The 72089-nt window shown below is 40.8% G+C and overlaps 3 protein-coding genes across 3 annotated transcripts; 2 read left to right on the forward strand and 1 right to left on the reverse strand.

The window, feature by feature from the left end:
* The first annotated feature begins 10793 nt into the window (after window positions 1-10793).
* On the forward strand, window positions 10794-38302 carry LOC133408091 (uncharacterized). The gene is made up of 8 exons (XM_061686584.1): window positions 10794-10924; window positions 12899-13334; window positions 21769-22510; window positions 24057-24534; window positions 31765-31819; window positions 33904-33988; window positions 35028-35291; window positions 36349-38302. Exons 3-8 carry the CDS (start codon window positions 21935-21937, stop codon window positions 37198-37200), a joined length of 2310 nt encoding a protein of 769 aa, XP_061542568.1. The 5' UTR covers window positions 10794-10924; window positions 12899-13334; window positions 21769-21934; the 3' UTR covers window positions 37201-38302.
* LOC133407327 (integral membrane protein 2A-like) lies at window positions 37503-43337 on the reverse strand. Its single transcript, XM_061685067.1, has 6 exons — window positions 42965-43337; window positions 42576-42713; window positions 41131-41316; window positions 40931-41041; window positions 40479-40623; window positions 37503-38639 (listed from the first exon to the last, which is right to left on the reverse strand). Exons 1-6 carry the CDS (start codon window positions 43028-43030, stop codon window positions 38545-38547), a joined length of 741 nt encoding a protein of 246 aa, XP_061541051.1. The 5' UTR covers window positions 43031-43337; the 3' UTR covers window positions 37503-38544.
* Window positions 43338-64327: 20990 nt separating this feature from the next.
* Window positions 64328-69100, forward strand: tbx22 (T-box transcription factor 22). Its single transcript, XM_061686260.1, has 8 exons — window positions 64328-64439; window positions 64669-64867; window positions 65748-65849; window positions 66138-66312; window positions 67272-67436; window positions 68120-68184; window positions 68426-68511; window positions 68580-69100. The coding sequence occupies exons 1-8, from the start codon at window positions 64328-64330 to the stop codon at window positions 69098-69100; spliced, it is 1425 nt and encodes a 474-aa protein (XP_061542244.1).
* The last annotated feature ends 2989 nt before the right edge of the window (window positions 69101-72089 follow it).

Below are 72089 nucleotides of genomic sequence, written 5' to 3' on the forward strand. Positions count from 1 at the left end.
AATCAGTCGCCCACCGTGCCGGTAAAAAAAAGCAACATTTTATATTAATTACTTTTTCTAAAAATAAAATGGTAAAGATTGCTCAAAAGATTGAGTGGGGCACACTCCCCACCACTACAGACAACAGCAGGTGCAGAAAGAGGGCTCTCTGCATCATCCATTTTTCATTCTGCTTACCCTCAGTAGTGTCGCGGGTGTGCTGGCGCCTATCTCAGCTGACTCTGGGCGGGAGGCGGGGTACACCTTGAACTGGTTGCCAGCCAATCGCAGGCTCTGCATCATCAGAGACTCGACCCATCCCTCATACCCTCTCTTCCATCTGCTCCCCTCAGGCAGGAGGCTACAGAGCATCCGATGTAGGACCACCAGGCTGAAGAACATCATTTTTTCAGAAGCTGTTAGACTAATCAACTCGAATAGTGCTCTGTAGGCCCAACATCAGCCCCTCCCCACACCCTCACACCTATTCATCCCTGCATAATGAACACATTATTCTTTCCAAGTACGAAAGACCATGACATTATCATGTAAAATATTTAATGGTCAAACTTTTTATTTTTTTTATTTACTCATTTGGAATTTGAAGCTTGTAACACATTCCATAAAAAGCATGTTTACCACAGTGTTACATCACATTTCCTTCTAACGACACTCTAAGTGTTTGGGAACTGAGGACACTAATTGTTGAAGCTTTGTCGGTGGAATTCTTTCCCATTCTTGGTTGAAGTCCAACTTCAGTTGCTCAACAGTCTGGGGTCTCCATTGCGCCACATATTTTCATTGGGAGACAGGTCTGGTGTGCTAGCAATGTTTTATTATGAAGCCACACTGTTCTAAGACATGCAGAATCTGGTTTGGCAGTGTCTTGCTAAAATAAGATGGGACATCCCTAAAAAGACGTTACTTGAATGGCAGCATATGTTGCTCCAAAACCAGTTTGTACCTTTCAGCATTAATGGTTCCAATGTGTTCGCCATGAAGGTACCCATGCACTAACACACCCCCATACCATCACAGATGCTGGCTTTTTACCTTTGCGATGATAACAATCCAGATGGTTAATTTTCTCTTTGGCCCTGACGACATGACGTCTGTTTGCTGTGGTTGACAAGCCTCCCGAATCAGATCGCTCCAAAACTCCTAACAGCAGATAAATGCAATTAATTTGTTTGTTATTTTAGTGAAAAAATACAATCCATCAGATTAAATATGAGCACAAATAAATTGATAAAATGATACTACATCTGAAGCCACCCAGGAAAATGTCAGAATTTGATACAGTTGACCAAAAAACTGTTGAGAAAACGATTCAGCAGCTGAAACCATCAACGAGCTGTCTTGACTCAATACCATCTGACTTTTTCAAAGCTATTGCAAAGTCTGTGCTAGCTGATTTGCAGCAAATAATTAATTGCTCATTTCAGTCAGGTAAGTTTCCTAAAGTAGCTGCCATTAAGCCTCTGCTAAAAAATAGAACGCCGGACGCTTCCATGTTAGCAAAGCAAGAGACCCATCTCAAATCTCCCTTTCATTGCCAAGATTGCTGAGAAAGTTATTTTTAATCAACTCAGCAATATCTTGAACTCAAATTACCTTTTTGACAAATTTCAATCAGGTTTTCGAACTCATCACAGTACAGAATCTGCTCTTATCAAAGTGCTAAATGATATAAGGTTGAATACTGACTCGGGAGAGGTGTCAACTCTGGTCTTATTGGACCTCAGTGCGGCTTTTGATACGGTACATCATATATACACTGCTGAACAGTACATCATATATATACTGATGAACAGGTTGGAAACGTGGGAACGACTAAATGGAACAGTCCTTAAATGGTTCAGATCCTACCTGGAGGAAAGAAGTTATTTTGTAACCATTGGAAGTGTTCAATCTCATCGAATGGCAATGGCCTATGGGGTCCCTCAAGGGCCAGTTCTGGGATCCCTCCTGTTCAGCCTGTATATGCTACCCTTGGATAAAATTCTTCAGAACTTTAATTTTGACTATCATAGCTATGTATATGACACACAGTTATATCTAGCAGTGTCTCCAGAAGACTACAGTTCAATTGAGCTGTTGTGTCACATTCTAAAACAGATAAATAACTGGATGAGCCAAAATGTTCTTCAATTAAACCACAATAAAACTGAGATAATTGTTTTTGGCAATAAAGAAAAGAGGATTGCTGTTAGTAAACACCTGGAGTCACTCTCTTTAAAAACCAAAGACCAAGTCCGAAACGCTGGTGTTCTGCTAGATTCTGACCTGACTTTCAACAGTCATATCAAATCAATTACTAAAGCTGCCTTCTACCGTCTGAAGAACATATCCAGAGTGAAGGCTTGCATGTGTCAAGCAGACCAAGAGAAGCTCATCCATGCTTTTATCTCAAGTAGACTGTGACTATTGTAATGGTCTTCTGACTGGACTCCCTAAAAAGAGCATGAAACAGCTCAGCTCATTCAGAATGCTGCAGCTTGGGTTCTGACCAGAACAAAGAGGTCAGAGCATATTGCTTCAATTCTAAAGTCTTTACACTGGCTTCCAGTCAGCTTTAGAATAGATTTTAAAGTTCTGTAAAGGTCTATAAATCACTAAACAGTTTAGGTTCTGAATACATGAATGAAATGCTAATGCTATATAAACCCAGTAGGGCTCTGAGATCGACAGACTCAGGTCAAATAGTGGAGCACAGTGTCCAAAGCAAACATGGTGAAGCAGCTGGAATAAGTTGCCAACAAAAGTGACGTCAGCCCCAAGTGTGCATGTTATTAAGTCCAGGTTAAAACTCTTCTTTTTTCCCATGCTTTTTAGAGCATTTCCACTTTTAAATGATATATATTGCACTGTACGTTGTTTTAATTGTATTTTATTATATTTTTTTCTCTTTGTTTTAAATGCTTATAACCAGTTTTTTTTCTTTGTTTTTAAATGCTTTTAATCATGTAAAGCACATTGAGTTACCTTGTGTATGAAATGCGCTATATAAATAAATTTGCTTTGCTTTGGTTTCCTTTGAGGAACACATTGTGGCTGGAGAATTTAGGGCTGCATTATATTCTTCTCTATAGCAAACCACAAAGGAGAGACAGCTTTTTTCATTAAACATTTTGCAATTAATTGTTATCTTTTGGGCACGGTGAGCGACTGGTTAGCACATCTGCCTCACAATTCTGAGGACCGGGGTTCATATCCAGCCTTGCCCTTGTGGAGTTTCCGTGTTCTCCCCGTGCCTACGTGGGTTTTCTCTGGGTACTCCGGTTTCCTCCCACATCCCAAAAACATGCTTGGTAGGTTGACTGACGACTCTATATTGCCTGTAGATGTGAATGTGAGTGCGAATGTTTGTTCGTTTATATGTGCCCTGCAATTGGCTGCCAACCAGTTCAGGGTGTACACTGCCTCTCGCCCGAAAATAGCTGGGATAGGCTCCAGCACACACGCGACCCTTGTGAGGAGAAGCGGTATCGAAAATGGATGGATGTATGTTATTTTTTGAGACACTTTGGTGTAATTTCAATGGTTGAAACTACAATACATTTAAAACTGTAAGTCATAGCACTCTTACAGTATTTGTGTAGCATGCTAAGATATGTCAAAATAAGACAAGCACAAAATATTCGAAGATCAGAAAATGAGACTGCATCAGAAGAAAAAAAATAAAGTTTGCACACCCTTGCTATCATGAGCCAAAATGTGGATTTGGTTTTTGAAATGAAATGTTTCTACAGCTTTCATATGACATGCTTATGAACTCTGATACGTTTCCATTTGAACAGCGGGAGATTTTGATCTGCTCTGTCTTGTAAACATACTCTCATCCTGCAGTCTCTCAGTTGTTTACTGTGGCAGACACCCCGGGAAAATACTGTTTGTACAAATATTGCCATTGTTCTCAACAAATTTATGCTATCGCCTCCATTTTCTTAAGGTTTCTTACAGGGTTGAGTCACAGGGGCCTCAAAATATGCAGAGAAGCCCAGACTTCCATCTCCCTAACCAGGTCGTCCAGATTTGTTAGGAGTATTCAGCCCAGCCCTCTCTCCAGGATGTCCTGGGTCATCCCAGGGTCTTCCTCCTGGTGGGACGTGCATAGAACACCTCACCTGGGAACTGACCAGGAGGCATCCAAACGCTGGCGGATCTCCCGGGTGGAAAGGTACTGTTAGGTATTGGTGCATTCACTGTGTTTCAGTAGGTTTCTCATCTGCACCATGACTGCTATGGCAAATGTTTGTCACGTTCGAGGGTCTCGAACCATCCTGTTTTGTCAAAGGTGGCTTGCAACGGAGCTATTGTGGCAGCAACATCGTGTAAACGAAGCTTAAGGAATAGAAAACTCCCACATTTAAATTTCTCTCTGTTGTACTTTTCTAGGAAACAACAGAAGCATTACTGGTTAGTGGAAACTGTACGGGCACAGTCAGTAAGTTGTTTTTCCTCATTGATGAAAATGGCTCTGGGTTCATTTGTCTAATGTCTTTCATCCACTCATTTAATCGACTATAATGAACAGATGGTTCACATACATGTTATAGGGATATAATTTCTGCTTGTATGAGTCAAACATGGGTCAAACCAATAAGTTTCCAGTCCAGTCCTCTGCAGCAAATGAAGACCTTTAGGCCACATATCAGCCGCTGCAATCATTCTTAAATGCACTCATGTGTTTCTCTGAAGTTATGACACATGTAGGCAGGAAATATCAGTAGACAAGCACCACACACCACATTTTTTTCTATAAGAACTTCAGGGCCTGGAGAAGGAACAATCGCCATATACAACATTAAAAAAAGCTATTTTCTATCTATCTATCTATCTATCTATCTATCTATCTATCTATCTATCTATCTATCTATCTATCTATCTATCTATCTATCTATCTATCTATCTATCTATCTATCTATCTATCTATCTATCTATCTATCTATCTATCTATCTATCTATCTATCTATCTATCTATCTATCTATCTATCTATCTATCTATCTATCTATCTATCTATCTATCTATCTATCTATCTATCTATCTATCTAGCAAGCTTTAACCTTCTGTTGTTGCTATAACAAATATGTCCAACGGAGGTCAGTAGAGGTAAAAACATTTTTTTTGAGTCAAGTACAAAGAGGTGGATCACAATCTGTTGTGTGTGTGTGTGTGCGGTAAAACGGCCTGCAACTAATCAATTGTAGTTCAAAAGCAAAGAACTCGTTTTCCAGCAGAGTACTACTACTAAAGACACTAACTGTCTTTATTTGGTTGCAGTGACTCAGCAGGGTGCACATCAGCTGGTGGATGGGGAGATTGTAAAAATATATCGCAGACCACACTCACATTCACATCAATGATGGGCAATTTACAGGAGAAAACCTAGACAAGCATGCATCAACTCCACAAAGAAAGGCCTGAGCTGAGCTTGACAGTTGGGTAGACATGCTAATCATATGCTCCAGCATGCTGCCCAGTCAATTTTAATCAGAATCAGAATCAGAATCATCTTTATTTGCCAAGTATGTCCAAAACACACAAGGAATTTGTCTCCGGTAGTTGGAGCCGCTCTAGTACAACAGACAGTCAATTTACAGAACACTTTGGGGACATAAAGACATTGACAAAAAACAATTGTGCAAAAAGATGCAGAGTCCTCTAGCACTTAGAGCAGTTCGAACGACTAATATTGCAATAGTCCGGTGCAATGACCATTGTGCAAAGGGCGCTGAGACTTCAAGGAGTGTATGCGGTTTAAAGTGACGAGTAGTGCGATCATCTGGGACAATGTTGGTTGTGCAAATGTTACAGATACTCCTCAATCAGTGTGCAAATGGAGCAGATGCTACTCTGGCATGAGTGGCCAGTATATGCAATATATAATAATGCATAAAGCTAGAAATAAATTATTTCCATTTCCATTTAAAAATAATGTATTCTTTCATTATTTACTTTAGATTTGTATATAACACTGGTTTCAAACTCAAGGCCCGGGGGCCAGATCCAGCCCGTCATATAATTTTATGTGGCCCGCGAAAGCAAATCAAGTGTATAAACTTCCATGATTCTTGCTAAAATCCATACTAAAATTTCAAATTGTCATATGGAATATACGTGAAGATATTGCAAAGGCATTTTTGTTATAACCAAATCTCTTTTTACAATAACTTGAACAATAGTTATATATATTATTATCCTTTACTTGTGATTTAAAAACTAGTTATCCATGAATTTATTGGGTGTATGTAATAATATATGGCAATTTACCTGTAAATGGTTTCACAGTCATAACAGCCCTCTGAGGGTAACCATAACCACAATCTGGCCTGTGACTAAAATTAGTTTGACACCCCTGGTATAGAATCATGAACCCCGAAAATCTGTTGAAGAAGTTCTAGAAAGGCATCATGGTAGGCCTTGTGGTTAGTACTGCATGCTTCACAGTTCTGAGGTGTTTGTTCAAATCTCTGTTCCGGCCTTCCTGTCTGGAGTTTGCATGATCTCCCTTTGCTTGTGCAGGTTTTCTGCCGGGTCCTCTGGCTTTCTCCCACTTTCCAAAAACATGCTTGTTAGGTTAACTGAAGACTCCAAATTTCTAAAATGTCCATTAATGTGAATGTGAACATGACCGTGTATGGTTGTTTGTCTATATGTGGCAAACAACCAGTCCAGGGCAGGCACGTGCACAGCCATTTTTGGGGGCAGGTGCATTGCTCAAGCCAAAAAAGGGCACCCATAGCCAAATTTATTCATATTATTAAGAACAAACAGTAGTTTATATTTAAATAAAGTATTTTATTTCTGTTAAAACAATCACCAGTCAATAAAACAACTATTAACAAAGAAGGTGAAGGGAAGCTATAGTGGATATAAAAGGTCTAGACATCCCAGTTTAAATGGCAGGTTTTTGTGTTACACACAAATGAGACAAAGATAAATAATTTTAAAACTTTTTTTCCCACCATTGGTTAACCTATAACCTGTAAAACTTGATATTCTAACTGTGGCTCATTTAAACAAATTCCCCTCAAATATCAAAACACCTTGGGTGGAATCCATGTCAGAGATGATAAATTATTATATTTTATTATTTGAATTAAGAAAAAAAGATGTGCTGCAGCAAAAAGGACAATTTTTCATCCAGGGCAAAAAGCCAGGTACTTAAGCACTACTTGGGATCTATGTGAGCATATGTCTGATCCAGGGCGTACTCTGCTCGTCGCCCAAAATTGAACTGCCAATTGCTTCAGCTCACCCCGGACCCTAATGAGGACAAGCGGTATTGAAGTTTCAGAAATAAACAAATACAAGGAGAACATGGTTTATTCCACTGCCAAAATCAGTTTCTGCAGTTTCTGCCAAAGGAGCTGCTGAGGCAGTTCTACACAGCGGTCACTGAATCAGTCCTGTGTTCTTCCATCACAGTCTGGTTTGGTGCTGCTACAAAAAAGGACAAACTCCAACTGCAACGGACAATTAAAACTGCTGAAAAAATTGTCGGTTACCCCCTACCCACCCTTGAGGACTTGCACGCTTCCAGAACTAAGACAAGAGTGTGCAAAATCCTCTTGGACCCTCCACATCCTGGTCACCAGCTCTTCCCTCAGGTAGGCGCTACCGATCAATGCAAACTAGAACTAGCAGACATTCCAACAGCTTCTTCCCTCTTGCCATCAACTTCTTAAACACCTAACCTACAATTCCATTACAACATGCTGCCAAATTTTTTGTCTTGTGTTTGTTGTCACATTTCTGTCGGGCCAATTATACATTACTCGTGCACTCACTGTAGTAGTCTCGCCATGCTGCACTATCTGCATATCTGTTGTTGACCAATACTGGCCACTCATGCCAGAGCAGCATCTGCACCACTTGCACACTGACTGAGGAGTATCTGCAACATTTGCACAATTATCATTGTCCCAGATTATTGCGCTACTAGTCACTTTAATCTCCATACACTCCTTGAAGTCTCGGCACCCTTTGCACAATGGTCATTGCACCGGACTATTGCTATATTAGTCATTCAAACTGCTCTAAATGCGAGAGGACTCTGCATCTTTTTACACAATTGTCAAAAAAGTTAATAATAATTGTACCGGCATTACCAGATAACTAGCAACCCTTTATTGCTCAGTGACTGTTTTTCTCAATGTCTTTATGTCTCAAAAGTGTTCTGTCAATTGACCGTCTGTTGTCGTACTAGAGCAGCTCCAACTACCGGAGACAAATTGTAGTTTGAGCATACTTGGCAAAATAAAGATGATTCTGATTCTGATTAAGTTATTTTTTAAAGTCAAATACATTTTTCTTATTGTGTTGAATATACATACATTTTCAATAAAATGCACCAAAAGCAGCATTAGTTGATTTATGCCTTTGTGTCATGCAGGGTTTCTAAACAGGACCACGGTTGGAGAAGGACAGATCAAATATTTCCGTCAGATATGTTTATATTGTGGCTGGTATGCCACAAACATGTCATTGTCTGCACATGAAGCACAGTCTTGTAGTGCCACAGAAGGAGGAGTGTTCCCCCATGGGTATTCGTTCTTCATCTATCAGTGCTGTGGGGTAAACGCCTGCTGTTCAGTCTTGGGCCACAGACAACAGCAAGCCTCCCTTTCTGTGGCCTCCTTCAAGATTGATCCAAAATCAGGAGCCTTCAGGATTGGGGTCAGAGTTGAATATTAGATCACAGGGTCTGTTGTGGACAAACACATGCAAACGCTATAGAACCCCTTTGCAGTGACATCAATAAGTCATGTCCTGTCAGTTAGTCCATAAAGACTGTAAAACTCAAGTCTCCCCAGTTATACCGCCTTGCTGTCTTTGTCTGGTCCTGTTGTCAGGGCATAGGTATGTATGGCGCGATGGGGTTGCCGCTAAAGCCTCCTGGAGCACATGAATGAGAGGATGGATGCAGGCAAGGGGAGAAAAGTAAAGGAAGTACACTCATCATTGCATTAAAGGAGGGCAGGACAAAGGCCTTGAAGAAGAGGGGGGACTGATGGAGGTTACTGAGCAGGGTGCTGTAATAGGGTCTTTGTTCTAGTTGGTGTGACTCATAAAGCCTTTGGCTGGGGCAGCAGCTTAGTTACGGTTACCTAACACATAGAGGGCGAAAAGTGCTGGTGTGCAAGGCAGGTATGTTGCTGCAGTGAAATCAAAGCTCTCGTCGTCTTGTCACAACATTCGTCCAGTTGTGACAGTGCAACACCACATTGACTGTTCTGCCTTACTTAACCACTTTATTTTGACAAGCTTCACATAACAGCATATTCTTTCCCTTTTCTTTTGGACTAAAGTCACCCAATGCGCAATGCTCAAAAGTTCAGGATATTATTTATAGAGTGAAACTTGTGAAGTCACACACAATCCGTTCTGTGATACGAGTTGACGAATTGCCTTACCTGGTTAAACAATGAAAATTAAATTAAATCATTACACAATGTCTCTTTGCCATCCAGTGTCACACCTCTGTGGTGGCAACACACAGAATCCAGAGAAAAAGCAAAAATGCACCTGTGGAGTTAATTCTTTAAGTGCTCACTGAGCTGAAGTTTAGTGAGATTTGCTGACTTCTCGTCACATCATGCACGATATTGGTTTTGTTTGACTTTTGAGGGATACTTTTCAGACTTTGGATGCTCCACGGTACACTGTATATATATTTTACGTATTTACCTACAGTATCCATATATTTGTTTGACTATTCGATTCAAACATTTTGTACTTCAAATATAAATGGAGACCATGGACACCTGGCATATGAAGTGGCAAGCTAGCTATGTTACATATAGTGGCCTTGTTAGCATTCTGATGTACAATATAACATTTAGTATAGAGCTGATGTACTCAAACTTTTTACATCGAGTACTATCTAAAAAAAATTTTTTTGATTTCCAAGCACAAATGTCATGACCAACATTAAAATATACAGTAGTGTAGCAGGCGCAAGTGATCTTCAAAAACAAGGCAGGGGTTTTATTCTTAAAAGTAAGTAGTTAACATTATTTGAAGCTCCTGTGAAATTATACACAGTTTTAACATTAACACTAGGCTAAAATATACCCCCCAAAAAAGCCTCTGAGGAAAAACAAACAATAAGAGACAGAAAGCCTGGTGTCACTCATTTGTCACACACTCAGTGTTAGTGTTATTGTAACACTCTATTACAAATAATGTGCTTTTCTGGGGTAACAAGGTAAGAGGTTACCGTGGGGGTGTGGCTGCCCTGGAAGTGTTCGACAAAGGATTGACACCTCATAAGGCACAGCTTCCTTGGCGTTGTGTTTTCTTGTACATCAAACCAAGGGCCAGAGACTGCTGATTTTTTTTCACACATCATATTTATCATGTACTAATGTCAAGTTATAGACTGTTAAAACAAACTATATATATATATATATATATATATATATATATATATAGTCATGAAACAATTTTGACGTACCAGCATAAATAATGGTATGTTTTTTACAATGTGTGACACATACTGTATGTCTACCAAGTCTCTCGTCATCGTTGGCCATCAATCAAGGCGATGCAGATGGGTTGCTGCCATGACTCATATCGCACACTCAAGGCAACTCCAACAATGGAGATGTTTAACATCTGATGGTGTGCAATGTGCTTCATAAGTGTGTGCGCATGTGTGCGAACCTATGCGCACGTGTGCGTGACTTCAGCTTATGCAGTAAGCAGGATATCCTGTCCTCCCTGCTGCTATTGTGGTTTGGCCAGACGCTACCCCCAAAACCATTTCCCCTCAGTCAAATGTCCCTTTTTCTTTGTCACACACACCCACAACACACACAGACACACATACACTTGTACACATATAGACATACACAGACAAACAGCCTGATGCCAGCCTTAACACAATGGGAACCTGTCCAGCACCACCCTGTCAGCTTGCTAAATATAACCTTTTGGGTGAGTAATGACATTAAAATTTTGTAACAATTAGGCTTTATAACTTTGATCAGTAAAATCAGTACAAAATCGTATTATTTTTTAAAACGACTCTGTAGCGCTTTTACAATAGTCAAAAAAGTACACAAACATGACTGTATACATAGCGACAAATACTGTACGTCATTGTTGGGTGCAAAGGTGTTAATCAGTGAAGCATGCAATCTTTTTCCTGTAAGTAAGCATGCCATTTTAAGTTGATAATTTATGCAAAAACAACATTTTTACAAAACATTAGAGATGGCTAGTGTATAAGGCCAATGGGAAAAATAATTATTATTATATTGATGATGATGATGATTATTTTATTTTGATGATGATGATTATTTTATTTTTTCGCCAGCCCATCGCAGGGCATAAACAACAATTCACACTCACTTTCACAAAAAATAAGAAACATTTTGAGTATTCAATAAACCCATCCATCCATCCATTTTCCTCTGCTTATCCGAGGTCGGGTCACGGGGGCAGCAGCCTCAGCAGGGAAGCTCAGACTTCCCTCTCCCCAGCCACTTCCTCCAGCTCCTTCCTCCAGGGGATCCCGAGGTGTTCCCAGGTCAGCCAAGAGACAGTCTCTCCAGCGTGTCCTTGGTCGTCCCCAGGGTCTCCTCCTAGCAGGACATGCACGGAACACCTCACCAAGGAGCCGTCCAGTAGGCATCCTAAACAGATGGCCGAGCCACCTCATCTGGCTCCTCTCAATGCGGAGGAGCAGCGGCTCTACTCTGAGCTCCTCCCAGATGACCGAGCTTCTCACCCTGTCTCTAAGGGAGAGCCCAGACACCCTGCGGAGGAAACTCATTTCGGCCGCTCGTTCTTTCGGTCACGACCCACAGCTCGTGACCATAGGTGAGAGTAGGAATGTAGATCGACCGGTAAATTGAGAGCTTCGCTTTTCGATTTAGCTCCTTCTTCACCACAACGGACCGATACAAAGTCCGCATCACTCCAGACGCTGCACTGATCCGCCTGTCGATCTCCCGTTCCATTCTTCCCTCTCTCGTGAACAAGACCCCAAGATATTTGAACTCCTACACTTGGGGCTGGATCTCATCCCCGACCCGAGAGGGCACTCCACCCTTTTCCGACCGAGGACCATGGTCTCAGATTTGGAGGTGCTGATTCTCATCCCAGCTGCTACAATAATCCTAACATGCATGTTTTGGGAACATAGGAGAAAACAGAAGTACCCAGATAAAGTCCATGCAAGTATGGGAAGGCCAGACCCTGAATTCAAACCCCCAACTGTGAGCCAGATTTGCTAATCATTCACCCACCGTGCTGCCCTTAATATACATTATCATACTGTATACAGCTATGTCATATAATGATAGACATTTGAGCACATCCTTTTAGATCATTATATACCCACAATGCTTTACATTGCAAAATATTTTTTTTAAAAACAACAACATAAAACAAGTGCTGTGTGAGAAGGCCATTACAGAAGCCTGAATAACACAAAATACAGTACATAAAACTTGGGGACTTAAATAACAACAACCTGCAGTTCTGTAATTGTGGCATTGAGCGAATATGCATTTTCTGGCGTAGGTAGCTCGCTAACTGCATGCTATAGTGGTAGAAAGGCCCAAGTAATTCTAATTAAGTAACTCGCAATTGCGCCAGATAGTCACTGATGCAAACAAAGGTGCTCAACTTGTGTGGCGGGTGAGGGGCGACTCGATCATGCGCGATGTTTTAGTGCGTGAAAATTGAAATGCTGAATAACTATTTTTAGTAGAAAGTGCATCGACTTTCAAATGTAGGGAGTAAAACTCCAAAGTCGTTCGAAAAGTATCCTCAATTCTCAAGTAAAGTAGGATAAAGATGCCTGAAAAATACACTGAAGTACAGTAACAAAGTATTTGTACTTAGTAATTTCCTACCACTGCCAGTTGTGAGCAATAAAAGTGTTTGTGTGCACTTAAACAGTATAGCAAGCCTAGCCAGCATCCCTCCCTCCTCCTTCTCCCCCCTGCGGCCTGACCGAGGTGCTATTGTCTGGCTTCCTGTGGCCGTGGAAGCTTGGCTCGGCTCGTTGGCACGCTCGCACGCGCACGCGCACGCGCACCAGCATCAGGGGCGAGCAAGCGAGGCAATCCCTGGACGCTACAAGGACAAAACACGCACGGTTGGAAAAGAAGTTCGCTTAGGTGGAACAAAGCTAAACAAAAACAAAACCAAAAAAATCCTTTTTTTTGTTTTATTTCTTTCTTTATTTTTCTTTTTTCTTTTTGTGGATTCGCCAAGCTGTGAAGACTCAGCAATTAGTGAGAAGTGAAAAGTATGGAGTTTATGCCGTGACAGCCGCTTCACACTTCACAAATATCGACGACTAGAGGAGAGCTGTTATCACCCGTTCATCACAGTGAGTGCACTCGATTGTGTTTATACTTGTACTAATACAGCCTGGGGGGTATGTATACACTCCAGTGTTCCAATGTTGTTGTGTGTCACGTGATGAGTCACTTCTCGTTTATACTGACGGTGGCACCTTTTTCTAAACAAAAATAAAAAACAAACAAACAAAAAATAATACTAAGTGGCAAAAGTGCACACACTCTGTGCTTAAGTAGAAAGACAAATCCACGTGTAAAAAACGACTTTGGTAAAAGTAGAAGTACTGATTCAACTCCATTTAAGTACAATTGAATTAGTACTTCTACTATTGAAAAAATACTTAGTTAAACAGAATTTTAATGTCAATTATACACAATACCCATTTTGACAACCTGTGGGCTGGCACAAGACACAACGCATTCGCCACGAATAATTCTTATAGCCGACAACATCCAACAATTCTCATAAATAAGGCCATAGATGGGGAATACCTTGCTTCTCCGAATCTGTTGCTGTCATTGTTAATACTCTGCAGTTCATGTTCTTCCATGTAACTTATGTCCCTGTTTTACCACCTCACAAGACGAAAATGACAGTCAGGATCTCAACAGCAGTTGTTGACCGACCTGTCTTTTTTATTTATTTTATTTTTTAAATTATTTTTTACCTCATCCGGTGGAGAAAGTCGGAAGCCTATTTTAACAAAGTAATGAGTAGAAAGTACAGGTTTATTTTTAAATGAAAAATAATTACTTGAGTACAGATACCTGAAAAATAACTACTTAAGTACAGTATTTGTACAACCCCAATTCCAATGAAGTTGGGATGTTGTGTTAAACATAAATGAAAACAGAATACAATGATTTGCAAATCATGTTCAAACTATATTTAATTGATTACACTACAAAAAAAGATATTTAATGTTCAAACTGATAAGCTTTATTGTTTTTAGCAAATAATCATTAACTTAGAATTTTATGGCTGCAACACATTCCAAAAAAGCTGGGACAGGTGGCAAAAAAGACTGAGAAAGTTGAGGAATGCCCATCAAACACCGGTTTGGAACATCCCACAGGTGAACAGGCTAATTGGGAACAGGTGGGTGCCATGATTGGCTGTAAAAGGAGCTTCCCTGAATTTCTCTGTCATTCACAAGCAAAGATGGGGTGAGGTTCACCTCTTTGTGAACAAGTGCATGAGAAAATAGTCGACCAGTTTAAGGACAATGTTCCTCAATGTTCAATTGCAAGGAATTTAGGGATTTCATCATCGATGGTCCATAATATCATCAAAAGGTTCAAAGAATCTGGAGAAATCACTGCATGTAGGCGGCAAGGCCGAAAACCAACATTGAATGTCCGTGACCTTCGATCCCTCAGGCGGCACTTCATCAAAAACCAACATCAATGTGTAAAGGATATCCCCACATGGTCTCAGGAACAATTCAGAAAACCAATGTCAGTAAATACAGTTCGGCGCTGCATCCATAAGTGCAACTTGAAACTCTACTATGCAGATCAAAAGCCATTTATCAACAACACCCAGAAACGCCGCCGGCTTCTCTGGGCCTGAGCTCCTCTAAGATGGACTGATGCAAAGTGGAAAAGTGTTCTGTGGTCCGACGAGTCCACATTTCAAATTGTTTTTGGAAATCGTGGACATCGTGTCCTCTGGGTCAAAGAGGAAAATAACCATCTGGAATTTTATGGACGCAAAGTTCGAAAGCCAGCATCTGTGATGGTATGGGGCTGTGTTAGTGCCAATTGCATGGGTAACTTGCACATCTGTGAAGGCACCATTAATGTTGAAAGGTAAATGCAGGTTTTTGAGAAACATATGCTGCCATCCAAGCAACATCTTTTTCATGGACGCACCTGCTTATTTCAGCAAGACAATGCCAAACCACGTTCTGCACGTGTTACAACAGCGTGGCTTCGTAGTAAAAGAGTGCGGGTACTAGACTGGCCTTCCTGCAGTCCAGACCTGTCTCCCATTGAAAATGTGTGGCGCATTATGAAGCGTAAAATACAACAACTGAGACCCTGGACTGTTGAACAGCTGAAGCTGTACATCAAGCAAGAATGGGAAAGAATTCCACCTACAAAGCTTCAACAATTAGTGTCCTCAGTTCCCAAACGTTTATTGACTGTTCAAAGAAAAGTGATGTAACACAGTGGTAAACATTATTATTAATCAGTTTATTTGAAAGGGGACAATGCAATTTCATAAAACACATGAAGGTACACATGGTTAAAAAAGACAGAATTAGCCAGAAGGCTAGTTTTCATCTGTAGTCCCCTGGCCATGATGTAAAAAAGCAGATTATACAAGACAATATAATCCCGGATACATCATCAAAGACTTACTATACTATTAAGAGAGAATAAAACCACAAATAATTGGATCATAACAAAAAAACATCATAACATACTTGTCTTTTAGTGTTGGCAGCTATAGGTGTTAACTAGCCACATTTTCAGTTTTTTTGTGAAGGCCTTGTATGTTGTAAGCAGTTTAGCCTCCTCAGGTACTGAGTTCCACTCACCAGCGCTCCTCACTGACCAGGCTGATTTACTGAAAGTTCTCCTGCGCAGAGGAATGAGACAGTCACCTCTGACAGAGCCTCGAGTGACACGCTCTGAGCCGTTTCTTTGGCTGATGAATTTAGCCAGAGGAGCTGGAGCCAAATCATGCAGTACTTTATAAATCAAATTTAAACATGACCCTGTCCCATCTTTTTTTGGAACGTGTTGCAGCCATAAAATTCGAAGTTAATGATTTGCTAAAAACAATAGTTTATCAGTTTAAACTTAAATATCTTGACTTTGTAGTGTATTCAATTAAATATAGATTGAACATGATTTGCCAATCATTGTATTCTGTTTTTATTTGTTTAACACAACGTCCCAACTTCATTGGAATGGGGGTTGTACATTGTCACTTACCTGGTTTGAAGTCTGCACTTGCCATACAGTGCATGACATGATTACGATACAAAGTCTGGGTTCATAAACTTATTACATGAAGTATTTCTTTGAAGATATATTGGATTAAAGCTCTACGCAGCCTAATAAATAATCATTGTAATAAATATATTATCATTTGCTATCTGAATTGTAGCTGGAACTCCCAACATCTATTGTTACAATTTGCCACTATTCAATTTATTCATCATGTGTTTGGTGTATTATATTCCGTAAATGTTGAAATTGCAATTCAGAAAGTTGTGTGAGCGATTCCGACGACAAACTGAAGTGCTTTTAAATAATTGTATGTACCGCAAACATAGCCATATACATATTGCTGCCAGGCCCACTGGGAACAATTTAGGGTGCAGTGTCTTGCCCAAAGACACTTTGACAGTAGGAACTGGGATTCTAACTGCCAACCCTTCAGTCACTGGAGCCGCTCTAACAGCTGAGCCACAGCCACACCAGCCTGGGTATCACGCAAATATGCTCCCCTGAGTGGCTGTTGGTGGCACAACCTGGGACAAGCCGAAAGTCGCAATAAACATTTTCAGTTCGTGTGATGAGCATTTATTTTAATTTTTATTTTTTTTAAATCATGGCCTTGCATTGAACTTCATGTCAAAAAAAATTGCAGTTTTTTTTTTTTTAGTCAGAAAAAAATATCTCACCCCCCCTGAATGAGTATAGAATGATTGTTGACGAAAAATCTTGAGACACAAATCTGTATTTTATTCTGTTTTCAGTCCTTGTAGTTTAACAGATTAAATGTCCTAATTGCTCCATTCCATTGAATATGATATTTTTGTCATCTGATTGAGTGGCAAGCTATCCAGGCTGTTGTCAAAGTCAGCAGTATTGATGAATGTCTGGTTTTTATGTGGTTAAGAGGAGCCAGACTTATTGTCTTTACTCAATGTCTTGACTAAAACACAAGACCTGGTTGTATTTAGATCCCTTTAAGAGCTCTAAAGCACCCTAATATTTTACATATATCCATCCATTTTCTGAGCCGCTTATCCTCACTAGGGTCGCGGGCGTGCTGGAGCCTATCCCAGCTGTCATCGGGCAGGACGCGGGGTACACCCTGAACTGGTTACCAGCCAATCGCAGGGCACATACAAACAGACAACCATTCACACTCACATGCACACCTACGGGCAATTTAGAGTCTCCAATTTATGCATGTTTTTTGGGATGTGGGAGGAAACCGGAGTGCCCGGAGAAAACCCACGCAGGCACGGGGAGAACATGCAAACTCCACACAGTCGGGGCCGGGGATTGAACCCGGGTCCTCAGAACTGTGGCGCTGATGCTCTAACCAGTCGGCCACCGTGCCGCCTATATATATATATATATATATATATAGATATAGATATATATATATAGATAGAGATAGAGAGAGATATAGAGAGAGAGAGAGAGAGAGAGAGAGATGACTGTTGAGAACTCTTTAGGCTACAAGAAGCCATTGTTATCACTGTGTGCCATTTTCAGCCAACCATGTGAGTGAGGGAAGGCAACAGCTGGATGTACAATCTGAACTCCAGCCACAGGGATCAGTGGATCCCAGAGGCCTGTTTCTGTCACCATGGCTCTCTCAGGGGGTTTGCATGCAAGTGCAGCTGTCCGTGACTTGTACATGAAACCAAATAAGCATGTCATAGGCTATAATCTTTTGGCCAACATAAGCCACAGCATGCTGAGATTTGCATCTGTAGTTCTCTCATGCACAGCAGCCACACGTGTGTTTGTGCGTGTGAGTGAGCGTTGGCACATGTCACTGTTTGCCTGCTTGTGTGTAGAGTGTCTCTGTGTTTGGTAGGGCACAGTGAGGGTATTGTGGACATCGGCTGAGATTTTCTGAGAGGCGTGTGAAAACGCCATAAAGATGTCACTGCAGCTGGGACAGGACACTGCTGATGGACGGAGTAAGCTCACACCATTTCCTTTGTTGTGTACATTGCCTGAATCACATCCAAACTCTCGAGATTTTTAGACTCAATAGATGAGCCTCTGCTCTGTGTCATACTTATTTTCAAATGGGAGAGGCTCCAATTCCCTTCAATAAAAGCAGCACAAGATGCCAAATGAATGCAGTTGCATTTCTTTTATTTACAGTCCGTAACAAATTTCGTAAACTAACACCAGTGCAAGCTTTATGCCAAAGGTTCCCTTAATTAACAGCATTGGCAAATTCCAATCATTTTGATGTTTCTGTAGTGATGTGTAGTTGACGTGCCTTAATTAAAATATGAATGTTATTGCTATGCATGATTTCAATGTACAATTTGACAAAAAAAATAATTTTAAAGCACTTTTTTTTTTACTGATTTCCTTTCATATCTGACCAGATAAAAAAAATTTTAGTTGTTGAATGTTATGCTTGATTCTGACTTTGTAGAGTAACCCAGCGAGCGGACTCAAATTTGGGTATAACAAGTTTATTTAGTGGGAAATTTCTTATTCCTGGTCAAAATGGTAAATGTCAAGGGCTCATTGAAATTGAAAGACTCCAGATTAAAGCACTTCATGATGCTGGATGTTTTCTTCTGAGTTGTATGGCAGGTGGTTTAATAGTTTTATTAAAAAGAATGTAATGTCCCTAATGTTGTGGCTTGCGATATGTATTATAAAACAAGGCCTGTTGTGTGCAAAGAGATTTGCCTCGAAAGTTAAAATGAAGTAAAATTAAAGTCTCATCTCTTGTGACTTTTTACTTCTTGAGCCATGCAAAGCTCCAAAGACACTGCTTCCTTGAAGCTAGCGTGACGCACTTATCGGTTTTATTTTATTTATTTTTGTTTTGTTTGTTTTTTTTAGAAGTTATCCTTGCCTGCCCACAACTTTCAGACTAAACTTGAATGTTTATACAAGCTTATTTGTGTTATGTGCTTCCACTGGAAACCAGCAAATGAGTTTCCCTGTACTGTGTGTTTACTCTGGGTTTGGTAAAAACTGTTTGGGTTGTGTTGGGCTTTGCTAATTTCCATTGCTAGATATCCGCAGTTGCGACTGGCTGTTTTTCTATACATGTCCTGCAGTTGACTGGCGACCAGTCCAAGCACGTACGTACTTGTCTTTTGCCCAAGCTCAGCTGGAATAGGCTCCAGCTCACCAATGACCCTATATTGGAGATGTTTTAGATCATTAATAATAAGAGTGTTTCCCAAAATGCTTTCCGACTCAAACAGCTAAATTTTGTTTCCTTCCCAGGAGCAAAACTAAAAAATACACTCAAAAGTATATCGTGTTAAATGAATGATGACCTGTTTTCTTTTTCTAGCCTGTGGGATGTGATAGGCTATGATAGATTTTCTATTATTGGTTTATTTTATGTGTTAACTGTGTGAATTCCATCCATTTTCTGAGCCGCTTATCCTCACTCGGGTCGCGGGCGTGCTGGAGCCTATCCCAGCTGTCATCGGGCAGGAGGCGGGGTACACCCTGAGCTGGTTGCCAGCCAATCGCAGGGCACATACAAACAGACAACCATTCGCACTCACAGTCACACCTACGGGCAATTTAGAGTCTCCAATTTATGCATGTGTTTTGGGATGTGGGAGGAAACCGGAGTGCCCGGAGAAAACCCACGCAGGCACGGGGAGAACATGAAAACTCCACACAGTCGGGGCCGGGGATTGAACCCGGGTCCTCAGAACTGTGAGGCTGACGCTCTAACCAGTCGTCCACTGTGCCGCCCTGTGTGAATTCAGGTTAATTAAAATTAGATGCTGTCGGGTTAACATAGAATGTAGAGTTGCAGAGCTTTAATAAGATAGACTAAAACAACATGTAAGTTCCACAATGTCCAGAGTTGTGGTCTGAGCAGCTATTGTTTGGATTCTACACCAGTAGAAGCTCAACTTTTTTTTTTTTGCCACTCTGTGTGTGCTTTTATGTGTACTTTTATGGTTTTGAGTAGATTTTAGATTGAGCAGAGTTTGCATGAGTGGATGTATGTAGCTGAAGGTGTTTAACCTCTGTACGCTCATACAGTAGCTTCCATTTCCCTTTCCTACTTCTGATGATAGTGGTTGGACTCTCACCCTAAAACTCCAATCGCTAGCCATATTGACAGTAACGAATGACTAGCAAATTGTTACTCCTTGTACTATTCCAAAATAATAGTCCAACAAATAAAAAATCCAATATGATGATTGGAAAACTATACATTGAACCGGTAAGAGAGGGTTTTGACTGATGTGTTTCAGCTGCTGCATCTCTGTACAAAAAAAAATTAAGTTTAAAATGGCTTGCTTTAACCAGGATCCCTCGCCGTACCTTGGCCAGAGGTAGAATCCTGGGTCTGTCTGTCTTTGCCGTAAATCCTCGCGGACCGGACCAAGTTGCTGCCTTTCCAGATAGCCTGCTACTACCTAGCCGCTCCAGCTTCACACTGTGTAGGATCAACTTTCTCCCATTTAAATCTGCTGCTGTGGTGCGGTCACCTTCTCCAGCGATGGCTCCTTCTCGGCTTCTGTTGTGGCGCTTCCATGTTATCCGTGCAGCTCATTGGAAAGCTAAGCCAGTGGTTCTCAAGTTTTTTACACAAAGTACTACCTTAAAAAATTCTTGGCTCCAAGTACCACTGTATTGACATTAAAATACATGGCAGAATAGGTCCGTGTTTATCAAAAAACAGAAGTTCTATTCCCTGTACAGTATTTAAATTTCCTGTAAAATACTAACATTATGCACACTTTGAACAGCAAAAAAATAAAAAATACTCAATGATTCAATTAAAATATATTGCACATAAAAGTTAAATAAAAAATTTACCTAAATAAATGTTTGAAAAGAAACTGTTCCTAAAGGTTAAATGTATTGTACTGGAAAGTTAAATACAATGGAAATGTACTTAACAAATGCGCTGTTGTGGATTTCAAAAGATTAAGCCACTGTTGACCATATGAACAGTTTGAACGTCTAATTTTGTAATTATTTCATGTACTACTCGAGGGATCCCGCGTACCACCTGTGGTACTTTTCTTTTACTGCACTTTGAGAATCACTGAGCTAGGCTAAACACAAGCCTCCTTCAGGGGAGTGCTCTTTTTTTTTTTTTTTAAACTAAACAAACTTCATGGATATCTCTGTGAAGCTACAATGCCTACATACGCAGAAATGATGCGTACCAAGTCAAAATACGGCGTCCGTGGGCAGCATTGCACAACTTGCCAGAATAAAATAAGTATTTTATTTTATTGACTCGTTTTGATTCGAATGGTTCAATTCTGATTTAGGTTTCATTTTTTTTTTCGTTGGGATTCACAAGTTCATCTCAATCACCACTAATTTGTTTGTAACCGTACTGATGATGGAGGTTAACATGAAGAGCATGTGTTACACGCACCTGTAGAGCCATGGTCTCATTGCAACTACAGCTTCAGGGCTTTGAATGCGCCCTGGTGCAGAGAAGTCTGTTGGATCTTGGTGTTTGAGCCTTTATTGTAAGGAAATTATGACAACCTCTTCATCTTCTCTTCACAGAAGCACCAAACAACCCGACTCCATCCGTTTACTGCATGTGTCCAATATGGCTTGACTGGGGGATCTTCTGCTGACACTTCCAATCTACACTTATCTGCGCCCTTTCCTCCTTCTCTGACAAAAATCTGGTGTGAGTCTGTTCCTTGGAGCCCTCCCCACCGCAACCATGGCGAGTTTGGTGCTCAATGAGACTGGAATGGAGGACTGCGGCATTGATGACTCCTTCAAATACAACTTATATTCCGTGGTCTACAGTGTGGTCTTTGTCTTGGGTCTCATCACCAACTGTGCTGCGCTCTTTGTCTTTTGCTTCCGCATGAAGATGCGCAATGAGACGACAATGTTTATGACTAATTTAGCACTATCAGATTTAGTCTTTGTTTTTACGTTGCCATTTAAGGTGTTCTACAATGTTAACCGCCACTGGCCATTCGGAGATGGACTGTGTAAAGTTTCAGGAACAGCCTTCATCACTAACATCTATGGTAGCATGCTCTTTCTCACCTGCATCAGCGTCGACCGCTTTTTGGCAATAGTCTACCCTTTCCGCTCCCGCTCCATCCGCACGCGTAGGAACGCTGCCATGGTGTGTGCAGCTGTGTGGTTGACCATTGTGGGCGGCGGGATATCAGTCACCTTCTTCTCTACCATCAACAGCACAAATATAGCCACAACCTGTTTTGAAGGCTTCTCGAAGAGTACCTGGAGGACATACCTTTCCAAAATCACCATCTTTATTGAGGTAGGGGTCTCACAGCAGTAAAATTACCTTTTCCGGTTTCATCATCCTTATTGTCAGATACTTATTTCGAGGTGTGTGAGAAAGGTTCCAGGAGTTGTGTCACAAACGATACATTTCAAACCCAAACTTTCCGTTTTCCTCTTCAATGTGGGCCAGATAAACAACCAGCCTATCTACAAAGACATCCTGGGGCATTTTGCTTAGTTCATTGCGTGGGAAGAGGTGAGAGTTATGTGGCTGCTTCATCATAACAATGCACCTGCTCACAATGCCCTGAGTGTCTTGACAGTTCCTGGCCCAGAAAAACATTGCCATGCAAGAGCAACCTCCCTACTCATTCAACCTGGATCAATTTTTTTCTTTTTTTTTTTTTTTTTTTTTTCTTCTCTCCCCCCCCCCCCCCGAACTCAAGGGGGTCATACAGGGGATACGTTGAGAAGACATAGACCACGTCAAGATGGCTCTTGACAACGGAGCTGCAGAGGAGGAAGAGTGCATGAAGTGTGGCAGAGAAGGCTGCTAAAGAGTGTTTCGCCCCAGGGGGATTACATCAAAGGGGAAAAACTTGGGACACCAATCCTGGAACCTTTCTGACATACATCACAAATAGATAGATAAATGTCAAAACCATGAAACTGTTTTAGTAGCCAAATTACATAGTTTTTTTCTATAGTATGTAACAGTCTTCAAAAGGTAAAAAGATGTTAAAATGTCAAATCAACTCAAATTCTGCCTTAACCTTGAGCAATTGATATGTGTGGCCATACTGGAGTCTTACTCCTTTGAACCAAACCGCCATTTCACTTAGCTCTGGTAGGGCTGAGCTGGTGAGAAAATTGGTAGAGTTTTGGTGTTGACTGAGTTTGCGTTTTTCAAATGGCAGCAAAAATCTAAAGTAGATGAAATTCACAAGCCAGTTGTGCTCTCTTAAAGGTCTGGAGGTCTGCTAAGACCATCCGTGACAATGATTAGAATACAAAGTTTGTGACTTCAGAGACTCTTCTCAAAAATTGTTAGCAAATTCCAAATCGTATGACTTCATGGATGTTCAAATGTTGATGCATCAATATAATAGGACGCATTTTGTTTTTAACGGCACAGCAGTTGTATAGCTTGCACTGTTGTGAATATTCCAGTGACACGTCAGTTTAGTCATAATTTAACAAAGAATGGAAAATGCCTTCATACGACATCAGCCATTAAACCACACTATTTTCCTGCACATTTTCACACAGTTTAGGTCTAAATCAACCCCTGTTTTACGACCAGGACTGAGATCAGAACAAAAGAATGACAATATAATACGTACCCCACCAACTGTGTTCAATTAATAAAAGTAGACTGAAACATAATATTGAGTTATGGTTTTATTGTTGGCATAGTTATATATGGTTTATGCCATGCCTGGTTAAAAAAATATATATATATAAAATGTTTTTTTTATTGTCTTGCAGCAGCCTGTATAAGTGTGATGACCTATTCCTACCCTCTGAACCTAGACAAACACAAAACTAAAAGAAAGAGCTCATGTGTATTGTCTTTCTAGATTGTGGGATTCCTACTTCCCCTCCTGGCCAACTTGGTATGTTCCTCGCTGGTTCTAAGAACACTGCGCCGTCCAGTGTCTCTTGGCCACGGCTGTGACAGCAAGAGACGCGTCTTGAGGATGATTCTCGTCCATCTCGCCATCTTCATCATCTGCTTCGTCCCTTATAACTCTATTCTCTTCCTGTATGCCCTGGTGAGGACCCAGGCCTTAGCTAATTGCTCCGTGGAGCGTTTCGCACGAACTCTGTACCCTATCACTCTGTGTCTGGCCAGTCTCAACTGCTGCCTGGACCCTGTGGTCTATTACTTCACTTCTGAAAGCTTCCAAAAAAGTCTGACCTTGGGGAGCAAAGGGTCTGGCTCCCGGCCTGAGAGTATTCCCCGTAGCGACGCTGAGACACAGGACCCGTCAAACACTCTCCCAAGAGACACGCACACTTTGACGAGGAATGGAAAAGACACTAAAGTATCAGAGAGTCAGTTTTGACAAGGTGACGAAAAGATAAGGACACGTGGGTTTAAGAGACTGTGGATTTGAAAAATAATGTGTCAGCTGTTTGGTCCTGGAAACAGCAAAGGCATAACTCATCAGATTATCGCTGTGGTAAATTCCAAGATCTGGTCTGGGTTTTACCAATTAATCCACCACTTGGGAGCAGAGGAAAGTATCCGTTTATTATGAGTTAACACTGAGAAGAAGGCGCAATACAACAACAATAATAGTGCTGCTGACACAAAGAAAGACAAAGTTCGAATGACTCAGGCATAAACAGACACTCATGCACTGGATTTTCAAATATGGTATTAATAATGGCTTTTATAACTCGAGTCCTTGCATTTTATTGTTTGAAGTTCAGGCTATGTCAGTGTTATGACACGGTTTAGACCCATTATTATAATACAGCCAATCTGTTGAGAATAAAAATGTTTTGTTGAAGTTTGGGGCCATTAAATAAGTTTTGTGAATTTCTCTCATCGCTGCATTTATTATTTCGATCCCCCGCCTCTTAGTTTGTTAGTTTGGGCAAACCTACTGCTGACTGGCCTTTGTGGATGTGGGAACTCTCGGAGCAGTTTGTTCTACTCTGTTTTCAGCAGGCAGCCAGCGTGTTCTTGTTGTAGGTGCAAGAGGCGGTTGGTATCCAGTTGAGGACGGACCTGTTTGCTGTGTCACAGGCCAAATGCTTATTATTACCGAAGCAATGGTCCATTGTTCATTTCTGAATGAGGTCTCTCTCTCTCTCTATTTCTCTCTCTCTCTCCTAATCTGGCTTTAGACTGTAGATCTGCTCAAAGTCTCACAGCAATGTGTACACACTCCAAAGTACGACTAAACAGTGTTGACTAAATAATCATCTAAAAGTACAAATAATAGCATACAAAAACAGTGAACCCATGAGTCAGCAGATCTTGGGAGTTCCGTTTCCTGTTGCTGAGATGGCATAGATTGCAATATATTAGCATTAGGCTGATGACTACATTTACAAGCAATAATTTCCAGTTTGACGCTTCTCTGTCCAAAATGAACGTAAATGGCAAATTCATTCACCTGACCGGATTATTAAACTACTTGAGAGGGAGAAATGGTTGTTTTCAAGGTTGAAACAAATGTTTTATTGAGTGGTGAACTGTAGGCATGGTGACAGTTGGCAAGCCAACAGTTTTTTATTAGAATATACACAGTCTTGCAAAAAGTCACCGGTTCAAACAGAAAAGCTTTGGTCTGGAGCGTAGCCGTGTTACAGGTGTAAATCCTGCTAATTTCATATAATTCAGAATCACTGTGCCACACATCATAGTGTGCCCTGAAAGATCATCAAGGATACCACGGGAAATTGTCCTATTGCACTTAATTGGTTTGAACTTTTTTTTTTTTTTTTTTTTTTTAAATAACAAATAATGTACCTATCTATGCCAGCAATATATGGTGACAAGATTAACAATTAAATGCTCCTCCACTATGTGGCAGAGGGTAAGGATTAACGTGTGTACCTGTTATCATTTATAGAAAAGAATAATAGTTTTATGTCCTCTAGGGAGGATAAGCGGTACAGAAAATGGATGGCTTTATAAACAGGACCTGTTTTTACATTGAATAATTACATTTGTGAGTAAATTGAGATGTGATCTTTATCATTATTTCAGTATACTGTACATCTATACTTTTTGTGACTTTGTTTGGTGTTGTGTGGAGATTTGTTTTTATGTAAAATATGGGCCTTGGATCAACAAACGTGGGGAAACGCTGCATTATAGGATGTGCACACAAGCTGCACCGTGTTACTTTGAACTCTGGTGTGAGCAGGTTGATTATGATGACATTGCAAAGAGCTACTGTAATTTGGACAGCTGCATTTTGCCTGTAGACACAGCCAACCACTTTTATTTTATTTTTATTTTTTTAAATGGTGTGACTAACCTATTTATACATTTATTTCGCTGTTAGAAAAGGACCTAGGCAGCCAGACGTGAACCTTTACTTTGAAAACGAACGAAAAGCTGGCTTCAGGTACCAGTATCAAGCTTCCGGCATGAACATCAAAGTTTAAGGAACTGGAGGTAACAAAGTGTGGGAGTTTAGATCTAACATACGAGAACAGGGCTTTGAGCTTTGATAGATCCATGGCAACAATGTGCCTAAAAAGTGCAACGGTGGACAAGTGTCATCGACATTGCCAATTCTGAAGCAGCTCACAGGCACGTGGTCGAAAAAAATGCCATCCAATGCTGACCTCTAGTGGTGTTTATGGAAAGTAAACATCGCAATGGCATGAGAGTCACATAGGACTACTGTTATCTTATATATGTATGATATTTTGTCTGCCTTATTAAATTACTAGTTGTATATAATATTAAACAGATCTGATTGTGATGCAGTGCAGTTCTACATTGCTGCAAGATGGATTCGCAAGACAGCATAATTTCTATTTTTCTTACAGCCAACATTATTGTGTTGTCTTTTCTTATTGGCTCTCATACTGTGTTGGTCATTTACAGTGCTGTGAATAGATATTTGCGCCCTTCTCAAATTATTATTTTTATTTACTCGCATAGTTTCTCCAGCTTAATGTTTAAGGTCATCAAAGAAATGTAAATATCAGACAAAGATAACCAGAGTAAACATAAAATGCAGATTTTAAATGGTGATTTTATTAATTGAGGAGAAAAAATAATCAAAGCTATCTGACCCTGTGTGAAAAGGTAATTGCCCCCCTTGTTAAATCATGAATTAACTGTGGCTCATAACATTTAATGGAAATCTGAGTTAATTTTCCCTGATTGAACCCAAGCCTAATGTTCAATCAAGAAATCACTTAAATAGAACCTCTCTGACAAAATGAAGTCGGCCAGAAGATCTCAAAAACTTGCAACAAAATGCCACAATCCATAGCAATTTAAGAACAGATGACAAATAAAGTAATTGACATATATCAGTCTGGAAAGGGTAACAAAGCCATATCTAAAGCTTTAGGACTCCAGCGAACCCTAGGGAGAGCCATTATCCACAAATGGAGAAAACATGGAACAGTGGCAAACCTTCCCAGGAGTGGCCTAGCCTACAAAAATTACCTCAAGAGCACAGTGATGACTCATCCAGGAGGTCAAAGGGAAACCAGGACAACATCTGAAGAACTGCAGGCCTTCCCTGCCTCAGTTAAGGTCAGTGGTCATGACTCAACCATAAGGAAAAGACTAGGCAAAAATGCCATCCATGGCAGAGTTGCAAGGCGAAAACTACTCCTGACCAAAAAGAACATAAAGGCTCCTACTTTTGCAAAAAAAAAAAAAAAAAAAATGCAATCTGAATGAATCCCAAGATTTCTGGGAGAATATTCTTTGGACTGACGAGACGAAAGTAGAACTTATTTGAAGCTGTGTGTCTCGTTACATATGGTGTATATGGAACACAGCATTTCAGAAAAAGAACATCACTACAGTCAACCATGGTGGTGGTAGTGTGATGGTCTGGGGCTGATTTTTCACTGTAGGACGTGGATGACCTGCTGTGATTGATGGAACACTGAATTCTGCCCTTTACCAGAAAATCCTTAAGGAGAATGTTCGGCCATTAGTTCGAGACTTCAAGCTGACGCACACTTGGGATCTGCAGCAGGACAACGATCCAAACCACACTAGCAAGTCAACTTCTGAATGGCTTGGAAAAAAAAAAAAAAAAAAAAGATTTTAGAGTTTCCAAGTCAAAGTCCAGACTTGAATCCAACTAAAATGCTGTGCATGACCTTAAAAAGGGTTTCCATCCATCCATTTTCTTTACCGCTTATCCTCAGTCAGGTTGGGGGCTGCTGGAGCCTATCCCAGCTATCTTCGGGCGGGAGGCGAGGTACACCCTGAACCGGTCGCCAGCCAATCGCAGGGCACATAGAAACAAACAACCACTCACACTCACATTTACACCGACGGGCAATTTAGAGTCTTCAATCAACCTACCACGCATGTTTTTGGGATGTGGGAGGAAACCGCAGTGCCCGGAGAAAACCCACCCAGGCACGGTGAGAACATGCAAACTCCACACAGGCGGGGCTGGGATTTAAACCCCGGACCCCAGAACTGTGAGACAGATGTGCTAAAACATGGCACATAGAAACAAACAACCATTCGCACTCACAGTCATGCCTACGGGCAATTTAGAGTCTCCAATTAATACATGTTTTTGGGATGTGGGAGGAAACCGGAGTGCCCGGAGAAAACCCACGCAGGTACGGGGAGAACATGCAAACTCCACACAGGCGGGGCTGGGGATTGAACCCGGGTCCTCAGAACTGTGAGGCTGACGCTCTAACCAGTCGTCCACCGTGCCGCCTTGAGCCGTATCATTGAAGCAAATTCATCCACGTCAATATTTGAGTTTAATATGGACTGATCGGGCGGCACGGTGGACGACTGGTTAGAGCAATACTATAGTATTGATTGCTCAAAAACAAAGTATATGGATGCATTGCATCTCATCTCAATCTTATTCATTCTTTTAGTCTTACATACAGTATTTATGTATATATATATATATATATATATATATATATATATATATATGTGTGTGTATATATGTATATGTGTGTATATATGTCAATGTATATATGTATATACGTATATATTTTTCTATGTATATACGTATATATGTATATATGTTTATACATATATGTTTATACATATATATGTATATATATATATATATATATATATATATGTATATATGTATGTACATATATGTATGTATGTAAGCTGGGACAGGTGGCAAAAAAGACTGAGAAAGTTGAAGAATGCTCATCAAACACCTGTTTGGAACATCCCACAGGTGAACAGGCTAATTGGGAACATGTGGGTGCCATGATTGGGTATAAAAAGAGCTTCCCTGAATTGCTCAGTCATTCACAAGCAAAGATGGGGCGAGGTTCACCTCTTTGTGAATAAGTGCGTGAGAAAATAGTTGAACAGTTTAAGGACAATGTTCCTCAACATCTACGGTCCATTATATCATCAAAAGGAGAAATCACTGCATGTAAGCGGCAAGGCCGAAAACCAACATTGAATGCCTGTGACCTTCGATCCCTCAGGCGGCACTGCATCAAAAACAGACATCAATGTGTGAAGGATATCACCACATGGGCTCAGGAACACTTCAGAAAACCAAATACAGTTTGCGCTACATCCGTAAGTGCAACTTGAAACTCTACTATGCAAAGCAAAAGCCATTACTCAACAACACCCACAAACGCCGCCGGCTTCTCTGGGCCCAAACTCATCAAAGATGGACTGATGAAAAGTGGAAGTGTTCTGTGGTCCAACGAGTCCACAATTCAAATTGTTTTTGGAAATTGTGGATGTCGTGTCCTCCGGGCAAAGAGGAAAAGAACCATCCGGACTGTTATGGAAGCAAAGTTCAAAAGTCAGCATCTGTGATGGTATGGGGCTGTGTTATTGCCAATGGCATGGGTAACTTACACATCTGTGAGGGCACCATTAATGCTGAAAGGTACATACAAGTTTTGGAGAAACATATGCTGCCATCCAAGCAAGGTCTTTTTCATGGACGCCCCTGCTTATTTCAGCAAGACAATGCCAAACCACATTCTGCACGTGTTACAACAGCGTGGCTTCGTAGTAAAAGAGTGCGGTACAAGACTGCCCTCCCTGCAGTCCAGACCTGTCTCCCATTGAAAATGTGTGGTGCATTATGAAGTGTAAAATACAACAACAGAGAACAGCTGAAGCTGTACATCAAGCAAGAATGGGAAAGAATTCCACCTACAAAGCTTAAACAATTAGTGACCTCAGTTCCCAAACGTTTATTGAATGTTGTTATCGGAAAAGGTGATGTAACAGTGGTAAAACATGACCTTGTCCCAGCTTTTTTGGAACGTGTTGCAGCCATAAAATTCTAAGTTCATGATTATTTGCTAAAAACAATAACGTTTATCAGTTTGAACATTAAATATCTTGTCTTTGTAGTGTATTCAATTAAATATAGGTTGAACATGATTTGCAAATCATTGTATTCTGTTTTTTATGTGTAACACAACATCCCAACTTCATTGGAATTGGGGTTTTATTTTTATTTTTCTTTGTTTTAAATGTTTATAGGCTGTTTTTCTTTGTTTTCAAATGCTTTTAATCACATAAAGCACATTGAGTTACCTTGTGTATGAAATGCGCTATATAAATAAATTTGCTTTGCATTTCTATTTGTTGTTACCCAAAAAAATTCAGTTCATCTTCAAGCTCCATTTCCCCAGGTTTTACAATTATCCATCCATCCCTTTTCCACTTATCCTCATGAGGGTTGCGGGCTGCTGGAGCCTATCCCAGCTATCTTCAGGCGGGAGGCGGGGTACACCCTGAACAGGTCACCAGCCAATCGCAGGGCACATAGAAACAAACAACCATTCACACTCACATTCACACCTACGGGCAATTTAGTGTCTTGAATCAACCCCTACCACGCATGTTTGCGTGGTAGGGGTTGTGGGAGGAAACCAGAGTGCCTGGAGAAAACCCACCAGGGCACGGGGAGAACAAGCAAACTCCACACAGGCAGGGCCGGGATTTTTGAACCCCGGTTCCCAGAACTGTGAAGCAGATGTGCTAACCAGTCGACCACCGTGCCGGCGGTTTTACAATTACAAAATACCAAATATATTTTAAAAATGTGCCCTTGAACAGACAGAGTGTTGCAAATTTTTTTATGTGCCCTTGAACCGACAAAGTGTTGCAAATTCTTGTAAACCACACCCACCCCCACCCCCCCACCCGTCATTCAGAGGAAGCGTGTGTGGGCCAAAAAGCTTCTGGGGCAGACAGACAAGTGAGACAAAGGCAGAGAGACATAAAGAGGACATTGTTAGATTATAGCAACAGGAAATAGTGATATCTGAACAAAAACAAGCTTCAAAACAAAGTTTGAAGAATGCAACCTAACATGGGAAGCAAATGAAAGCATGGGGAAATGAGGGGATGGCTGATGGTTGAACCTTTTGCTTCATCTCCTCGTGATGCTACATGGCATCAAAATGGAAGACAGCGAGGTGAGGTGTTCTAATTTTTAATTATATAAACTCCTACCGAAGAAAAACTGTGAGATTTGGTATCGACAACAGCTGGATGCATAGAGTGTGGAGCAATGCCTCATGGGGAAAACTTTGTCAGGTATGTGAGTTATGTGGAGTACCTGTGTGTGTGCCCGTGTGCAGGGGTGTCACTAGGTTCTATGGACGGGAGGTTTAGCCCCCAGGAGATGCACAGGATGTGAGCAAATGTAGCTCGCAAGAACGAAATTTCACAAATGGCTAGTGACTGAGAAATTGCTTTTTAACGTTTTTACGCGTCCGAAGAGTTTGCCCAATCGCCCTTCAATGGTGAAATATAGTAACCTGTGTGGAGTTTACATGTTCTCCCCGTGCCTGCGTGGGTTTTCTCCGGGCACTCCGGTTTCATCCCACATCCCAAAAACATGCATAAATTGGAGACTCTAAATTGCCCGTAGGTGTGAATGTGAGTGCGAATGGTTGTTTGTTTGTATGTGCCCTGCGATTGGCTGGCAACCAGTTCAGGGTGTACCCCGCCTCCTGCCCGATGACAGCTGGGATAGGCTCCAGCACGCCCGCGACCCTTGTGAGGAGAAGCGGCTCAGAAAATGGATGGATGGATAAATGAAATAAAAAAATTTAAAAAAGTAAAATCTACTATCTACCCCTGCAGAACAACTGTCACCAAACCTAAAAGGGAACCAGTGGGTGGGGAAAAAAAATCTCTTAATACAGACTTAAATATATTCAGTAAGTCAGCTTGTTCTCACACATTCAGACATTTGTACACCAAGTTATGCAATGTAAATAGTGGAAATTTGTTTATTTATTGTCATATTGTTAGTTGATTGTTACTCGAAATAAATGAATGTAATGAAAATATTACAATACTATCCTTACTGCTTTGAAATTATGGAAAAATATAAAAGCACCGTATATAAATAGAGCATTTTTCAGTATGTTACACTTGTTTGTGGTCTGTGTTCTGCTACGACCCACCATTTTTTTCCGAAGTGCATCATTGTGGGAGTTTCCACGCATTCAAATAGTTCATGCAGGTGCAGTGACGTTCTGTTGCTGTAAAATACTATAGTTAGAATGAATAAGGAATTAATTAAAATTTCTACTCAATGATCATGAGAGTATGTTGTCCAGAAACAAAACTGAAACAATATGCATAGTGGAGACACTGTGATTTTAAGTCTGGTATACGTTAAGATAGTCTGTCTGAACTGAGCCCTATTCCTCCCTTCTGACCAAAGTTAGCAAATGCCTGATTATCAGATCGAAGAGATTATCCTGACCTATTATCTTTTGTTGTGGGGCGCATCTCCAGATCTCCCAATACGCCACTGAGACTCTTACTATTATAAATATGTTATGTACATTTTAATACATAAATGATATGCTCAGAAAGTACAACAATTTGTTAAAAGTTCTGTTTTCTTGTGATTCTTTGGTCCTTGAATGTTTACAGCAGTATCCAACCCTTAGAATCATTTAAGTAGATTTATCTTAAATGAGAGACATGAGTCACAAAAAAAAACCCATTCAGTTTCCTAATTCTTCATAAAATAGACATGTTTTATTCAGTAATCAAAACGTCCAATGACCAGATAACCGTTTCAAATAATTACAAAACTGGGCATCATATTTTCACATCTCGTTCGGAATAAAGTGCTTTCGTGCTTTATTTTTTTAGCTTTCAACATTTTACCATTTTGAGCGAAACAAATTTGGAATTTATGAAGTGAAATCACCTTTTCATAACTATTTGACCCAGATTAAACAAATTTCTGTTCATGAATGCAAATACATATTTATAATTTGATCAATTGATTTTGATCAAGAAATAATAATTGGCTTTACTATTTTTTTTTTTTTGCCTGCTAAGGGGTCACCACAGCGAGTCACTCACTTGGCACAGGTTTTTTATTTTTATTTTTTTTATGCCAGATGGCCTTCCTGACACAACCCACCCATGTGTTTAATCCGGTCTTCAGACCAGCAGTGGCTGGGTATTGGGAAACTGGCCGGGAATCCAACTCAACGCTGTTTGCACATAAGATGGCAGCACGTACTGCTATGTTACTCGTGGCTCAGTTCTAACTCAGTGATGATGTGAATGTTAAGTGTGAAGTATGTGAGTTTGCGCCTTCAGAAAAAGGTGTGTCAGAAATGTTCCAGGACTGGCGTAACAAAAGATTTGTTTCAGATCTAAACTACAATTTTTTTCATTATAAGTAATCCCCCTGGAGGCTCATACACTTTTCAAGTCTCCTCTGCCGTGCCATCTCCTGTAAGGAGAAGCAGCTCCAGCACGGCCACCTTGATGTTGGCCACATCACTTGGGGAAAGAGGGGGGGGGAAAATCCCACAGTCAGGTCAGGTAAGTAGGGTGGTAGCACCAGCACAGCAGTGTTGTTCTCTTCTAGGAACTGTTGGAAGCTCAGGCCATTGTGAACATGCGCGTTGTCATGGTGAAGCAACCACAAGTTCTCCTTCCACAAGTCGCACCTTTTCTTTTGTGCTGAACAAAGTGAATGCTGAATGATCTCCTTGGAGATGTGCAGGTAGATTGTCCGGCCCATACTGAAGGGGGAAACTCATAGTTTATAGCTTGGGTTTACAAATATATTTTTTGTGACACCAGTCCTGGAACTTGTCTGACAAACCTCCTACGTGTGCAGGTTTTTGATGCGAAGAGTTGCTCCTATGACAGTCTGATCAGGTAACCACACATTTGAATACATTTGCCTGCTCTGCTAGTTTCACTAATGCTTTCTGCTAAGATGTTTGTCACAGGCATGCATGTGGACATGGGCTTTGGTGTCAGGTGCAGAGTAGAAGTCTCTGGCTTTGCATATGTGTTGTAAATAACCACCACAAAAGCTGTTATCAGGATGTTTTATGCATAGACCTGGGCGGGTGTGAGTGTGCTTCTGTGTTTACTGTGATCAACTAAGTTTCTTTTTGCATCAACAGGGTGTCTTCAATGAAACAGAAACTACCATTAGATACTGAAGGACAGAGACGCACACAGCGTGCTTTAAAGCTTCCCCATGTACTGTAAGTACTTGAACACACACACACACAAATGCATGGAGCTTATGTACGTAGAAATGTTAGTCTCATATGATGCGGGAGTAATCCCGGGTATGTGCCTTCTTGATGTGAGGTGCCTTCATCACATAGTTAAACTCAATTAAAGTTTATCCAATTTTCTTTCCCCTTTAAGAACTCCAGCAGATGGGAACACTGACATTTTCTCTTCGCTGAAATAGAAAGCATTTTTCTGCGATGTTCCTGAGGACTGGACTGATGGCTACAATTTAGTCTACAAGTATGAGGTCTTCCTCACAATAATGGCTGTCGTGGACATGCATACACACACACTAGAGGACTATGGCCAACGTACCTGATACAAGCTCAGAATTGATCCACAGTGTAGTCAAGTCTATGCCACATGGTATAAGAAAAAAATAATAATAATAATAATGAATGCCAGCTGTCAAAACACAGGGGAACTGCGGATGTATCAGCACCATGTGTATGCAGTGGTGTACAGTGTCATCCTTGTACCGGGCCTGCTGGGGAACATACTGGCAATATGGGTGTTCAGGGTTTACATCAGAGAAACAAAGAAGGCAGTGGTGTTCATGATGAATTTGGCTGTGGCTGACCTGATGCAGGTAAAGTTCTTTTCACGATTGATTGTATTTCTGCTTATATTTACAGTATGTGAGTGTCCATCTGATTATACCAGTATGCTAGTATTTTTCAATCTTAGTCTATAATAACAAATATTGTGCAATCCATTATAGGTTTTATACGTGTGTGTGTGTAGAATAAAATGACAAATATCAAACCAAATTGAACCACTCAATTTCCTCACATGTGCCAAAACACTGCTAAGACTAAACAAAAAAAGAACCATAATAACTTTATTCATAGAGCACCTTTCTAAACAAAGTCACAAGGTGCTTTACAGAAAAACAGTCAAAACAACTACAAATGCATAGTTGTATACCACCAGGTATCCTCCAGTTACTGTACAGGATGTGTGTATGTGCCATACAAGTTGTCCAACCAATCAATCAGATTTCAATAAGGTTAGCTCAGATGCTTTTTAAGGACATTGAATCTAATGTGCTGTATATACAGGTATGCATGTGTGTGCGCATACATGACCCTAAGCAGGATAAACGAAAACGGATTGATGGCGATCCCAAATCTTAAGAGTACATATGTGAGAGAGAAAAGTTATAAGTCTAACCCTAACAGTGGGCAGGACAATTACGGTCAAACCATCACTTTTCTTGTTGTTTTTGTTTCGTTTTTTTCCAGATGAAAAGACAAAAATAAAATAATTTGAGATAAACACTTTTTGGGGGCGGTGACCATACACACTTTTTATCCAAATAGACATTCTGTTTCTATCCAAAAATAGGAATATTCACAAAGTCAAGACATTATGCTTCATAGTCATGCATAATATAGCACTTCTAAAACCTAATATCCCAAAAACATGGTAATGTAAAACAATTATAACACCTTTTCAAGCTTTTTTCTATCCATCATCCATCTATTTTCTACCTTTTATTAGGGTCGCGGGGAACAGCAAATTTATGTTACACCAGTCGCCAGTCAACTACTGGGCTTTATCCAGTATATTTTCAATAAATTGCTTGTACTTACTGTTAACATACTATACATGATTATCCTAACCTTCCCTATTCCTGTTGTCAGGTTCTTTCTCTGCCACTTAGGATCTACTATTACCTGAACAACAGCTGGCCCTTTGGTCATGCTCTCTGCATGATCTGTTTCTATCTGAAGTACGTCAACATGTATGCTTCCATCTACTTCCTGGTGTGTGTGAGCGTGCGCCGCTGCGAACTCATCATGCGACCGCTGAGGTACAATGCCTCCAGGCGAAAGGCGGACGTGGTCGTATGCACCCTGGGATGGTTCTTGGTCTGCCTGGGCTGTCTGGCCTTCCCTCTCCTGAGAAACCCTGAGTCTGATGATGACCTTGTGACCTCAGGAGTCAACGCCACCCCTCCTGAAGCTGACATGGTCTGTTTCTCAGAGCTGCCCATGCAGATGATCAGTACCTCAGCAGCCTGGGTTATCTTGATCGTAGCTGAGCTCCTCGGTTTCATCATTCCCTTCACCCTGGTGTTAGCCTGCACCTGCCTGACCGCCGGCAGCCTTCAGACAAGGACAGCCGGCGCCATTCCTGACCAAGGGGAGAAGCGGAGGGCTTTGAGGATGGTGCTAAGCTGCACCGTTGTGTTTTTAGTGTGCTTTGCTCCTTATCACATTACAATGCCGCTGGACTTCTTGGCCAAATCCAACACCTTGAGCAGCTGCACCCTTAGGGAGCTGATCCTAAGATGTCACCCTGTCGCACTCTGCTTGGCCAGCATAAACTGCAGCCTAGATCCCATCATGTATTACTTCACAACGGACGAATTCTGGAGGCGACTGAGTAAGCTCGAAATACCAGAGCGTATGATTTCAAGCAGATGGAATGTCTCAAGTGGACTTTGTGTGAATGACTTCCTTGTTGAAGGACCAGTGGCTGATAATCACTAATCCCCATGATGTTTGCACTTTTGAAGAGGAAAGAGGTGATATGTAATTCACATGCAAAATTGAATCTTGGAAGATGTTTTTACTACGACTTTACCTGCGCATTTGTAGTGATGGGAGACAACATTTTGAAAGGAGACTTCTATCTGAACTGACAGGTGCCAGAATTATAGATCCGCCCTAAACTGGCTCCCTATTCAATGCTATGCAAAGACAAACTAATGGTCACAAGTGGGAAATAAAAGTGTCTAGCGTCACTTTCAAAAATGCTTGTTATTTGCACAATGATGAGCAAACACAAGAAATGCATTAGTTAAATTCATCTTTAATCACCAAACAAAGTGAGATCAGTTAAGTGGCTGTCCACGTGTATCTAATAATCATGTAGTCTGTTAAAAATATGGGCAAACATTTCCCAGCAGGCTTCATGTTCGATTGTCTTTCTGGACAGGCGCCATTGAAAATAACCGAGACCTCTTACTGTCACAGTCAAAGGCAATTGCAATAAGCATGTGTGTTTGTCTTTTAAAGCAATATATTTGATAAATTCAAAACAAATTACATATTTGGAAAAAATTGACCATACCCAATTTCTTAGAACAATTTTATGACACAAATAAGAATTAAAATGATCCCCAAAACAAAATTTATACTTAAAGGTTAAGGATTTTTAACACAAATAAGGGTTAAACTCACAGGTCCTATACAGAGCTACAGTGTTCATCAGCGTCTGATGACATTATTAAATAAACATATTACAGCGGGACAGCAGAAACCTTAGGGAAGTGATTTCTGGATTTGTGCTTCTATGTAAAGACTGCAACTTTTAACACTTCCAAGGTGCTATCGTACTACAACAAAACATAACCCACAATAGTATAGTGTACATCTCATGAGTAAACAAAGCGGCTCTACAACTCTTTCTGCATGTGTGCTTACAGTGAAGCTGTAGGCCGACACATACAGGTCTGCTGTAATACAGATGTTGAAATACAGAAGCATAACGAGGAGTTTGGAGGAAACTACAGCAACACAAAAGAAAAAAAAAACTTTGTAAATCCTCGGTTAACTGGAGGATGCAGGTTTTTTTTTTTTTTTTTTTTTAGCACAACACTAGCAGTTAATAGTTGAAAGCTAAGACCAATAAAGTTTTCAGGAAATGTAGCAGAGGAGGCTAAAAACACATATCACTGAGGGTTAAAGCAGGGAATGCAAATCAAAACTGGAGTTGCACTTTAATACATCTGTAACTTTTCAGCTGAAGGTTGTTTCCTCTCCCACCTACTCCCACCAACTCTCTGCCTCTGTCACTAAGACTCTCGCTATCAAACTCGGACCACGCTCCCATCAGGCCTTGCAGATCCGGGTCTCGGTTACAAACTTGTTTTCAAAGTGATGGAAGGTGAAGCACTCCTCTGCAGAGCGCTTCTCCATAAATCGACCTGGGAGACAAATAAGATTGAATGTTTAGGTTGAACAGGCATAATAATCTAATAATCGATTGGGTGACAAGAATTCTGTCAGTTAGGGGAAACTGATTGTTGATTAAAGGACTTCTGTAATGCTGTGAACATTGACACTTCTTCCATAGTTCCGGACATACCCACAACAAATAGACCTAGTAGTAATTTTAGGCTTGGATTCTGATGACACATTTGATTTTCAGACAGATTTGGGCCCGCCCACATTTTGGTCGAACACCACACGTCAGCCTGTGATGTCATGTGTAAAAGGGGAGGATATTTCCTCATTGAAGTACTAACTGTCCCACGGTGTAATGGTCCCCTGTATTTCAACTGTGCATTTTGTTTTAGACAATACCGAGTGAAAATAGTGATAGCAATACCTTTTCATAGGCTCCCTTTGTTAAAATTGATCATTGAAATGCCGTGTTGTCGAAAGAAGACAGCGAAATGAGGCAAGAGCTTGCAGATTAATTTCCATCTATACATGGCATTTCGTCAGCTCAATGTTGTATTGATTTCATTAATCCCTCCAAGACCTTTGAAAAGAGTTTGGATGGATGGATGCTGGAAACTGCCGTTTGTTTGCTTTTAAAGGCTTTTTGGATGGTGTCGTGTGACTTCTGTGGACTTTGATGGCCACAGTTGGCTGGCGCCATGTTCATACCATTTTAATCAATTTTTTTTTTTTTTAGGATTTTAAATTTGAGATTGAACATAATACTGGGGTGCTGCAGATTTCACATGAGAGTGTAACAGTATACAATAGCAATATTAAGTATACTACTAACTTGCACAAAGCGGTGTTCGGAATCTCAAGCAAGATGTCTTTTTTTTTTTTTTTCCTGAAAAGTTGTCATTTTGGAGATGGGAGATTCCGCCAGAACATATGAAATTAGTAAATACTGCCACTTTATAGTACAATACATTCCTTTGTTCACACCGGCTATACAGCAAATTTGGTCTCCAGTTCTGCTTCTGACGTCACACCTAAGAAATGGGGGGGGAGTGTCAATTTTGGCAATAAAAAAAAAGGGCGTTCTAAGTGCAATTATTTACCAATTGCTCCTAAACAGATTGATATTATTGGAAATGACTGCCAGTTTCATTTTCTTGAGCAAAAAATACATAAAGAGGACTTGTTAATGCAATATAGGCCATCTAGATACTACAGGTCCTTTAATTGAGTCTTGAAGCAATTGAGGTAAAATTGGGATGCAACAGGCACTGGTCAAACTACAAACAACATAACTTCAGCTATGGTATTTGTTTCATTATCAGAATAGTTGTTCTTGAAATGGAGATTATTGTAAAGAAACGTTATCTGAAAATTACAAATAATTATGAATTAACAGGTTGTAGAGTCAACTGCCTGTCCTTAATCTCTCCTCCACGGCGACTGGTTTAGTCCATTTGCCCTGACATAGATCCTCATCCACCAATTTTAAGAACACCATTGTACTAAAATCCCAAGTGTCCCAAAAAGATTGCAGCATTGCATTCAATCATATTTTATTATGCTAAGAAAAAATCTTACCAACAATGAAAATAATACACACAGTTCAGCAAAAATAATGCCAATATCTAACATGCTGGAATGTGGTCGGTGTTAGTGGTTGCATATTAACATACAAAGCACCGGGTTAAGGTTTAACATAATTAGTTTGTTTATCTTTTTTGTCCCATCACTATTTGGATTCTTCTACAAATGACAAAGCAGCATGATTGAATAGCAAACTACTGAAAATTAAAAGCTAACGAGCCTCATTAAAACACAGACGGGCTTATTTAATGTAAAAAGAATGGTTACATGCAGACCTGGTAGGCTGGCACGGCGCTCCATTCTGTAGGTTTCCTTGCCGCTGCACAGTCTGCGGATGTAGAGGCCCAGAGGCTTGATGTCATCAATGCGCTCCGTTACAACAAGGTCCTCTTGCACCAGGTAACTGCGGTACGAGCCAGACTTGGACAGGATCACAACAAATTGGATTAACTGCTTATCCATACGACACACTTTACAAAGTACACCGCTTTTTTCAAATTAAAACTACAAATGAGCCGACAACTTTAATGAATTGGTCAAGCTGATTTTTGGCACAGTTTGAGAATACAATACTAATATGAGCACATTACAAATAAACCTTTGACCTGTGTTCTGCACTCAAATTCTCTGGAATGAATTAATCAAATACATACAGCTGAAGACCTATTAGCCGTAGAAAATATCCTTGATAGAAAATATTTGGTCATTTGTTCACTATTTGACTCACCATCAGCTGTGAGAAGAGGTCAATGAGGTCTTGAGGAGGCAGCACCACTGATGTGTTCAGCGGAATCACAAAGCAGGTCCTCAGAGTCAAGTCCAGATATGCGGTAAGCTTCTGCTCACATAAAAACACATGCATAAAGAGGACATAATTCAAAATGCATCTCCAACACTTTCCGTGCACGAGCTGTACCCCTGCCTCACCCTGTTGAAGTCATGGAGGATGTAAGCGGGGTCTCCGGGCCTGAAACGGGGAGGTGGGACGCTGATGACGGCCATGCTGTCAGAAATCTCCACCTCTTCCTCTACCAGTGGGAGATAGTAAGGCTGTCTTTCTGTATCACCAACGGTTGACATGTCGCTGAACTGCATGGCGCCGTGATACAGCCTCTGAACGACACGAGCAAGAGCAAAATTAATCTCTCTGATGTACAAAAGCTGACTGGTTTTGGTGAGGTTAATCAGCAAATACGGATGAAGATCTTCAAGAAGCATCTGTGGGAGCGGTTGAACAGACTCGTCGACTTTACTACTGCACAATGACTAGTCACGAATAACGTGTTTTGGCGATTAACAACATGGACTGCTTGCAGCAACGAGTGATTGCACTGAATAAAATTAGTCCATCGGAATTAATTTGTCTAAATGGTTGTCTATTTCTGAAAGCATAGCTTTGCTGAATGAGGGAGAACCAATAAAGGGCAAAAATGGTAGGCTCATGCAGGATTTGGAACTTTTTTGACCACACTATCAAATTGGAAGGACAGCAGGGAATGATTTTGCTGCACACGAAGACGTCAATTGATTATTTGCAAACACTGCAAATTCCCGCCATGCAAAACTATTATCCTAAAGGACAAATTATGCAAACAATACCTGGCTGTCCCAGTGGCAAGCGCGCACACAGAACGAGAGATTTTTATTTTTATTTTTCCTGGATGAAAATACCATCACGCAACAGTGGGTTACGATTAGGAGATGTCATTAATCATTGCCAACTTTGGGTCTTGTGAAACCCTTTGAGATTATTTTGTGATTAAGGATAATACAAATAAACGTGACTTGACTGTATGTATGAATTACAAATGAGTATTAAGGTCACAGGGGGGGCACTACAAGATTAAAATTGTTGACGTTTATATTTTCAAGACAATTGCATATGTTCAAGACATTTAAATACATTTTTGAGAAAATGCATATTTTTAGATAAAAAGTCATGTTTAAACAAGTGACATTTAAATTCTGCCCTTCATTCACTCCCCCTTGTAAAAAGTACTTTATCTTCATAATACTGTATCGCGATTTTAATCTAAAAAAATGTACAACTTTCTCCTAAAAATTATGCAACTTTACTCGAATAAAATTGTGCCTTTATTCTGCATTCATTGTAGTGTATTTTTCATTTTCTTTTCACAGTGGACCTAATAATACTGAACTCCTTCGTAATAAAGCAACCAGGGGGAGCCAAAGCACATTCGTAGTTCAACTGAGCACAGGTTGGTTATGTTATAAAAATGTAATACAAATCTTGACGGTACACCAAACAAAAACGTCACAATATATACAGAAATAATAACGATCTCGTGTTACATATTTATGGATGGCAATATGGCTGGATAGAGAAATAGCTAGAGAGGGAATTCATTTACCTTGGGAGTGAAATATCGATAGAGACATGCTCCCCCCACGATGAGTCCACTGAGGATGAAGGCGATGCCCAGAAGTGTAACCAAACAACGACCCGTGGAGCCTGCCATGCCCGTCGAAGCAGTGGCGAGCTCGGGGTCCTGCACACACACACACACACACAACAATAAATCACGTTATTCATTGTTCATGCATGCATCTCAAAACACGGCCAGCCCTTTTAATCGCCACAGTATTTGGCGTCATCCTCGCATATAACGCACGCGATTATGTACAAATATGTTTGCAGTTTGCGACCCGCTAATGTTTGCGCACAATGGAAAGCCGTAAGCCGTAACGGACCGAAGTGCGTGCAGCGGTCGGTGCGGGCCTCGTACGAGCTGTCGCTCACCTTCACCGCAGGCTCCTTGACGAGAGCTTTCTGCGCCAGAGCCGGGTTGAAAGCGATCTTCACCATCGTGCCACAAACGCGTTAGATTTCCAAAAAAAAGAAGACGAAATGAATGCGCGTTGGGCTCTGGCGTTTATTCCCTGCAGCTCTGCGATGTGACGCACTTTTGCAGGCAGCAGCTTCAGTGTGGGTTTACTGAGCACTTCCGGTGGCCGTTGCCGACTGGAATCGAAGATGGCAGCCAAAATAATGCCGTTTCATTTCACAACGCGTGCATACACACAGTTACCGTACTGCTATTTTGAACAATACTAGTTATATCGATAGTTAACAGCAATTGGCCACCAGATGCCACGTCCGTTGCGTTTCGTGTCGTTTTAATAGCGGCTGTAATTTTTACAGAGTTGCATTTAGCGCCATCCCGTGGCTTTCAGTGAAAATGTTTAACCCAAAGCCGTACAAAAGAAAGTCCAGAAACTCTTTGAACTCACCGCACTGCTCCGCATTGGTTAAATCTATGTCACATGATTTACCGACGCCATGTTGTCTCTTGCTTCATTCTGCCTGGGACATTTTTTTTGTTTTTGTTTTTTTTGTCCTTCGATACAAATGTACATTTTTGGCAGGTGTGGAAAGAAGTGGGAAAAAAAATGTGTCTGCTCCTACCCCTTGATCTGAGTACAGATTTTACTTGGATAATAATACAATAAATGGGAAGATTTTCATATACAATATACTCTATACTTTTGCCTTTTGAAGAAGGTTTTTGGCGATGGTTAGTTGGTTGGCTGTGGCTTTTCAACTCATCCCAGACAAGCCGAGCGGATGCAATGTTTCCAGAAAAACCCGAAAAGACGATGGCTGTGGGAATTAAACCTATCAATCAAATATAATCAAACAAAATCTAGCATCATTACTTTAGAGAGACGAATGATGAATTTGTTTTTAATCAAAAATGATTAAAAACAAATTCATTGATTTTTGAATATTGGTGCTCACCAGTGCACACGGATTTGGTGTGTGTGTGTGGGTGGGGGTGGGGGGGTGTATGTTGTTTTAATAATCAGAGCCTATTTATTTTGTTGTTCACTAACTGGGCGTGATGATAATATCGATCTATCTATCTGGGCAAGATAATGTATGTATGTATGTATGTCTGTCTGTCTATGTATCTGGGCATGATAATGATTGTCTGTCTATCTATCTATCTATCTATCTATCTATCTATCTATCTATCTATCTATCTATCTATCTATCTATCTATCTATCTATCTATCTATCTATCGATCTATCGCCCACAAAAAGAAAGCAGTGTAGATTAGTTTTTCCCATCCTTTATTAAGCAAAGGCTCATATTTTACATGATAAAAATGCCAAACAATAATGTCACAAAGTGTATACACAGGTTAATGAAGTACCTTCTGCCATCTCGTGAAAGGGTATTTAATTCCTCTGACTGTCACGATAGGTCGCTGGAATAGATGAACAAAGACGCATTATTTGTAGTAAAGAAATAATAATTATCGGACCAATTATTTGTAATTAGATCATTTTCCACAGCACACCTGACAATCTCTCAAGGCACACCGTGGTTGTGAATCACTGGTTAATAGAATTTTCATTCAGATAATAAAATAACGCAGCAAAGGAAGAAAGTTTAGCATGTTGTCTCATTGTTCTGAGGTTCAGGCTTTCCTGTGTGAAGTTTGCAAGATCATGCAGGTTTTCTTTGGGTACTCTGGCTCCCTCATTCCAAAACGTACTGTACATGCATCTTCAACAAAGACTCTGAATTGCCCATAGTTTCGTCTACTATAAACTGTATGTACTCTGTTTGGCTGGTGACCAGTCCTGAGTGTACCCGCCTATCGCACAAAAGTCAGTTTGGGTAGGCTGGGGTAGGAAAATGGATGAATGCACACATTGTTAAAACAATTCAGGGTGTCACCATCATCCATACCCGCAGCCATTTTATCTACTACTTTTAATTACACATTCTGTTTTCCTGAATCAGAAATGCACATGACAAAAAAAAGAGTTCATCATGCACTCTAATGAATTTAAACACCACTGAGTGAGCATAATACAGCCTATTCATCTCTATGAATACTCCACTCTGTAAACTGACCCGGCAAAAGTGCTGTCTCCAACAGGCCGGCCACTACGTACTTGTCAGTGTGTGTGCTACCCAAAGACACAGGTTTCACTACACTGTGTGGAACCACTGGCTCGAGTCACAGCACCACAGTATGTCTGACACATATCCTCAATCCTCTGGTCGGTGGTGGTCCTCTGCCTTCACTCTTTTGGCTTAGGTAGGCTTGTACATGTGAATAAATAAACACTTATTGCTGCACTGACGCACTAATTCCAAGTGAAATTGTGGCATCTCTCCAGTTCTTATATAAAATGCAACCATAAGAATCTCTCACTCCCGCAAACGCACACACTCTGCCAGGCTATGATATTTCCTCCATTAAACAGACAGATTGGACCGGTAATCACCACTGAAAGGTACATAAACAGAGCAGCTGATTTCTGTACTCAACTCCCTCTCCTCTTAGGCCTCTACCTCTCTCTCCAATAATCCTAAATGGTCCCGAAGGCTTGTTTATCGGCTCGTCTTACGCTGTGTTTGATCTGTGAACTTGCCCACACATGCATGCATGGACACACACACACGCTGCAAGACAAAGAGCCAACATTAACAGTAATCGTTTAAGCGGCCTACACACATAGAGTAAATCAGAATCAGAATCAGAATCAGAGTTAGAGTCAGAGTCAGAGTCAGAATTATCTTTATTTGCCAAGTATGTCCAAAAAAAACACACAAGGAATTTGTCTCCGGTAGTTGGAGCCGCTCTAGTACGACAACAGACAGTCAATTGACAGAGAACACATTTGAGACATAAAGACATTGAGAAAAACAGTCACTGAGCAATAAAGGGTTGCTAGTTATCTGGTAATGCCGGTACTGAGCCCGATCCCTCCGTTCCGACAAAGTCAGCAAAGGGCCGATTATCAGTCTGCCTTGCAAGATTAGGCTGACCCCTTATCCTGTGGTGTGATTTGTTTAAAGTGCCTCATGCTACGAAAACGGTTGTGGCCAACAACTGTAAATGTTTAACATATTCAATATTTACAGTATGAGAAAAAAAAATCATTAAGTGTGTGGCCGACACCATGGACGTCAGAGCTACAGACTCTGTTATTAAGCTGTAAAAAAGATTTATGTCAAGGCTTTAGTTAACTCCTTGACAATTATGAAGTCCATAGTGCAGAAGTCTTTCTTGTTGACCTCACATAACAGAAACTTTGATTGACCATGTCTAACATGAACGATTGTCACCCCCAACCATTATTCAAGCAGGTTGGATAGGGTAAAATCACTCATACCTCACACCCCAGGATAATATTTAGACAAACTCAGATAATCAGGGTTTTGGTGATTTTGGTCTCAACAGGGGGGAGATTGGGATCAAAATCGGCCCGATTTTCTTTATGTGTGTATCTCCTTAAAATGTAATCTTGATGGCTCGTCAGCATCCCACACAAAAGAGGGAGGCGAGCGGAGAAGGTGGTGGAATTAACGAGAACATGGAAGAAGACGGGGAAGGGGTGATACAAGGGAGTGGCGATCAGCCACGACACAGACGGTGCTTGAGGCGTGAGGGGGATTTCTGCTAATTAACAGACGGTTAAACTCTTCATCCATCTCGCTGACATCTCAGATACAATTTCTCCTTTTCAGACTGAAATCAAAAAATATACAGTGTTGTGCACACAATGCAGTGGGCATCATGCTTGTGGACTGAATGTCAATATTTCCCTGCAACCTGCAGTAAATGCTCAATCAAAACAATCAAATTCACATTATACACACATCTGGTTCTGTATGTGTATACACCAGCGCACACTCAAACTCCATGCCTGCTTTGTCAGCAAACCACAAAAGTCTGCCAGGGTGTAGCTGGCCGGATACGGTGTGAAAAAAGATGATTTTCCCCATGACATCATTCACCATGCACAAATACATTTAGCACAGGCATCCATCATCTATTTTATTCCTAGACATGTGAGGCCACATGTGTCACATACACACACATGAGAACACACGATATGGCCCAAAGATGTTCAATACTGCTCTGTGCTTAATAAAATCACTGACATTTCTTCATGTGGAACCACTACAAGCTCCATGTGTCTTTGTGGAGGAGATGCTGTGGTTGGATGCAGCAGGAGACTGAGAACAGATCTTTGTGCACATGTGGTGGCGAATAGTGATGCTGCTTCAAAGACAAACCTCCCTGCATCACACTCACATGATCCATGCCCCGCATACAGTACAAAGTCCTGGTCATCACATATGGCTCTCAGACAAGGGTGACAAATGAGTCTTTCCTGTAAGTATCAGCTTCTAAAGCTACCTTCGCTCGAGCATAGCCCTGTGTGTCGTCTACTTTACATTTTATCTTCAATGCTTGGCACCCTTCAAGGAAACGTAATAATCCCACACTGAAGGAGAGCTGGTGCTGGTGGTAGGGAGGGGAGGTTCTCAGCATGCAGCTCAGGATTCAGTTGCAGCGGCCTTTTGGATGTCTGTGTGATCAATGAATTGCCAGCGCATGTGGCGCGCAATGAAAAGCAGAAATATATGGGGAGAGATTTGTCCATCCATCCATTTTCTACCGCTTATCCGGGTCGGGTCGTGGGGGCAATAGCTTTAGCAGGGACGCCCAGACTTCCCTCTCCCCAGCCACTTCATCCAGCTCTTCCGGGGGGATCCCGAGGCGTTCCCAGGCCAGCCGAAGGACGTAGTCTCTCCAGTGTGTTCTGGGTCGTCCCCGGGGTCTGCTCCCGGTGGGACGTGCCCGGAACACCTCACCAGGGAGGCGTCCGGGAGGCATCCGAATCAGATGCCCCAGCCACCTCATCTGGCTCCTCTCAATGCAGAGGACCAGCGGCTCTACTCCGAGATCCTCCCGGATGACCGAGCTTCTCACCCTATCTCTAAGGGAGAGCCCGGACACCCTGCGGAGGAAACTCATTTCGGCCGCTTGTATCCGGGATTTTGTTCTTTCGGTCACGACCCACAGCTCATGACTATAGGTGAGGGTAGGAACAAAGATCGACCGGTAAATTGAGAGCTTCGCCTTTCGGCTTAGCTCCTTCTTTATCACAACGGACCGATACAAAGTCCGCATCACTGCAGATGCTGCACCGATCCGCCTGTCGATCTCCCGTTCCATTCTTCCCTCACTCGTGAACAAGACCCCAAGATACTTGAACTCCTCCACTTGGGGCAGGATCTCATCCCCGACCTGGAGAGGGCATGCCACCCTTTTCCGACTGAGGACCATGGTCTCAGATTTGGAGGTGCTGATTCTCATCCCAGCCGCTTCACACTCGGCTGCGAACTGCTCCAGTGAGAGTTGGAGCTCACGGCTTGATGAAGCCAACAGAACCACATCATCTGCAAAAAGCAGAGATGCAATACTGAGGCCACCAGATTTGTCTCAAAATTATTTATACAAATATATCTGCGATTTACACGTGTTTTTCAGATCCACATGTTGTGTGTGCAATAATCATGCCTTAACATTTGTAAATATTAAATTCTGCTTGTGCATTGTTGAAGATGCGTTTGTGGTTTAGCTGGCATGCGCTGTAACTTAATGCAGTTTTCAAGATATTCACACGCAAGTTGAGAATATTCACACATGGGAAAGCTCGTCCCTCCAGCCGCGATTGTTGCTGTCTCCTGTTGATGACTTGTCATTTTTATGGGAATCCAACAGTCTATGGTCCAACCCTGCTGAAACCCTCGGTAAACCGACCAAGGTGGACAACCGGCAGCCCCGGCATTAGTAAGTAAAATGAAAAGAAATTGCCTTCCTCATCTGTCAACAAGACACAAAGCTTATTATTCGTGTTTAAAGAATTTTTCATGTTCCTTGCGGCGGTCGGGCGGGAAGACATTGGTTAGCTCTCGTCTCTGCTCTCAACGGAGACAACAACACTGCCTCCTAGAGGATGGAAGGACGGGCCTTCCCAGATGTGTGAATTTTCTTAACTTGAGTGTGTGAATATCTTGAAAACTGCGTTACGGTTGTCTAAAAAATAAATACGCATACCTGCTGAATCTCAAACATTTTTGCAGTTTTTCCACCTATGCAGGTGTATTTGGAAAGCGTGATAAATGGGGGTTTGCTGTATTTATTCATTTACTTGAATTTGTGTGTGATGCATGTGATATGTTCAGCCAGCCACAAATACAGTACGAGAGGCACATGTATGGGGTGAGAGAGCTAGCAAGGGTGGCAGCTCACAGGCAAAGAGAGAGAGAAGGAAATGGACGGGTGCCTGTTTAGCTCCAACAAGCTTAAACCCGGAGGAAATGACTTCACCATCCTGCAGAGTCCAGAGACTCGGTTATTGACTTTGTATCCTCTCTCTCTCTCTCTCTCTCTCTCTCTCTCTCTCTATCTCTCTCTGTCGCTCTCTCTCTCTTTCTATCTCTATTTCTCTATATATATATTTCGCTTTCACACACAGATGGCTAAATTTTAGCCAATAGATTGATAACTCGGTGGAATCACTTCCAGATTCTGTGATGTCACTGTCAGGTTCACAGAAGGAGCAAAAACACCCAGAAACACACACACACATATGCACACACACACACACACACACACACACACACACACACAGAGAAACAAATCCGGTCCCAGAGGGAGGTTTTACCCTCGATTACCACACAAGGGTCGTTTCTGTGCTTATTAGTCCCGTTTCCTTTATTAAACAGAGAAATAAACTGTCCTCACATTATTCAGTGAGGGTGTGCAGAGGAATGACAAATGATTAATTTCTAATCTCTTATGCTATGGAAACACATTCCCCTTTGCATGTGAACCAACAAGTTAAAAGAATTGTCAGTGCTTCATATGTCAGGGAACAAGCGGAAATATGGAGTCAATACAGTAACGTCACTGCCTATTCCCAATCCAAATGCTTGACAACTATTTGTTCACAAAGCATTTACACATTAAACATCTTATTAGACCGCTATCAAAAATGTATTGACATGAATAAAGGACACCATTTTAATAACAGTATAAAAATGGTAAATGGTAAATGGGCTGCACTTATATAGCGCTTTATCTATATCATCACAATGCCCAAAGCGCTTTACAAAGCCTCACATTCATCCACTCATAGACAAAAAAGAGGAAAAACAAATAAAAGAAAATGTAATTCTGATTAGTGTGTGACAAATTGCGTGAAAAGTACCAAACATTTTCTTAAAATTAAGGTTAGACTTGCAGGTCAATTAAAGAATCTTCAGAGGCATGGCCTGATTGGATTATTTTGGTAGATACAGGGATAGGAACATGCATTTTAAAGTTTTGTTGTGTCAAAAAGATGTTTGCCTTTCATGAGCAGTGAGGAAACTTATGCTTTCTGACGTACCCCTAAATTTTGAAGTATAATTTACAAAACTGATTTATGTATAAAACGCATGCACACATTTGTCTTTTCTTAGTGTGCAAAATATTATATAATACTACTATATAATCCTGGTACTACTACCTATTGAATATTGTTAAAATATGTATATATAATGTATAAATAATAATAATCATCATTATTATTTATAATTATTTTATTGTTATTAACAATCAGTTGTAATTTTATTAGTAGTAGGATTAACATACACCAAATGCAAGAGAGGTGGCAAGAAAAAATATTTGTTTGATGTACAGTATATTACAATGCATGTGGGGCTATACGTTAATGTGTCGATGCTTGACCAAGCTGCTTTAAATCAATGACATCTTTAACACCACAGTTATTCTGAACATGTCAAAGCAACATGGTGCAAAAGAGGACAAATGTGATGAGATGAAAGAAAGTGATAGCCTGCTTGTGCATGTGAGTGTACACATGTCCTTGATTGTCTATGAGGACTTTCCTGCCCTTCAGAAGTCTAAGCCCCGATCAGGATGTAGTTATGGAGCGCTAATTTGCAAGCAGTTTGATTAGAGACTTTCTGCAGACCCCCACCAAACACACACACACACACACACACACACACGCACACACAGTCTCGTGATCAGTCATTAATCTATCAAGTACCATTAGTGGTAGGAGGATGGCCTGATTGGAACCAGGAGACAAAATGATGTCACACACACACACAGACACACACACACACACGATTGACACATTGTTAGAAAATGTGAAGGCCTAAGAGAAAAACGATTTTTCATGTACCTCGTGAACCCCAACAAGCAAAATCTTTTACACTGCCCACATTTTCTGAAATGTGATTAATAGAGAGGCTTAAGAGTTTTATATTTTCATACAAAAGAATGGTTTAATGTAATATCCGACCATCTTACAATGTACAGTACATGTATTTACTCTAATATAACTGAACACAAACGCTGCCGGGCCTTCTTTCGTTGGCATTGACAGTAATCCTTTGGGTGTTCAGTGTTTCCAGAATGAAAATGGATCTCTTTATTAACACTGACAAAAGCTCACTAACTTTAAATAAATGCGGGAGCCAATAATAAATCATTTTTTAGGGTCCCAATAGAGCACAAACCACAAGGAATTCAGGCATCATGGATACTACAAACCACACGCTGGCAGGCGAGCTGTTTGTGTGTGTACATGTGTGAGCGTGTGTTTTACACACAGTATAACAGACAGTTTCTATTAAACTGTGCTTTTGATTGAAATACCATGTTTTCATTAAGTTCCCTTTTCTGTAGCATTTCATTTATAGTTTTCTACAGGGTTAGAGTCAGAATTACTTTATTCTGTACGTGAAGACAACATGACACAACTAAAAAGATATGCAAATGAATTATTAATTTCTGAATATAGTACATTTGATGTCAATTCTTTCAACAGTGTCTAATTGTAATGATTGTATTTGGATAGTTGTCGTGATGAATAATTTGAGTAAATGGCAAGAAGCCTGCTCTCTGTATGAATTTTTTTAGTTTCTGCCACTGTGGCAGCAGGGTGTCATTGTGGTTAAGCTGTCTGCCTCACATTTGTGACGATCTCAGCTCAGGCTGTCCTGTGGGAAGTTTGCATGAAGTTCCCAGTACAGTTAATGGCTGGATATTTCTTGTACCTTCTGGAATTCTCCACAATTCCAAACTATACTGTATTTTTATTGGAAATTACGAGTTTCAGCATTAAAATATGTCAGAGATAATTTGAAAGTATAGACTTTATCGATGTAAAAAAAAAAAAAAAAAGAAAAAAAAGAAAACAAACAAAGTTTTGGGCCTGCAGCACACCGAGCGATGCGGCCGACCATTGGGAAAAAATGACAGTTGGCGGCTCTTTGGTACACACCCAGCAATTATTATTATTATTATTATTATTGGTGGAACCGTGGACGACTGGTTAGCACATCTGCCTCACAGTTCTGAAGACCGGGGTTCAAATCCTGGCCTCGCCTGTGTGAAGTTTGCCTGTTCTCCCCGTGCCTGTGTGGGTTTTCTCCCGTACTCCAGTTTCCTCGCACATCCCAAAAACATGCATGGTAGGTTAATTGAAGACTCTAAATTGCCCGTAGGTGTGAATGTGAGTGCAGAGTGTTCCCTGCAATTGGCTGGCAACCATTTCAGGGTGTACCCCGCCTCCTGCCCGCAGTTAGCTGGGATGGGCTCCAGCACACACGCGAACCTAGTGACGATAAGCGGTACAGAAAATGGATGGATGGATTATTATTATTATTATCCATCCATCCATCCATCCATTTTCTGAGCCGCTTCTCCTCACTAGGGTCGCGGGCGTGCTGGAGCCTATCCCAGCTGTCATCGGGCTGGAGGCGGGGTACACCCTGAACTGGTTGCCAGCCAATCGCAGGACACTTACAAACAAACAACCATTCGCACTCACAGTCAGGCCTACGGGCAAATTAGAGTCTCCAATCAATGAATGTTTTTGGGATGTGGGAGGAAACCGGAGTGCCCGGAGAAAACCCACGCAAGCACGGGGAGAACATGCAAACTCCACACAGAGTTTTTGAACCCGGGGATTGAACCCGGGTCCTCAGAACTGTGGGTCCAGGTCCTCAGAACTCAGAACTGTGAGGCTGACGCTCTAACCAGTCGGCCACCGTGCCGCCCATTTTTATTATTATTTATAGAGAAAAAGGGGAGTGTGTGGATATTTTGAGAGGCTGCTGATGCTGCAATGATCGATTGCCCCATTCACTGACTGCTCTTGCATTTCAGCAAGAGAGACTATGTGCTTTGGTTTCTAATCCATGTGAAATGAATATTAAATTATTACTATAGTTAAAGCTAAAGCTATAATCCACAACTATGTTTTAAAAAAAGTAATTTTCACCCAACCTACTACCAGAGTAGATGACAGAATGCTGATTAAGCCTATCAGCTTCTGGCAGATATTGCAACATTTTTCAATATTTACTTTTTTATATTTAGTGACTATCCTATACATTCCCGTTTAATTTAATTCCCATTAAATGTGATTGTAAAATATTATATGGGTCATTTTCATAAATTCATCAAAAACAGTAAATACACTTGGAGATTGCCCTGTCTTATTCCAAAATGACTGTGCATCAGTGCACAAATCAAGGTTGATAAAGACATGGATGAGACCGTTTGATGTGGATGAACATCCTCTCTCTCTCTCTCTCTCTCTCTCTCTATATATATATATATATATATATATATATATATATATATATATATATATATAAACAATATATATATATATAAACTATATCTATATATATATATATACAATATATATATATATAAACTATATCTATATATATATATATATATATATATATATATATATATAGAGAGAGAGAGAGAGAGAGAGAGAGAGAGAGAGTTAGAGAGCTCAGAGACAGAATTTGACAAGGCACTAATCTGCCGAAGGTTACAAAAAGATTTCTGCTCCACTTAAGGTTCCTAAGAGCACAGTGGCCTCCATAATCCTTAAATGAAAGACGTTTTGGGACGACCAGAACCCTTCCCAGAGCTGGCCGTCCGGCCAAACTGAGCTATTGGGGGAGAAGAGCCTTGGTGAGAGAGGTAAAGAAGAACCCAAAGATCACTGTGGTTGAGCTCCAGAGATGCAGTCGGGAGATGGGAGAAAGTTCCAGAAAGTCAACCATCATTGCAGTCCTCTACCAGTCGGGGCTTTATGGCAGAGTGGCCCGACGGAAGCCTCTCCTCACTGCAAGACACATGAAAGCCCGCATGGAGTTTGCTAAAAAACACAAGAAGGACTCCAAAATGGTGAGAAATAAGATTTTCTGGTCTGATGAGACCAAGATAGAACTTTTTGGCCTTAATTCCAAGTGATATGTGTGGAGAAAACCAGGCACTGCTCATCACCTGTCCAATACAGTTCCAACAGTGAAGCATGGTCGTGGCAGCATCATGCTGTGGGGATGTTTTTCAGCTGCAGGGACAGGACGGCTGCTTGCAATCGAAGGAAAGATGAATGCGGCCAAGTACAGGTATATCCTGGACGAAAACCTTCTCCAGAGCACTCGGGAACTTACACTGCGCCGAAGGTTCACCTTCCAACAAGACAATGACCCGAAACACACAGCTAAAATAACAAAGGAGTGGCTTCAGAACAACTCCATGACTGTTCTTGAATGGCCCAGCCAGAGCCCTAACTTAAACCCAATTGAGCATCTCTGGAGAGACCTGAAAATGGCTGTCCACTAGCGTTCACCATCCAACCTGCAAGGAGGAATGGCCAAATCCAGGTGTGAAGAGCATCATTCCCAAAAAGACTCATGGCTGTATTAGCTCAAAAGGGTGCTTCTACTAAATACTGAGCACAGGGTCTGAATACTTATGGCTGCGTGATATTTCAGTTTTTCTTTTTTAATAAATCTGCAAAAATTTCAACAATTCAACTTTTTTTCTGTCAATATGGGGTGCTGTGTGTAGATTAATGAGGGAAAAATGACAGAGAGAGAGCACAGAGAGCTACTCGGTTGTTGACTGCATATCTCTCTCTCTCTCTCGCGCTCATTTTTTCCCTCATTAATGTACACACAGCACCCCATATTGACGGAAAAATAATTTAATATCTCTCTCTCTCTCTCTCTCTCTTTTCTCTCTCTCTCTCTCTCTCTTCCCTCAAGAATGCACACACAGATGGCTGAATTTTAGCCAATAGATTCATAGCTCGGTGGAATCACTTCCAGATTCTGTTACGAATGGAATGTATATCTCGCTTATGCTTACAACCCGGAAACTTATTTTTTTGGGTCAAAGTTTATGTGCATTTTTGATTGTTTATTACATCTGCAATGCTGCGATGCTGTACACTGCCAAATCAAATTTTGAATTGCAGTAAAAGCATTGATCGACCGAAAACTAGTCACCAAACCTTGCACACTGTGTAACATTTCCGTCAGTTTGGTCCATGTCGATGGGTGTGCAGCGGACAATAAAAGTGTCTCAAACAGCAACTTTTATTCCTGTTAGGAATTTGTGTATTGTAATGATTTATTAGAATTTTCAATTTTGATAGATTTACCCTTTATGGGGCACTCATCAAAATACTTTAAAAAAATATTTACTACAAAAAAAGTTAATCTTAGAAAGAGAAGACCTCTTAACTTCACTTTAAAGTTAATAACAATTAATAATGACAGTAGTAGTACAGTATCATATACCATCCTGATTGACTGGGATGGATCACGTTTCCATTATCATAAATTTAAGTTACTGAATATGGTTCCCAGAAAATTGATACTGTTGGCTCAAAAACTAACATTCTTGCTATATGGTTGGTATTTCCCCAATTCCCATTCTATACTCAGTCTGCGCCATCTAGATTGTAACCCATGGCCAGACTTTCCACATTTTGACAGTTTAGCCTTTCCTGAGAGGTCACTCTTACTTGAATAACATCCAATCCAGCTCAGACTCAGCTCAGAGAATCCCCGTATCAAACAAATCATACCCTATAATCCCATTTTACAGAGACACAGCAATGAAAGTTTTGATTAGGGCCTGCTGGAAGTATTCAGAGGGCAGCCCCTGCCCCTCCCAGCCCTTCACCTCAGACAGTGGCCCCTTCTAAGCAGCTCATCTCGCCTCGGGTCTGCTTTGCTCCCAGCTGTGATTGACATGTGAATTACAGTGCGTGGTGATGATGATAATAAGTGTGCTAACCGGGGCCAGGCCTGCGTCTTGCTGCCAAAAGCCAATCCAAGCAGGCACGGCCTGAAAGACAACCGCCATGACAATTTGAGGAGTCAAATAAAAATGACAAGCTAACTGTTAAAGAACTGCTGATTTTTCACGTTGTTTTGAAAGAGTTTGTGGCTCCACTGGCTTTCAATTCTCCTAAATTTTCACTTCTCCACCCGGCCACATCCAGATATATGAAACCCATCATTTATCAGAGCAATCTAAAAATAATGTCCCTCCGCTGTGGTGATACTACTATAGAAAAAAGTGTTCAGAATGATTGCCCTCAGTGGTAGGAAAACATACCAGGACGTGTGTGACAGTATGTAGGCAACAACTTCCTACAACACACACACAGACACACACACACACACACACACACACAAATGTACACAAACAATGGATTTCCTCCTAAAATGTCACTGTCTGCTAAGCTTACATGAACAATAACTCTTCAAAATCCCGCTTAAGTCTGCTAACAGCTTGAAAGTGTGTTTACGTTAGAGTGCCAACATTGTTAGGAATTATTTCAACCAAACAGCACGATATATTATACTGGCTTTACATTCTGGTATTAGGAAATTACACTCTAACACCCTGTGGATTGCTTTTCCACCCACTCACATTCATCTGGAGAGAACTAACCACATTCCCAGGGATCTATTCCCAACTTGCCATAGCCCTGTGGATCCTTCTGCCCTTTTGCGTTCGAGTTTAGGTTGGCAGCCTTTGCTAGCAGGAGCCTCAAACAAGGAGCCTCTGACTGAGATGCCGAGTCTGACTTTCATTACCAATTACGTCTGCTTTTGTTTCTTTGAACCACAACCATTTACCCCACAGTTACTGCCAGTCAGAGAGGGGAATGCAATTTTCATCAAAATAATTAGCAATCAAAACAAAAGAGAAGAACACACAGCCAGGATTAGGATGAGAAAGTGTTGTGGACAGGCGTTGATCTATACGTGTCTAAATACTGTCGGGGAGACTGAGCAAAGCATAGTGAGAAGCTTAGGAAAAAGAGACAAAAGAGGGTTAAGATAATTCACAACACACTTGTGGTGAGAGAAGTGCCTGTGTCTTGGCAGAGAGGTTCTTCTCCTTTTTCCTTTTACCCTCATCACTCCTTTTTCCCTCAGCCAAGGTGAGGCAGACACAACCAGTAAAGGCTGGTTGCCGTGGCATATGAGCCATTAAATCTCCCCAAACTGTGGGTAGAGGAAAGGCGGGACAAGGCCTCTTGCAAAAGCTCACTGAACGCTGCCAGCCCACAGACCTGAAGTTGAAGCACTGAGGTTGTACATTAAAAGTAGACAACACATATTCGATCTCAAGAGAGGATGACTACTGCAATTGTTGGTTGGTAATTCTCCAAAAAATAAACTAAACCATAAATCTGAAGAGTCTTCAAAGAGCTAAAAAGTAAGAACAGTGTAGTCATATTAAAGGGCTATGGCAGGCAGGCATTTAATATTTCCATGTGGTTGCAAGACAGGAAAAAAATGATTGCTCAATTGATGTAACAGAAACTTTATGATTTTTATGGGTCCCTGGATATTGAACTAAACACTATGCTGTGGTTCTAAAACATTTGTTATGTCGACAAGAAATCACATTTACTGCCAATATGATCATAAAGATCCTGCAACAATAAATGGGTGGAAACATTGGGACGCATACCACTTACAATAATCCGTTAAAACACTATGAAAATTTTAAAATAAAAACACTTTCATTCCAGGTTCTCTGTCCCCATTAAAATGCATTCGCAGGTGAGCACATGCCAAAGCTGGAGCACCCTTAACTAGAAGGCCATTTCAACCAATCAGAAAGCACAATAAAATAATTTCCTGAAACAATGGTGAATCAAGGGAAGGAGCAATGATACTTTTGCATTGATAATGAAGTGCCATCCAAGTGAAATATAAAATATGCAAACTATCAAAAACCTTTGTGATATGTGTCAGTCAACTGTTTCTCAGGTCCAACATTTGTGACATCCGGATGAATGGGCAAACATTTTCATCGGCGCACTCAAAAATATGATGGAAAGTTTTCAAGCCGGTATTTTTAATATTTGGTTCCTTCTTTCTCATCCATCAATTTACTGCAGGAGTCAAGTCAAGATGGTTCATTGTGGGGAGAATTTGATCATTTTAAACAGAAAATCAAGGGTCAATGAACCACTGCGCGCACCAAATGACAACAGCTTACATTTAGTTTCCCCATTAGAGCTGCTGAAGCTGCCGCATTGTGTCAAGAAAATGTGCCGACAGCTGTATCAGCAAGGAGAGGACAAGAGGGAGTTTATGAGTTACAGATGGGACATTACACACTTGCATGCAGCTGATGAAATGTCAGGGTCAGAAGAATTTGTCACCGTAATCAGTCATGTAGGAAGATTTTACTGCATGCATTCTACTCTTGATTTCATCATTCTTCCAAATCTACTTTGGAGGTTTTGGCACACTCTCTTTACATGACAGAGTGCCAGGGTGAATAACAAACACCCGAAGATATTTGCTAAAGGAACAACTGTTGAAAACAATGAGAACAGCATATAAAGTGTTATTGCTACAGTACACTAAGTGTGCCCAGCATTTAATATACTCAAACACTCCACATATTTCACAGCTGACGGCGGCTGGAAGTTTGACATTTGGCAGCGAGTGGGCATCCGCTCCCGCAGCCCATGCCCAGAACAACCCTCACACTCCCCGACACACAAACACATACTAACTGCTCAGCATCAGGACCTAAGTTAAAACAAACCATCAGGAGGTCCTGTCACATCCACTCAGCACTTAGCAACAGACAGACAGCCCCGTTTATAAACTCACATTCGCATATTATTTTGGTGTGCATGTGTTTGCTAAAAGTGCAGAAAGACGCCTGCTGTGGGTGCCAGGTTGCTTGTGATTCTTGCTGGGCACCAGTTCTCACATAAGCAGACACTGTGCGCAATAGCCACGTGAATCAAGTACTGCAGATTCATATTCCGCTTGTCATGTTGACAAAATAACACTCATTTATTGACTGATGTGTTCATAAAGGTCAAAGTACACTAAATGGAAAAGAATAGACACCCGTCTGCAGTGGTTCCCAAAAGGGGGGTGCAAGATACAGTTCAGGAGGTTTGAAAAGTTGATTCAGCAATTTTCAATTTTGTATTGAAATACATACACTGCATTTTTTTTTAATACAAAGTTGTCTTTTTTAAAAACTTTTTAAATATTTTAGTGGTTGGATGTTATGCTGTATTAATTACTGACATTTCAGAAGGGCCCAGTGAGCCTGTTCAAATGTAGGTATAAAAGAGTTCATTCTGTTTTTAGAGTTCTTATTACTGGTCAAAATGGTAAAACGTTGAGAGCTGCATTAAAGCGCTTCATGGTGCTGAATCATCTCTGAGACAGCTCTCAATAATTTAATTAAAGTCGTTGAGCACTGTATACAATATATGTAGTATGTGCCTGTGTGTGTCTGTGTGTGTGTGTGTGTGTTTGTGTATGTGTGTGTGATCTGCACCACTGCAAATTACAGCCACAATTATAATATATTGTGTTAAATTTATACCTGCACTGCACATTCAAGAGTGAGTGCTATTGCTGTTGTAAAGCCAGAATATTTGATAGAGCTTTTATGTATTGGACCTAGCTAGATTGTAAGTGGTCATAAGGCCGGTGTTCAAATTATTAATATTGTCTTTGCAGGGCCTGCAAAAATAGATAAAAGGTTTTCTACACTGCAAAAACCTTTGAATGTATATAATTCAAACATGTACATGGGTTGCACATGATGCAAATGTGTTAAACTAACATACAGTATATTATTTGATTATTTCAAGGAAAAGAAGGGGAAAATGAAGTCAGTTGACTACATTTTAATCACGTGCAACTGTTAATTTAAAAAAAAGTATTTTTTCATTGTATAGAGGTATAGGGCACATAAAGTTAGGAACCACTAAAAGAATTAATTAATACATCAGGAAAGGAGCAAGATACAAAAAATAACAATGACTCACGTAGCTGCTGTATATTACGGTGGAAAAGGAGCTTCAGTTTTCCCTGAATCCAAATTCTTACCAAACATTTTGGACAACAGCTTCCAACTTTGAGGAAACTACGGTGACCCTTCTTTTCGAACATTTCTGTGCCCCACGAGTGCTCAAAGCTGAATGAGTTTGGTGGAGAAGAACAGGAGCGTCCTGACCTCAAACCAATCAAAGACAAGAGATCTTCCCAACATCAATAACCTTTAACTCTACAATAGTTCTTCCGGATGAATTGACATAAATTCCCACAGACATTCTTCAAGTCTGCAGCAAATCATTAAAAAATAGTGAATAACCTTTTCAAATGTCCATCCATTCATTTCCAATACTGCTTATCCTGCTCAGGGTCTGAGGAGTGCATTGTTTTCCCACTTGAATGTTTAAGATCATCGAACAAATGTAAATATCAGACTAAGATAACCAAAGTCAACATAAAATGTAGTTTTTAAATGGTGATTTTATGTATTAAGAAAAAAAAAACTATTCAAAGCTACCTGCTACCTGTGTGAAAAAGTAATGGTCCCCTAAACCATCCTCAGCAGCAACAACTGAAATCAAGCATTTTCTATAACAGACGATGTGTCCTTTAAAGCGCTGTGGAGATATTTTGGCCCACTCTTACAGAATTGTTGTAATTCAGCAACAATGGAGGGTTTTTGAGCATGAACAGCCTTTTTAAGGTCATGCCACATTTCAATCGGATTCAAGTCCAGGGCCAGTAGGCCACTCAAAAACGGTTTTTTTTTACCAAGCCATTCAGAAGTTCGGATCATTGTCCTGCTGAATAACCCAAGCCCACTTCAGCTTGAGGTCACAAACTGATGGCCAAAAATTCTCCTTCCATCAATTCACAGCAACTCATCCAGGTCTAGAAGAAGAAAAGCAGCCACAGACCATCACATGGCCAGCACCGTGTTTGACTGTTGACACACTGTAATGTTATTTTTCTGAAATGCTGTGTAACATTTATGCCAGGTGTAACGAGACACAGGCCTTCCAAAATCTTCAACTTCCATTTTGTCAGTCCACAGAATATTCTTTCAAGAGTCTTGCGAGTCTTTCAGATTTAAATATATATATATATATATATATATATATATATATATATATATATATATATATATATATATATATATATATATATATATTTTTTTTTATTTATTTATTTATTTATTTATTTATTTATTTATTTTTTTGCCAAAGAAAGATTAGCCTTCATTTTCTTTTTGATCAGCAGTGTTTTTTACATTGGAACTCCGGCATGGATGCCATTTTTGCACAGTCTCTTTCTTATTGTTGAGTCATAAACACTGACCTTAACTGAGGCAAGGGAGACCTGCAGTTCTTTACATGTTGTCCTGGGTTCTTCTGTGGCCTCCTGGATGAGTTGTCACTGTGCTTCTCTGGGTAACTCCTGGGAAAGTTCCCCACTGTTCCATGTTTACTCCATTTGTGGCCAATGGCTCTCACCGTGGTTCGCTGGAGTCCTAAAGCTTTACAAATGATTTTGTAACAATTTCTAGACTAATAGATGTCACTTACTTTACTTTTCATCCGTTCTTGAATTTCTCTGGATCATGGCATTTTGTGGCAGCAATTTGAGCTCTATTTCAGTTTTTTCTTCATTGAGCAGGTGTGGAGGTAATCAGGCTTTGCTCAATGAAATGAAATCAGCTTTCCAAAAAATGTGATTGACCTCATTGTATTCATGATTTAACAAAGGGGGGATGACTTCTTCATACAGCTTTGAATTTAGAATTTTAAAATATAATTTCATCATTTACTTGGTTTGTATTTGTATGATATTTACATTTGTTTGATGATCCTAAACAGTACAAGTGGGGTAACTATGCAAAAAATAAGAATTTGAGAAGGGGGCAAATACTATGTCAAGGCACTTATAGAGACAAACAACCAATCACACTCACATTCACATGAATCATCAATAAGTGGTAACTGAATCCATGCACGCTGTCTGAACAGAAGTCAAGCGAATGTAAACTACACATCTAAAATGTGATGCATAATTGATTTGTCCACGGAGTAAAGATTACTGCAATAAATTATATGTATAAGCCTCTGATTCCTATCAGGTGACATGCATTTAAAGGCCAACAGCCATTATGGCGTGTTGATTTGTGCATAGAGAGTAACTCATCGGTTTGATGATGTAAAGCGAACAGAGAGTGTATTGCTCTTAAAGTCACATAACTTACGCATTAATGGCAACTTGAGGCCCGTGCTAAAGTGGATTTGAGCATTACTTATGTTTCTGCCAAACTGTTTGTTGTGCTTAAGCAGAGGAAATGCAGATTGCTGCTGAATTGAGAATCATAAAGTCTTAAGCAACCACAATGATTTCCCTGTTTTCTTTATAGGAGCGGGCCAGACATCACTTGAACGCCCCAAATCCCTCAAACTGACACCAAATCATCTCATCATGGTGATTTACGGTCTGTCTAGGAAGACAGTATCTCACCTAAAGTATGAGGAAGGAAAAAACTATCTATCGTTTTTTTCTTCCTCTATATTCCTTCATGGAGGGCCTGTGTATGGTTATTTCTAGTTGCATATTTCCCTTATATAGACCGCAGGTTTATTGGGATGCACTTTGAAAGCAAATGACAAACCGGGAGAGAATAAACTTAAATCCAGGCTGCGGTCCCGAAACCGGGTTATGATGACAGAGAACATGTGATTTCTGTTGGACATAGTTCTCCATTTCCCGGCTGTTGTCGTAGATTTCCATCACCAACCAAACCGAGCGTGCTGTAAACACAGCGCTCATTTGTTTTCTCCTCAGAGCAATTATATCATGTGATTTAAAACATTTTAAATAGAGCCCGTGCCGACTTTTATTTGTGTAAAGCGGATCTATTTCATGTCGAGCAGTAATGTAATAATCCCGAGCTGTCATTACGGCCCAGTTCCCCCAGTGCGCCAAACTCCATCTGATCTCCGCATTTATGAGAACCAGACTGGCGCACAAATCACCGGTCACCGCGAAAGAGAGAGGAAAGGGAAAAAAAGGGAAAAAAAAGAAACCCGCTTTTACACGAGAGAAACGGGGCACAAGAAGCGGCATAAAGGAAAGTCTTCAATATTAATATAGGATATGTTTGCTGAGAAATAAATGTGGTGATATTTCACCTTACAGATGGTCTGAATAAACAGACTAACATATTTGTACCTCTAATTAACCATGAGTGCACCGAAATGTTCACTCTGTTTATGCATACGTCTTAAAAGCAACGGAAAAGCGTTCAATTTGATGAAAACAAAACAAAGCAATTCGGAACATTTAATTAAATCAAACACACTTATGAGCGTCATATTGGGTTCCATCGTTTGTCCTGGACTACTTTTTGAATTTTAGGTATCAAGTGGCGTTGCAGTTTTCCAGTGTGTCAAATGTAAAAAATAAATAAATAAATAAATAAATAAAAAGACGTGCACACATTAGCCAAATGACGAGAAATAATTGTTCTCCTTTGAAACGATGTGCCACTGACTTAGTAACTTCTTAATGCCTCAATTAATATTCAGTTCAGTAAATTCTTTGGAGAGGTGGGGGGGGGGGGGAACAACAACAACAACAACAAAATCAACGTGAGAACAAATCAAATATCGCCCGTTGATTGTGGGTGATGAAATTTGCGGACATGGGAAATATTTTCCAAATTTCATTTCGTGTAATAAATGTGTGATTTGTGGAGGGGGAGTTGGGGGGGTGCGCAGACCATCCAAGTGGAGGAATGCGCGCTGGATCTCCCTCCCTCTCTCTTGCTCTCCTGTGACGCAAAGAGTGGAACAAGCCCACGGAGGGAGAGGAAAGGAAGACCTCTGAGACGAATCAAGGGGATAGGGGGATAATGTAGTGAAGCAAGGGGGAGGCGTGTCAACAATCAAAGACTTGGATGTACGGGAACATCTTGGACAACACATGGAATGGAACCGGCTTAATTACGAAGCGAGAGGGGGAGAGCAGCTCCCTGCGGTGCTGAGGTTCTGCTGCGGCTCCTGAATGCCCAAAAGCCGAGTCAAGGTTCGGACACAACTCGCGGGATGTCGCTGGCCAAAATGCAAGGTCTCAGCTCCAAGGCGCACGCCTTTTCCGTCGAAGCGCTGGTGGGGAGACCCTGCAAGAGGATGAAAATGTCAGACGCTGACGCTGACGCGAGCATCTTTGCCGGTGAGGGACAAACGCAAATAACAATGCATTTGTTGCACGAATTTAATTGACACCGACCTGCAATAATTAAGACCAAAAAATAAACATCTCAAATCTAATTTCCAAATAATCCACACCCACGTGTTATCGAGATAATTATTTTACAGCGGGATGCCACAATTTCCGAACATATTTGTCTCACGTGTAACATTGACACGTGTAATTAAGGAGTGGATGATTTCACTGTAAGGATCAGCAGCGTGTCCGCTCGCCCAGACGAAGCAGGTGGATTTACAGGTCACGGAGGCCGAGGCGGCCGGGTTACCGAGCAAGCCCAAAGAAAGCGAGTGCAGTCCGGATAGAGAGGTCCGGGTCGAGCTGCAGGGCTCGGAACTCTGGAAGAGATTCTTTGAGATCGGCACGGAAATGATCATCACCAAAGCTGGAAGGTAATCTGCTTTGGACAATTACTTTGATAAAGAACAGTGTTTTACAGATAAAATAAATCGAAGTGTGTCAACATTTTAGAGACACTGCCCCCCCCCCCCCCCACTCAAATAATATGCAATATATATTTTCATAAACACATTAGTAGTTTTACATATAGCAAACTATATTTGTTTACATCATTAGCAGGTGTTCATTTTAAATCACTTACGATTTTGAAGTGTCTGCTTATAATAAAAAAAAACACAAAAAAAAGTTAAGGGGGGACGATGACATTCAAGTCACTCCCAATGCCATCAAATTATTATACATAAATGAAATATTTTGCAGACAGCATGGTGTTGTATCGACAGGCAGGCTTTCATCAAGTTTGAAACAGAATTGAAAGTGCATACGGTGAAAAAACAAGGCGGTACTTTCCAAACCAATTGTGCAAGTTATAGGCATTAAGAATATGCAGCAAATCTGCTGTTCTCCCTATTTAGACAGTTTGAGATTACAAAAGTATTTATTTATGAAATTCACTTCACGAAAATTGCTTACCTTGAAACACATTTCATCAAATGTATAGTCTTTACAACCAATAATATATTAACGAAATCATGCAGTTTTAAAATTAGCCATGTGTTTTTTTTTTCCCACTAAAATGACTTAGTGAGCTTTAACCAGCTAAAATCTGGGTTCCGTTAATTTAATTACCGAGCAAATGCGTCATAAATCTCGGGAGTGCTGATGTCCCACACAGGGGCCTCGACCTCAACCTTTGATCTGAATTTGGCCGTAACCACACAGAAAGTTTGTGTGTGTGTTTTTTTTTAACACGCGTGTATTTCAATCCACTTGAAAGTTGCACTGAAATTGCATTTTCCCTCACGCCTGTAGGAGAATGTTCCCATCCGTTCGTGTCAAAGTGCGGAATCTGGACCCATGCCAGCAGTATTACATCGCAATGGACGTCATGCCCGTAGACTCTAAACGTTATAGGTCTGTCTATTTATGATATAAACATATTGTGTGTGTGTGTGTGTGTGTGTGTGTGTGTGTGTGTGTGTGTGTGTGTCTGTGCGTGCGTGCGTGCGTGTGGAAAAGCTTTTGCTTCAATTACATGTAAGAAATCGACTTAGGTATTAGAGACACTGACCCCAAATCCAAAATAATACTTCTCTCTCAACAACCAAGCAGGCCTATCAATAGTTTGACATGGCAACCTATTCGTTTGTTTCTATGATCAAGTTTTTTTCCCCCAATATATGAACATATACACCCTTGTAGGTACGTTTACCACAGCTCGCAGTGGATGGTGGCAGGAAACACAGACCACTCGTGCATCTCACCGCGGCTCTACGTGCACGCAGACTCACCGTGCGCCGGAGAGACGTGGATGCGTCAGGTGATCAGCTTTGACCGAGTTAAACTCACCAACAACGAGATGGACGACAAGGGGCATGTAAGTCGACTCGGTGCCTTCTGGGTACTGACTTTTTACGAATGAGTCAATATCTTGTTGTTTCTCGGTTGTGCATGCAGATTGAAAACTGGCATAATTATTTATTTAATCGAATGTATGGGTCAAAAAATGTCCAGGTTCATTTGGTTTTGCACTTAAAAATAAAATTAGATCCTAAATAAAAATAGAAAAGGAATGGGAGAGTAGACTGTTTTAATCTAAAAAAAAAAAATGTTCAATGAGACAAATGTAATTTGGGGAAAATTATGAATCTGTAAGGATTCAACTCAATGATTCATTACAGTGGAAGTTTGATTTAAAAAAAATCAATGAACAATAATAATTAATCAGTTTATTATAAACCATAAAATTACTTGATATGTCCATATTATTTCAGAATCAAAAGCAAATGAACAACATAGTTGTTATTTAAAATAATATTGACTTAAAAAGATCAGGCCCCATATTTATGAGTTGATTTGGTAATACTGCAGTTTGGCAACTTACTGAAGATACTGCACCATCTTGAATAGCAGAAGAAAATCACGACACACTTAACACGAAACTGTTTGGCTCAGATCAGGTGTTTTTTTTTTTTTTTCTTTCAGAATAGGTAAATTTAATATAATGTGTTGACAATCAGGAATATAAGCAAATGGGTTCATACAGTAGTTTTTCTCTTTACCAGGGTTCAATATTGTGGTATGTATGATTTCATTTTGTCCGACAAAAAGGAATGGTCTGATTTAATTTTTTTATTTGCCGCTTTCCTTTTTTTAAAATGACAAGTTTAGACTATAGGTTAAACTAGCTGATGACATCGGTTGAGGTTTTAGGAAAGTATGTGGGTTTCTTTTTTGAAACATTGTTCCACCAAATCTTGCATGTTAATTTGCATATTAATATTTAAATTACAGAAAAATAGAGCTAATGTATAATAGCAGCTTCTCTTGCTCCAGATAATTCTACAGTCTATGCATAAGTACAAGCCACGCGTGCACATCATCCAGCATGACACAAGGATGGACTTGTCCCAGATCCAGTCGCTGCCTGCTGAGGGAGTGTTCAGCTTCTCCTTCCCAGAAACCGAGTTCACCACCGTCACAGCCTATCAGAATCAACAGGTAACACTCACTGAAACGGCATGATTCCATTGCATGTCAAAATGGCTGGCAGAGTAATTACATCCAAAGGTTGTTTTTTTTGACAACCGAGTTCGGCTAACAATTTGAAAAAAAAATGAAAAAAAAATCTCCATCTTTTCTTTGCCAAATATATTCCAAAAGCAGATGTGCGGTGATTATTATGCTGATTCAGTCACCAGCTCTGTTCTGTCTGCCCTCACAAAGTTTTAATCTCAACATCTTGAAGACGATGAGGCCTTTGTTCATGGCGTAACATCATAAATTGTACCGGTTTTCCGTGGTGCTCAGAGCAAGCGTGTGTTTGTGTGTGTGTGTCCCTGTGTGGTTGAGCTGACCTTGCTGTTGGTAACAGACGGCCACCGCCAGGAGAGCCAGCCCTTTTCATCAAGGTTCACTTTTGCGATCGGTGACGGTATTATTACAGAAACTAAATAGTGATCTGTGACTGGGTTGCCTGAGAGGGTCCAGAGCCTCTTAAGGCAGTGGGGAAAAAAACTCACATGAGAACCTTATATGACATGGCAGAGCACCCCAGGTGATGGTGGGAGATGTAGTCCATCAGCTGGAGAACTCTGCCACTCACTGTGCTGTTGTAAAACAGAGCTTGTTGCTAGCCTAGCATATATCCGATCTAACAAATCTTTTCCTCATGTCTGGGCAAGATCACCAAATTGAAGATTGACAGGAACCCGTTTGCCAAGGGCTTCAGGGATCCAGGAAGGAATAGGTAGAGGAAACCTCACATAACATCAATACGTGTTATAGCTGCAGAAAACACTCCACTACTGGGCCCAAGAGAGATGTTAAGTTGGACCACGGAAATGTGATATTACATAAAACCTTTATGTGAAGTTTGCATGTGCACTGCAGAATGTTAAACCTCAGATACCCAGTATTTACACTAAATACCCGGAATTAGGATTTTCCCTATTTCCTTAAGATATATATGTTTGTTTTTGTGTGGATAGGGGAGTGTTGGATGGTTTACTGGAGTCTTATCCTTGGAGAAGCCCTCTCAGCATGGAGTTCAAGCCATTTGCCATACAGCTTCAAGGTATCCTGCAGGTCGCATTATTTCTTTTGTTCGGTCTGTTTTTATTCATGTCTGGCATCTTTCAACAGGCAGCCTGGGGTCCCCAACCAGCGCCACTTCCCCACTGAAGAGTTTCTTTCCCCTCTCATCGTCATCATCCCTTCTTTCATTCTCAACACTCTCCTGCCAGGACGCCGCTCTTCAAACTCTAGCGCTTCCTTTCTACGGAAAAGCTTCGACCAACCCCGCATTGCCCAGCAGAGCCTTTTCCTCACTGGGAGCAGACAGACTCAGAGGCTTGCCAGTGTCCCCACTAACAGACCCCCCGCTCTTCTCTATGCTGCAGGGAAAGAAACGGGATCCGGGTCTTTCTCGATCGAGCCCTCCCTGCTTGATCCCCCTCCCCGGCCCGCTCAGCCCTCAAGGATCCGCTTCCTCTCTACTGCCTCATCTATCAGAAAGTGCTGGCCCATATTGTCTTTACCGCTATAGCTTCCCCTTGAACCCTCAACTCACAACTATTTCCCGACACAGCAAACTAGCTGAAGACAACACAGAGGCCCTACTGCGGCAACCTTCATGGCATCTGGCCACCAACCACCGTCTCTGACCGTCTCCAGCCCAAATGACAGTAGCAAGCCAAAGCAAAGGGTGCTGCTGCTCTCTGGGAAACACCCATTAGAGGCAGTCAAGAGAGAGCTGTCACCGAAGGGATTGTTTGTATTTAAAAACTATTTTGAGCACTGTGTCCGTGGTGCAAATTGCCAAAGGAAAAAAACAATCAGATTCTAAAGAAATCTCTTCTCACTGTCTGCACTCAAAACCAAAACCTTCTATTGGGCCAACGTAAATGTGAAACCAAAAAAAGCATCTGACCTATGCAGTATAGTCTACGTTAAACTAACTGATAAATACTGCATGAACAATAATACCAGCATTCCAAAATATAGATTTGAAGGGAAGTCACTTTTACAATAATTCAGTTGGATTATACACTGGGGAACACAGTTTTTATTGAGTTAGGTCTGACAGCTGTTTTTAACTAATTTTTGGGTGCGGAATCCAAAACTGGTCTCAGTTTTTCTCTATCACGTCAAGTTTGTGAACTATAGATCCCCGTTTAAAAAAAATAATAATAATCATAAATACTGTACTTAACAGATACGTTCTTGCTTTATAAAACTTTTCGAATATTGACATACAATGAAATATGAAAAAATAACCAGGCATGACTGGAATGTTTTTTTAACACTATTATGTTTTACAAAGGATATGGCACAAATCCTCTTAATTCCTACTATGCTACCTTTCTGTTTGCAGGTAGTGATAGTACTGCCCTATTGGGAGCTGCACACACCTCTCACCACACTGTCTCAATTGTGACTGCACAAACAAGTTGCCATGTAGCTGTAGATGAGTCCAATCGTAATCAGCTGGCAAATCTTACTACAGCTAATCATTGGAATTTTTCTTATCTGGAGAGTAAGCTGTGGAGAAAAAACTTGACGTGCTAGAAAAACAATGACTGCAATTGTGGAATCAGCATGCCAATTTTAGTTTTAATCAGCATAACAATCTAACTCAACAGAATTTTTTTTTTTAAATTGTTCCTCATTGTTATTGAACAAGCCACAGTTCTGCACTGTTTCTAACATGATGATATGAAAACAAATTCTCGTAGGAAAGTGGGCTGGACTGGGTTTTGCTACAAGGTCATCTTGCTGAAAAATAGCCCAGAGAGAGAGCATGATCCTTTACTACAAATAACAGTAAAGTTATTTAAAGTCATTCACATATTCTTCTTTTAGAAGACTATTTATGCAAGGACTAGAAAACAGCTTCTGTGAAATAGCCGTGTTGTCGTTATTGTAATTATTGCTACAGCAGTTCCATTATTGTTAGTAAATTAATACTTCTATCTAGACACTTTTAAAGACTTTCGGAACAAGATATGAAGACTAGTCTGAGCTGGTCAGAAGTGACAATTCCCTGATTGAACCCAAGACTCACACCCCTCCTTTTAGGAATCTCGATTTGGGTAAAGCAGGGGAAATGACCTGTTTCCCGACAAACGCTCATAGCCAAACAGCAATTACCTTGTCATGGCCGAGCATGACAGTGAGCTAATGCGTGCTGGACGTGGAAATAGCAGGAAGAAGTTAATTGAAGAACTCAGGCTGGGATTGCCTGCTTTTGAGTGAGCGGTCAGGTGCGTTGCTATCAAACAGCCTGCCCTTTGTTTGCAGACACATGTAATCTGGGCTGCTATTTGATACTGACTGTCATTTCCATGTTTGCCTATGCAGGACAATCAGTTTTAACTCTCAACTAATTCCTGATTTTTCAATTAAACAAATTGCTTTCATACCGGGACAGCTGAACTTTGCACCTGTCTCCAATATATGCAGTAATAGTACACACACACACACACACGCACGCTCGCATGCACACACGCACACACACGCACACACACACCTGTGCACTTGCTTTGTATTCAGTACTAAAGGTCTTGTTCATCATATTGGGGAAATATGCTCAGTTCACAAGGTGAAAAAATAGATACATCTGTAATTTCTTAATACTTGAATGGTGCTTAGATACTAAGATGATAAATGGAGTGATATAGCCAAAGACCTTCTCTTTCATAATTTAAAGAAAGTATAATAGCATTCTGTGAATATGGGAGGGGATGAGAATACAGTATCTAGACAATTTGAGCTGTCTCCTTGTTGACTTTGCCCTTTCTTTTTCATGCTAAGATAGGTAGCTGCTGACATAAATTGTGTATTCTGGCACTGATTTTCTTTTATTTCAACTTTCTGAAATAAGTACATTCTTTCAAATAAAGTGCATTTGAGTTTAAAAGCATGTAAAAGTTATTATGTGAAGACTTGAAAATGTTTTACCTGAATTTTGAGAACCCACCCGTTTGGCTAATTCGCTTGCTGTCATGTCAGCATGGTATTCTTGAAGCTGTTGGCTAAAACAGTAAAGAAACCTATGCTGATTCAACTTTGTAATAACACAGGTAGGAAGTTCCTAAACTGGCCAAGCCTGATTGACAAGGAGTGAAGGGAGAGAAAATTGACCCTGAAGTCATTTGCTTCCAATCATGTGAAATGGCATCCTGAAATGGGAGAAGCTAGTCTGGAAGTGTAAATATACTCTGCCTTCATTAGATTAACATACACTTCGCTCACACACGCCACATACATGCAAGTTATCTTCTAATAATAGCTGCTGTATAGGGTCTCACAAGCACATAGATTTACACGTGGCCTTCAGCCCGCCTTGTATTTGGCTCTCGGAATCTTGTTTACACTGGATGCTATTTTAGTTACAAACGTAATAAAAGCTGGTTATTTATTAGGTCAGATTATTGAACATGACTGACCTCAGCTGTAAAGTTTAGAGTGAAAACAGCTGTGGCTGAAATTGAATTACACTAAGTGAGTAATGTGAAAAGCAAGGGCAGTTTAACAGTTATTAAGTGCTCTTCTTGAGACCAATCTAGCAGGCGTGCGCCTCCAGGGTACTGAAATTCTTCTGCTTCTGAGTCACTTGCCATGGCACTATCTTTTGTGCTTTTACAGACTGCA

The sequence above is a fragment of the Phycodurus eques genome, chromosome 9, assembly GCF_024500275.1.
Source record: "Phycodurus eques isolate BA_2022a chromosome 9, UOR_Pequ_1.1, whole genome shotgun sequence".
In the NCBI taxonomy this organism is placed as follows: Eukaryota; Metazoa; Chordata; class Actinopteri; order Syngnathiformes; family Syngnathidae; genus Phycodurus; species Phycodurus eques.

Bases quoted from the DNA above. Each gene is read 5' to 3' on its own strand.
- LOC133408091 (XM_061686584.1), top strand. From the start codon at position 21,935: ATGGCGAGTTTGGTGCTCAATGAGACTGGAATGGAGGACTGCGGCATT. The intron at 22,511-24,056 runs GTAGGGGTCTCA...TTGTCTTTCTAG, and splicing joins AAATCACCATCTTTATTGAG to ATTGTGGGATTCCTACTTCC. The intron at 35,292-36,348 runs GTAAAGTTCTTT...TCCTGTTGTCAG, and splicing joins CTGTGGCTGACCTGATGCAG to GTTCTTTCTCTGCCACTTAG.
- LOC133407327 (XM_061685067.1), bottom strand. From the start codon at position 43,030: ATGGTGAAGATCGCTTTCAACCCGGCTCTGGCGCAGAAAGCTCTCGTC. The intron at 41,317-42,575 runs GTAAATGAATTC...CGTGTCGTTCAG, and splicing joins ATCGATATTTCACTCCCAAG to AGGCTGTATCACGGCGCCAT. The intron at 40,624-40,930 runs GTGAGTCAAATA...ATCCTGTCCAAG, and splicing joins ACCTCTTCTCACAGCTGATG to TCTGGCTCGTACCGCAGTTA.
- tbx22 (XM_061686260.1), top strand. From the start codon at position 64,328: ATGCAAGGTCTCAGCTCCAAGGCGCACGCCTTTTCCGTCGAAGCGCTG. The intron at 66,313-67,271 runs GTAAGTCGACTC...CTCTTGCTCCAG, and splicing joins AGATGGACGACAAGGGGCAT to ATAATTCTACAGTCTATGCA. The intron at 67,437-68,119 runs GTAACACTCACT...TGTCTGGGCAAG, and splicing joins CAGCCTATCAGAATCAACAG to ATCACCAAATTGAAGATTGA.